This window comes from Triticum urartu, chromosome 6A, assembly GCF_056163025.1.
Source record: "Triticum urartu cultivar PI428250 chromosome 6A, HENAU_Tu73, whole genome shotgun sequence".
Lineage (NCBI taxonomy): Eukaryota > Viridiplantae > Streptophyta > Magnoliopsida > Poales > Poaceae > Triticum > Triticum urartu.
Genome location: NC_141878.1, coordinates 361,590,857 through 361,662,945, shown reverse-complemented (window position 1 = coordinate 361,662,945; position 72,089 = coordinate 361,590,857). Strand labels below are relative to the sequence as shown.

At 49.0% G+C, this 72,089-nt stretch overlaps 2 protein-coding genes across 2 annotated transcripts; both read left to right on the top strand.

Moving 5' to 3' along the window:
- Positions 1-31,922: 31,922 nt before the first annotated feature.
- On the top strand, positions 31,923-32,473 carry LOC147965261 (uncharacterized). Its single transcript, XM_087530375.1, has 2 exons — positions 31,923-32,073; positions 32,118-32,473. The coding sequence occupies exons 1-2, from the start codon at positions 31,923-31,925 to the stop codon at positions 32,471-32,473; spliced, it is 507 nt and encodes a 168-aa protein (XP_087386501.1).
- Positions 32,474-33,632: 1,159 nt separating this feature from the next.
- Positions 33,633-34,946, top strand: LOC147965260 (uncharacterized). Its single transcript, XM_087530374.1, has 3 exons — positions 33,633-34,131; positions 34,192-34,612; positions 34,673-34,946. Exons 1-3 carry the CDS (start codon positions 33,633-33,635, stop codon positions 34,944-34,946), a joined length of 1,194 nt encoding a protein of 397 aa, XP_087386500.1.
- Positions 34,947-72,089: the final 37,143 nt, after the last annotated feature.

Genomic DNA, 72,089 nt, shown 5'->3' with positions numbered 1-72,089 from the left:
TCACTATGGTCAAGTGTTTACGCGGTTGCTCCTTGAGCTGTGTATGGTGGTAGGAGAGGGCAAGGCTAGCTCTCTCCCTCTATCTGGTGAGGTATAGAACTACTGGGATCCAACCCTTTGCATGGGTGCCCCGGGGGTTTATATAGGCCTACTCCCCAGGGGTAAAATGGTAATGTGACTAGGCGCGGGCCGAGCCGTCAGTGTCTCCGACCTCCGACTTCTCCGCCGACTGCTGGGGCCCGCCAACTGGTGGGCCCCGCCGACTGGTCTGGTACGGAGCCGACAGGCCGCGTCCGCCGCGGGCGGGTCTTACCGGCTGCTGATTACTGTAGCCGTGCTCCTGATGATGCAACCTTGGTCATGGGGTCGTGGCAACAGCCCGGCCGCCTGGCGGGCGATCACTGTGGCCACTCCCCATCTCTTCTTGATTAATGGCGCGTGGGCCCGGGGGAGGGCTCGGCCGACTCCCCCGGGCCGACTCCCGTTGGGTCCGACTAGCGGTGCCCCCGCCGTCTCCCGAGGTCTCACTGGCTGGTGGGCCCTACTGCCTCCAGGCCGTACAGACAAGCCATCGTGGGCGCAGGACCAGGTACAGTGGTGTTGATGTCAGGGCCGGCAGGGCAACAGTGCCATGCCGCGGGGAGATCTTCCAAAGTACGGCGCGTTGTAGCCATGCCTGCCCTTGGTAAGGGGTGGGGAGTGGGCTTCATTGTAGCCACGCCCCTGCCCCGTCCCCCTCGATGAGGTCACGGTTTGTTGGAGTCGCCGGCCGACTCCCCAAAGCCGGCTGCTCTGGAAGTCGTCCCTGGGACTCGGCCGTGAGCGGGCAGTCGGCCGCCTTGCCGTAGACTCCCCAGGAGGCGGCTCTTCGCCCTGTGGTCTTGAGGGGCGCAGCCTGCCCCGATGTCTTGAAAGGTCGTGGGCCTCGGGTTGTCCTGCCCGTGGCCCATTACTCCGACAAATAGCAAGATGACATGTTCATGAAGCTAACCATGGCAATAGCAAGTTCATATCATGAATGGATCACTAGCAACAACCATGGCAATATTGATTAACATGTTAACATTCTGCTAGGAACATTTTGTAGCAAAAGTAGAGCAAGAACAAGACATGCTAGGAAACTCCATAATTGCAAACATGGGAATGGATGGACAGAGCATAACCACATGTTCAAAACATCCTTACTGAAGTATCTCAAAACAAGCATCGATATCTCTGTAGCATCAAGTTTACATGGCATCAAAATAACAGCAGGCAAAAGACTTGGCAAAAACCTAAGTCCCTGAAACCAGCAATATCACGAAGCCTAGTTTGCATGCTTGTTCTAGTCACCACATTGATCACAAAAATGCAAGACAAGCACCCCTATAAAGATGGCATGTTGCAGTTCAAAACACATGTAGAGCTCATGCTAATATGAAGCACGCATCAAATGTGGCAAAAATGACAAATCTCCGTAAACTGATAAGTAGCAGCAGTAAACATTTTATAGCACTCTTGCATCAATGATTAGGACATCAAGATGAACTCAAACAAGGATGCCACAATGAAATTAAATGAAGATCATCTCACAATGAACATTTTTATATACCGTATGCATGAAACGGAGCTACGGTCATGGAGATATGAGGCATTGAACAGAGCATGAAAAAGTTGCAGGGAAAAATACTTAGACGAAAATTATACCCTCTGGGCCAGATCTAGGGTTTCGGGGCACGGATGTCGAGGCGAGGCCAGGATTGCCGGAGTTTGCGGAGGCGGCGGTCGTAGCTTGAGGAGAGGGTGGCTGGCCCCAGGTCGGAGGAGGGCGGCGGCGGTTGCCGGCAGGCGGAGGACGGCGGAGGAGACGCGGCCCCGGAAGGCGCGGCCCCCGCGACGGTGGCGGCGGTGGTCAGCGAGGCTGGCGCGGGGCGGAGGAGCGGGCACGCGGCGAGAGGAGGCTGCGGCGCCTCGGGCCGAGGGGGTCGACCTCGAGTCCCGACGGGCCGCGAGCGGGCGGCGGCGGCGTGACGTGTCGTGCCCGGACTGGCTGAGGGGGCGGCGGATGTGACCGGCCGGCGGTGGACATGTCCGACGGCGCAGAGGTTTTTTCTAGGGTTTCGGGACCCGAATTTTTGACGGGGTGCACATATTTATAGGTAGAGGGAGTTTGGCGTGTCCAAATGAGGTGTAGTTTTCGCCCACACGATCGTGATCCAATGACGGAGGATATGGGAGTGGTTTGGAAGGGTTATTGGGCTGTTTTGGAGGGGTGTTGGGCTGCAACACACACGGGGCCTTTGCGGTTCACCGGTTAACCTTTGGAGCATCAAACGGACCCCAAATGGAACGAAATTTGGTAGGCGGTCTACCGGTGGTGTACCAAGGCCACTTGGCAAATCTCGGTCCATTCCGAGAACGTTTAACACCCACTCACGAAAAGAGGCAAGAGAGGTGCGCCGGTGCACGTGGGAGTGTCGGATTGCAAAACGGACAACGGGGAAATTGCTCGGACGCACGAGACGAACACGAATGCAAAAGCGATGCACATGATGACATGATATGAAATGCATGACATGAACAAAATGCAAAACAAAGACAAAAACCCAACCACAAAGGGAATCTCATAACTTAAAACCGAAAAAGGCAAGAGTTGGAGTTACAAATATGGCAAGTTACATCCGGGGTGTTACAATGGTGGTTCTGGAGAAGACAAAAAGAAGGAGATAGTCTCACATCAACTAGGCATATTAACCATGGAGATGCCCATCAATAGATATCAATGTGAGTGAGCAGGGATTGCCACGCAATGGATGCACTAGAGCTATAAGTTTATGAAAGCTCAAAGAGAAACTAAGTGGGTGTGCGTCCAACTTGCTTGCTCACGAATACCTAGGGCAATTTGAGGAAGTCCATCATTGGAATATACAAGCCAAGTTCTATAATCAAAAATTCTCACTAGTATATGAAAGTGACAATATAGGATACTCTCTATCATGAAGATCATGGTGCTACTTTGAAGCACAAGTGTGGTAAAAGCATAGTAGCATTGCCCCTTCTGTCTTTTCTCTCATTTTTGGCCTCTTTTTTTATTTGTCCCGAGTCTCATCCCAACTTGTGGGGGAATCATAGTCTCCATCATCCTTTCCTCACATGGGACAATTCTCTAATAACGAAGATCATCACACTTTTATTTACTTACAAGTAGTTGGCGTTCTGGAACCAGGGGTGCCCAGACTTGCCTGCCTTCGGGCTTGTGCATGACTCCACCAATGGCCTGGCATGACCCATCTACAGCAACAACCACTCAAGACCCTCGCGAGGGGCCAAGCCTCATGAGGCGGACGATGCCAAGACCTCCCTAGGGGCAGTCTCACTAGGTTGGATCCCGAGGAGCGGAGATCTCTAAGCAAGAGGCACCTCGCGAGGTTCACGTGACGTGAGCCATGACGACCACGGCTAGGCGGGTGCCAGCGGGCGCGGTATACCAGTTTCCTCTTTCGTGCTAAAGAGGCAGGCGTAGGCGAGGAGTCCCGAGGCATCAAGCAAAGGTTTCCATATCGATGCAACAAGACCAAGACCAGCAGGATGGCATGATGGAGGTCACCACGGATCCCACAACAGCGTCACCACCAGAGCCTTTGGCAGGCGAAGACCACCTTTTGTCAGGATAGCTTGTACTCATTGTCCCCCTTCAAACTTGGCCGTTGTGGGATCCCTTCCCGCCTAACATTTGGGAAGAGGACCAAGGCCACTATAAATAGGACCGGCCACCACCATAGGTAGGGATGGACTCATCTCATCTTGGATCGGATCCATTCCATCCTCACATCCACAGCTCACCGAGCAGAAGAACACCTCTCCTCCTGAGGCTGTTCGTCCATTGTACTAGTTCATCCTTAGCCTACGAGGCAATCCCACAACACAACACTGGAGTAGGGTATTACACCGCAAGGTGGCCCTAACCAGTAAAAACCATTGTGTCTCTTGTTCCTTGGGTTTGGCGAGCTAGGCTGTGGGATCGTTGAGCGAAGTGAACTAGGGAGAGAGTGTTATTCGTGTGCACCCCAGAGTTCGAACCTCAAGGGTTAGCCGGAACCTGCAATCCGACATTTGGCATGCCAGGTAGGGGTGCGCTGAACCCTTTCTCCATCGAACGACATACCGCTGCTCCACTGCATCCATGGCTAACGCTCGCCGAGCCCATGCTGAGTGCCTGGCCGCTCTTGCCGCTCGTGTCACTCAGACGGCGCCCATTGTCGGACCTCCCCGCCGTTCTCCATCACCCGCTGCCAACGCCGCTACCGGCCCGACGGGAAACGAGCAGCAAGCTTCGTCATTGCACCCCTCTGTGCGGCGGGACGGACACACCGCCACCCCGTCGCTGACTCCGACCGGCTCGTCATCCCATGCTCATCGCGCACCCACGGACGCGCAGGCCGCGCTGCTCATGGCACATGAGCTCCTACATTACCGCTCGGTCCACGACCTCTACGAAGACTGGCTGGACTGCATCGCCGAGCACGTCAGCACCGCGGGCTCTCCCGCACCGTCTGTCTCGCTGCCTCGCCCACCTCCAGCTATGGGTGATGTAGCCCACGGAGCGCCTCTGCCACCTGCACATCAAGACGGCGCCCTCGCACCAAGGCGCGCGGCCTCGTGGCACGACCCACCGAGCAGGGCGCCCGCACGCGAAGAAGGAAGCTGCCAAGAAGTCCCTGAGCCGCAAGAAAACTCTCCTGCGCTCCCAGCACCACCACGTCAGGATCGCACGCCGCCTACGGCGGTGGCCCGCGGGTACCAAGACCGGGCTCCTCCTCCTTGACGGGCTCCAGTGACCAATGTGGGCGGCCATGCTGAAAGTGCAACTATCCCTAGGTGGTTTTGGTAATTCATAACAACATATAGCTCATTGAGCTAATGCTATTCCAAGATGATTATTTCAGGAAAGCTCAATGATTGGCATAGCATGGATGTGAAAGTGGAACCCTCAAAATGCTAAGGACAAAGGATTGGCTCAAGATCAAAAGCTCAAGACTCTTCATTTTATATTTTAGTGATCCAAGATCACATTGAGTCTTTAGGAAAAGCCAATACTATCAAGGAGGGATGAGGTGTTGCTTAATGAGCCTCTTGCTTCATGTGCTTAGTGATATGCTCCAAAACCCTCAACTACTTTCCCATATCCACATATGACCTAAACCCTAAGCCAAAATCGGTCCTACCGATTCTTCCTATCCGGCGCCACCTAGTTTCACTTGTCATTAGCCACTGCCAAACCCTAGCAATTCGGTCCTACCGATAGGGATCTCGGTCTCACCGAGATGGGGTTGCAAACTCTCTGTTTCCCTTTCGTAACTTTTCGGTCCCACGAAAGAGCGAATCGGTCCCATCGAGATTGTAATGTAAACTCAGTGTTTCCCCTTTGTAACTTTTCGGTCTCACCGAGTTCCACTCGGTCTCACCGAAAGAGCAAATCGGTCCCACCGAGTTTGCCTGACCAACTCTCTGGTTAGCTAATTACCAAATTCGGTCTCACCGAGTTTGTGTAATCGGTCTCACCGAGATTACGTTATGCCCAAACCCTAACCATATCGGTCCTACCGAGTTGCATGTCAGTCCCACCGAAAATCACTAACGGTCACTAGGTTTACTTTTTCGGTCCGACCGAGCTTATTGATTCGGTCCCACCGAGATTGGAAAACTGTGTAACGGTTGGATTTTGTGTGGAGGCTATATATACCCCTCCACCTTCTTCTCATTCGAGGAGAGAGCCATCAGAACACACACACCATTCCAACTCATATGTTCTGAGAGAGAACCACCTACTCATGTGTTGAGACCAAGACATTCCATTCCTACCATATGAATCTTGATCTCTAGCCTTCCCAAGTTGCTTTCCACTCAAATCCTCTTTCAACCAAATCCAAATCCTATGAGAGAGAGTTGAGTGTTGGGGAGACTATCATTTGAAGCACAAGAGCAAGGAGTTCATTACCTACACACCATTTGTTACTTCTTGGAGAGTGGTGTCTCCTAGATTGGCTAGGTGTCACTTGGGAGCCTCCGACAAGATTGTGGAGTTGAACCAAGGAGTTTGTAAGGGCAAGGAAATCGCCTACTTCGTGAAGATCTACCGCTAGTGAGGCAAGTCCAGTGTTGGCGATGGCCATGGTGGGATAGACAAGGTTGCTTCTTCGTGGACCCTTTGTGGGTGGTTGCTTCTTCGTGGACCCTTCATGGGTGGAGCCCTGTGTGGACTCGCGCAACCGTTACCCTTGGGTGGAGCCCTGTGTGGACTCGCGCAACCGTTACCCTTCGTGGGTTGAAGTCTCCATCAACGTGGATGTAGGATAGCACCACCTATCCGAACCACGGTAAAAACATCCGTGTCTCCAATAGCGTTTGAATTCTCCAAACCCTTCCCTTTACACTCTTGCAAGTTGCATGCTTTACTTTCCGCTTCCAATATACTCTTTGCATGCTTGCTTGAATCATGTGATGATTGCTTGACTTGTCCTAAATTAGCTAAAATCTGCCAAGAACTAAAATTGGGAAAAGGTTAAGTTTTTATTTGATCAAGTAGTCTAATCACCCCCCCTCTAGACATACTTTCGATCCTACAAGTGGTATCAGAGCTTTGGTCTCCATTTGCTTTGATCTCCATAGCTTTTGGTGGTCATAGCCTTGGTTTCACAACCTAGGAGAGTATGGCGTCTAGCAAGGGAAATTATCACCGTAGAGGTCCTTACTTTGATGGTACTAATTTTGCTAGTTGGAAGCATAAAATGAAAATGCATATTCTTGGACATAACCCCGCCGTTTGGGCTATTGTGTGTGTTGGTTTGAAAGGTGACTTCTTTGATGGGAGAGAACCGAACCGTGAAGCTACCGCAGATGAGTTAAAGATGTTGCAATACAATGCTCAAGCTTGTGATATTCTCTTCAACGGATTGTGCCCCGAAGAATTCAACAAAATCAGCCGCCTTGAGAATGCGAAGGAAATTTGGGACACTTTGATTAATATGCACGAAGGTACCGACTCCGTCAAGGAATCCAAGTTGGATGTGCTTCAAAGCCAACTTGACAAGTTCAAGATGAAGGATGGTGAAGGTGTCGCTGAAATGTACTGTAGGCTTGCTCTCATCACAAATGAGATTGCCGGCTTAGGAAGTGAAGAGATGACCGATAAATTCATCATCAAGAAGATTCTAAGAGCCTTGGATGGAAAATATGATACCGTGTGCACATTTATCCAAATGATGCCCAATTACAAAGATCTCAAGCCAACGGAGGTGATTGGAAGAATTGTTGCTCATGAGATGTCACTTAAGGATAAAGAGGAACTTCACAACAAATCAAGTGGTGCCTATAAAGCCTCATGTGAAGCCCCTACATCATCAAGTGAGAAACAAGACTTCAATGAAGAATTGAGATTAATGGTGAAGAACTTCAACAAGTTCTACAAGAGTAGAAGCAAAGATAGAAGCTCCAAGTCAAGGTCCTACAATGACAAAAGATCTTCTAGTCGAGAGCGAAACTGCTACAATTGTGGAAGACCCGGACACTATTCCAATGAGTGTACGGCTCCCTACAAGAGAAGAGAAGATTCTCCAAAAAGAAGAAGCAAAGGATCACCACCAAGAGAGAGAAGGAGTAGAGATGATCGTTATGAATGAAGATACTCACGGAGAAGCAAGGATTCGGAAAGGAAGGAAAAATCATCAAGGAGCTACACAAGACGAAGACATCAAGCTCATGTTGGTGAATGGGTATCCGGCTCCGACTCCGACAGCCACTCCGAGAGAAGTTATTACTCCGGCTCCGAAGATACTCAAGATGAAGGTGTTGCCGGTCTAGCACTTGTGTCAACCAACTCCTACGACATATTTAACTCACCAAATGAAGGAATTGGAAGATGCTTCATGGCCAAAGGTCCTAAGGTAACACACCCCGAGTATGTTGATTTCAATAGTGATGAAGATGACTTGTTAGGTGATGATTTGCTTGGTGACAACTCTAGTGATGAATACTATGATGAAATGTCAATTAAACATGCTAATCAAGATAAAACGAATGACAATGATAAGGAGAAGATTGAGGCCCTAACTAAAGAACTAAAAACTCTTAAGTTAGCTCATGAAACCATCTTCGAAGAGCATCGAGAACTTTTGAGAGCTCATGAGAAATTACGCTTTGAGAAGCTCAATCTTGAGCAAGAGCATGAGTTCTTAAAAGCAATCAATGATGATCTCCGCAAGAAAAGTTCTTCTTACATTGCCAAGCGTTTACTCTTATCTACTTACATGCCTCAAGTCAAGTCTAGTAACAAGAAAGATTCTTCCTCTAGCAGTAACAATGATCATGCTAAAATCCAATATTGTTGCTTCTAGTAGTTCTCTTGATTCCACTAATGATTCTCTTAGCCAAGTTACACTTGAGCAAGAAAATAGCTTATTGAAGGGAATTATAGAGAAAGGAGTGTACAAAAGCCTTGCCGGGAGTAAGCAATTCGAGGAAATTGTGCGCAAGCAAGGAATGCACCGGAAGAATCAAGGTGTTGGTTTTAAACGAAAGTTCAATGCCAATGGAGTTGAGTGGGAAGAAGATCAATACCCCAAGACAACGTTTGTCCCTCAACAAGAGAAGTATGCTTCTTTCAAGGGGACACAAGCTCAAGATGATCTTCCACCACAAGACTACGAACAAAAAGGCAAGGACAAGCTTCAAGAGGAAATTGATGCATTTGAAGAAGCTCCTAAGACCTTAGTCAAGTGGATTCCCAAGACTACTTCAAGTTCCACTTCATCAAGTACGACTACAACTCCAAGGATTCCCATCAAGATGATGTGGATCCAAAAGAAGAAGAACTAAAGAGTTCTTGAGGGTGACTCCGCCAACATACTTCACTCTTATCATTTTGGCAAGAACAAGTGCAATCAACTTCCACATCTTGCACTAGTTCAAGGAGTCACAAACCCTCTTGTTGGTAAAACAAGGGACAAGGTAACCTAAAAAGTTTTCATGGACATCATATTTTGTGTGCATCACTCTATGTCTATGGATATCCTTGTTTGTTCCTTGTGGGACTAACCCATGTAGGTATTGAAAGTGCAATTCACTCAAATGGATAGCTCCAAGTGATCTACATCAACATTGAGCATCCACATCTTCAACATCTACATGAAGTCATCATCGACAAAACCCAAGGTTAGTTCATCCCTCTTAGGGGGGATATCACATCTAGGGGGAGCTTTACTCTAAGAATTGAGCTAAAGCAACTCTAAAGATGTGAACAAAACAATGCTTTATGTAAAAGTGGTAACCCCACTTGAGCTTAAACGATGAGTATGACCTATGATCAAGTGTTCTCACTTGACTCCTAAGTCAATATACTCATATATAGATGACCTAGTCATCGCAAATTGCTTGATAGATGCTAGAATTGGTTGTGCATGCCTTGCCACATATTTCATTTGCCATCTTATTGTGTGAGCATGTTGGTTGCATATTTTACTCATTCGAGGACATCCACTTGTTGTTTTGATTGTTTGGTTTTATCGTCTTTTGTCAAGTGGATGGACAAGAATGCCTAAGAACCCCCTCTAGCTATCTATGCTTTTCTCGTCCCAAACTCTATTCATGCTGCATCACAAAATTTGATCAAGTCAGATTCGAACCACTCTGTGTGAGGAGCGCTCGGAGTCCCCGATTCGTCATAGACTTAAACTTCCAAAACCTCTTTATGATTCTCGGTCTAACCGATACTCCACTTTCGGTCCTACCAAGATCATTAAGTTGATCTAGGTTTTCGATCTCGGTGCAACCGATTTGAACCTTTCGGTCACACCGAGTTTCAGTAACTGCTTGCAGTTATGAATCTCGGTGCCACCGAGTTGTTCCACTCGGTCACACCGACAGGGTCGGGCTATATATAGTCATGGGCAAAATTTTGGAAATTTCTCCGAACCCCTTCGCCCGCGCGATAGCCTGCTCTGCCCTCGTGGTCTCCGGATCGTCTTCTCGCCGCCAGCAGCCTCCAGTCGCTGGTCTCCATCGCCGTCAACGGGAATTCTGCCCCGCCGTTGCCGCCGTCGCAAGTCTCCGCCGAACTAGGGTATGGACTTGATCACAGTGCTATTCCCCGTCCAATTCCTAGCACATTGTGTTCTTCATGATTCTTGCCATGATTGAAACACTCCTATCCAGTCAAAATGCCCGTAGATTAGGTTTGATTCGAAAATTTTAGGGTTAGGTTTCCGCCGAAACCGTCTCGGACCCACCGAGTTGAAAAACTCGGTCCCACCGATTTGGCTCTTGCCATTACACAAGTGAGACTCGGTCTGACCGAGAATTACTTATCGGTGTGACCGATTTTTTGAACTCAGTGAAACCCTAGCAGTCTCGATGCCACCGAACTGTGACTCGGTCCTACCGAGTTCACTAGTTTAGGTTCCAAAACTGCTTCGGTATCACCGAGTTTGAAAATCGGTAGATCTGAGATGATTTCAGTGGGAAACTAAAACCAAGTTTTTGGATCATTCTTTTGCAAAAATCTCTGCATTTTGTGATGCTCATCCTTTCTATCTGATCTATAATCTATTCATAGGGTCAGCAGTCAGTTTGCAGCATGTCTGATCAAAGTGATAGCCGAAATATGTCACAGCAGCAAGTGGTGATGAGTGAGGGCACTAGTCCCTCAAGTTCATCTGATGAAGGCAGCAGGAGCACTCCTAGCAATTTGCCAAAGGCTGCCACGAGACAAAGGAAGAAGAGGACTTCAGATTCCGAAGATGAGGACTATGTGGCAGAGGAAGAGGCCACTTCCAAGAGAGTTGAGCCAGCTCAAGGCACTAAGCCAGGTCTGAAAATCAAAAGGCCAGCAGGCAGGCAGCCCATGTCAAAGGCAAGAGCCTCAACTGAGAAGCCCACTCCCCAAGAGCCAGTTGCAGCTGAGGGCAAGAAAAGAAAGGAAAGGGTGAAGAAGACTGTGGCTAGAGTGCTTGGCAAGGCTTCCATCATGGAAGAAGAAGAGGAAGAAGAGGTAGCTGCACCAGCACCCAAGGCACCCAAGCTGATGGGTGATGCCATAAGGTCAGGGGCTACTGCATCTAAGCCCAAAGCAGCCTCCAAGCCAAAGCCTAAGAGAAATACAAGGAGCATTCCTGCAGCTGAGAAGAACAAGGCCCCAGTGCCTGAGACTGTTGCTGAAGAAGAGGAAGAGAATGTCCTGAGAAAGCTAAAGCCCAAGATCCTAGACCACAACGATGCTCATCCTGTGGCTGAGGATATGAAGCTCAGGAGAGATTCAGGGCTGAGGAAGTGGAGAGAAGCAGACCCATATGCTTCAAGAAGAAGGACTGCCGTGGACTACAGGTTTCAGACCAAGGAGCAGTAGGATTTCTATGAGACAGTGCTGCTAGATAGGAAGCCAATTGTCTGTGACATGAGATGGGTTGACTGGACCTACATGAAGGAGAAGGAGGAACACTACCCAGGAGTATATGACAGCTTTAATGCTTGTGGAGTAGCTAACTTTGTTGGGCAGAAGCTCACAAAGTGGAACGAGGAACTAATCATGCAATTCTACTCCACGACACACTTTTATCCAGATGGGAGGATCACATGGATGTCTGAGGGTACAAGGTACCAATCCACAGTGGCTGAGTGGGCACAGATCATTAATGCCCCAGAGGAGCAAGATGATGACATGGATATCTATGCCAAGAAGAAGATGGACCATAACTCCATGTCCAATATGTACAAGGAAATTCCCAATGAAGCTCTTGACACCTTCAAGTTTGGCTCTGTGCATTACCTTTTGTCAGGACTGCCTACGATCAATTGGATACTAAGGCACACCTTACTGCCCAAGTCTGGAGATCACAAGATGATCAGAGGCCATGCTATCAACTTGCTACATGTGTTTGATGTGCCTCAGAAGTTCAAGGTGATGAGCCTCATAGTGGAAACAATCAAGAGGACTGCAGCAGATCAGAAGAGGAGCTGCGGATATGCCCCTCAAATTCAGGAGCTCATCAACTCCAAGATGGGCACGGGCATATATCTATTGGACAAGGAACACCTGCCCATCCGTCCAAATTTCAAGGACAATCAAGTTGTCATGACTGAGAACGAGCCATCATCTGCCCAAGCATACGCGAAGAAGGAGAAGGCGAGGAAGGAGAAAGCTGCCAAGATGCCTACTCAAGAGGAGGCATCTGAGTATTTCTTGAAGACTAAACAAGAGCAGCTTGGTTACTTAATTGCATCCACGCTGAGGATTGAGCAAAGTCTGGCCACCCTTACTCAGAATCAGCAGAGCCTAGAGAGAATCATGGAACAGAAGTTCTATGAGTTGGATGTCAAGGTAACGGAAGTTCAGTCTGTAGTGGAGCAGCTCCAGGAGGACATGCAGGAGAGGAGAGGCAGGACTACCACTCATGCCTTTGCCAGAGTGCCAAGAGGTCCGAGGTCGTCTACCGTGCCAGTTGCTGACACAAGAGCCACCACCTCAGCACCAGCCACAGCCTCAGTTCCACCAGCTCCAGCATCTACTTCAGCTCCAACTCCAGCGACTACTTCAACATCTACCGAAGCCTTCGTCCTTGGAGTGATCCGGACTCCACCACCACCTGAAGATCAAGCCTGAGCGTCGATTTAGCACTATGCATTTTCTAAGAACTTTTTGGTAACTTGTTGCCAAAGGGGGAGAAGATGTATAAGAGTGTTGGTTTTCTCTCTTGCTTTATTTGGTGGTTTTTCAAACTTGTTTGCTTTTGAGTGCCTGAGATACTACGTCATTATTTGTGAGACATTGATGATCATGTGTTTGATCATAAGCTACACTTAATGCTTGCTTAATACTTTTATCCTATCTATCTTGTGTGATCATTCACTTTTCTTGGTGATGAGTGCATGTATTTCCTTCTTATCATTTTGAGTGCTCCACCAAGATGTATGTGACATGGAAGAGTAACCCATGACTCTAACTCTTTATGCATTTGCAGTCCAAAGCAAAATTTAAATATGCACAAATTTAGGGGGAGCTCTTACTTATCACATACTTCTCAAAGCGACGATATATTTCTTGCTTATTATCATTTGTCGAAGCTTTGATCTATATGTTGTCATCAATTACCAAAAAGGGGGAGATTGAAAGTGCAACTATCCCTAGGTGGTTTTGCTAATTCATAACAACATATAGCTCATTGAGCTAATGCTATTCCAAGATGATTATTTTAGGAAAGCTCAATGATTGGCATGGCATGGATGTGAAAGTGGAACCCTCAAAATTCTAAGGACAAAGGATTGGCTCAAGCTCAAAAGCTCAAGACTCTTCATTTTATATTTTAGTGATCCAAGATCACATTGAGTCTTTAGGAAAAGCCAATACTATCAAGGAGGGATGAGGTGTTGCTTAATGAGCCTCTTGCTTCATGTGCTTAGTGATATGCTCCAAAACCCTCAACTACTTTCCCATATCCACATATGACCTAAACCCTAAGCCAAACTCGGTCCTACCGATTCTTCCTATCCGGCGCCACCGAGTTTCACTTGTCATTAGCCACTGCCAAACCCTAGCAATTCGGTCCTACCGATAGGGATCTCGGTCTCATCGAGATGGGGTTGCAAACTCTCTGTTTCCCTTTCGTAACTTTTCGGTCCCACCGAAAGAGCGAATCGGTCCCACCGAGATTGCAATGTAAACTCAGTGTTTCCCCTTTGTAACTTTTTGGTCTCACCGAGTTCCACTCGGTGTCACCGAAAGAGCAAATCGGTCCCACCGAGTTTGCCTGACCAACTCTCTGGTTAGCTAATTACCAAATTCGGTCTCACCGAGTTTGTGTAATCGGTCTCACCGAGATTACGTTATGCCCAAACCCTTACCATATCGGTCCTACCGAGTTGCATGTCAGTCCCACCGAAAATCACTAACGGTCACTAGGTTTACTTTTTCGGTCCGACCGAGCTTATTGATTCGGTCCCACCGAGATTGGAAAACTGTGTAACGGTTGGATTTTGTGTGGAGGCTATATATACCCCTCCACCTTCTTCTCATTCGAGGAGAGAGCCATCAGAACATACACACCATTCCAACTCATATGTTCTGAGAGAGAACCACCTACTCATGTGTTGAGACCAAGACATTCCATTCCTACCATATGAATCTTGATCTCTAGCCTTCCCAACTTGCTTTCCACTCAAATCCTCTTTCAACCAAATCCAAATCCTATGAGAGAGAGTTGAGTGTTGGGGAGACTATCATTTGAAGCACAAGAGCAAGGAGTTCATTACCTACACACCATTTGTTACTTCTTGGAGAGTGGTGTCTCCTAGATTGGCTAGGTGTCACTTGGGAGCCTCCGACAAGATTGTGGAGTTGAACCAAGGAGTTTGTAAGGGCAAGGAGATCGCCTACTTCGTGAAGATCTACCGCTAGTGAGGCAAGTCCTGTGTGGGCGATGGCCATGGTGGGATAGACAAGGTTGCTTCTTCGTGGACCCTTTATGGGTGGTTGCTTCTTCGTGGACCCTTCGTGGGTGGAGCCCTGTGTGGACTCGCGCAACCGTTACCCTTGGGTGGAGCCCTGTGTGGACTCGCGCAACCGTTACCCTCCGTGGGTTGAAGTCTCCATCAACGTGGATGTAGGATAGCACCACCTATCCGAACCACGGGAAAAACATCCGTGTCTCCAATAGCGTTTGAATTCTCCAAACCCTTCCCTTTACATTCTTGCAAGTTGCATGCTTTACTTTCTGCTGCCACTATACTCTTTGCATGCTTGCTTGAATCATGTGATGATTGCTTGACTTGTCCTAAATTAGCTAAAATCTGCCAAGAACTAAAATTGGGAAAAGGTGAAGTTTTTATTTGATCAAGTAGTCTAATCACCCCCTCTAGACATACTTTCGATCCTACACATGCCTTCACCCCCGAGCTGCGCAGCATTGTCTGGCCTGGCAGGTTCAAGCCTGACCTGCATCCGTGCTATGATGGCACCCCAACCCTGTTGAGTTCTTGCAGCTCTGCGAGTTGAGCATCGGGGCGGCCAACGGCGATGAGAAGGTTATGGTGAACTAATTCCCCATGGCTCTCAAGGACGGCGCACACTCGTGGCTCCTGAACCTGCCTGCAGGATCGATCTCCTCCTGGGGCAAGATGCGCGAGTGTTTCGTCGCCAACTTCCAAGGCACTCACGACCGCCCGCCTGCCGCTGGTGACCTGCGGCGCATTAAGCAGTAGCCAGGGGAAACCTTGCAGAAGTACATCCAGCGATTCAACAGCATTCGCCTCAAGAACCCCAAGGTCACGGACGAGGCTATCATCTCAGCATTCTCCGATGGTGTCTGTCATGTGAAGGTGAAGGAGGAGCTCGCCCTCCACGAGGACCTGTGCATGGCTCTGGACATGTTCAACATGGCGACCAAGTGCGTAAGAGCGGAGGAAGGGTGCCACTCCCTCCTCGAGCTTCCAGCTGCCGACCCAGAAGTCAAGAAGGCCAAGACCAAGGACGTGAAGCGCAAGGGGGCTGCCGTACTCGCAGCGGAGCCAGAAATGAAGCGCGGCTGTGACCACCTTGAGTCATCCAAGGCCAACCGCCCGTTCTGCACATTCCACAACTTGCACAGCCACAACACTAACGACTACCACGAGCTCAGGGCCATCCGCGATGGGCGCTTCGGTCGACGCCCCTAGCGCAACGACCGAGGCTACAGCCGTGGAGAACGCTGCAGTGGAGGACGCTAGGATAACCGCAGCCCCCGTGAGGAGTGGCGCGACCGGCCTCGTGAGGACCGCTGACAGGACCAGCCTCACGAGGGCGCATCGAGTGATCTGCCTCGTGAGGACCGCCCTCACGGAAACGCTGGCCTCCCTTCGCTGCCACCACCACCAAGAAGGAATGACAACCATCATCAGGACGAGGGGGCTGGGGGCTTCCAGGAGCCTCGCGCCATCGCTTGCATCTTGGGTGGCGCTCAGGCCCCAGCCTCTCAACGTGTCTTCAAGCAGTTAGCTCGCGAGGTTAACGCAACCCTCCCTAGGCTCGAGGCCACGTGTCCACTCAGGTGGTCCAAGTGTGCCATTACCTTCAGCTCCTCTGACCAACTCAAGTGCATGGCAATAGCCGGCGCCCTCCTGATGCTCTTCTCATCCATCATCAGCAATGTCCAAGTCACCAAGACCCTCATCAACGGCGGCGCGGGGCTCAATGTCCTATCCGTCGAGACGTTCAACCACCTCCAAGTGCCATACGATCAGCTACAGCCTACCAAGCCCTTCTCAGGAGTAACCGACTTCTCCACCACCCCGATCGGGCAGGTTCTCCTCCCTGTCACCTTCGGCAAGCGCAACAACTACCGCGCCGAGCTCATCAGCTTCGACGTCGCCCACATCCACCTGCCGTACAATGCCATCCTCGAGTACCCAGCCCTGGCCATGTTTATGGAAGTGACCCATCTTTGGCTACAACGTCCTCAAGATGAGCTGTAGCGTCATCACGGTCGCCTGTGAGGAGAAGGACGTGGTGTGCTCCCTCGAGCGTGCTTACCAAGCTGCAGCGGCCGAAGACCCAGATAATGAAGACGTCGCTATCGGATTTCGGGTTCCGGCAAAACCCTTGAGGTTCGAACACTAGGGTGTGTACGAATATCTCTCCCCTCTCTCTAGCTGGCGCGCACGATCTCACGGCCTAGCTCGTCGGACCCAAGGAACAAGAGACACAAGATTTATACTGGTTCGGGCCACTATTGTGGTGTAATACCCTACTCCAGTGTGGTGTGGTGGATTGTCTCTTGGGCTGAGGATGAACAATTACAAGGGAAGAACAGCCTCCTGAGGAGAGGTGTTCTTGTGCTTAGTGAACTTGTGTGGTTGAGGATGATCTGAATGATCCGTCTTCCGTCCTCCCTTCTCTTTGGTGGTGGCTAGTCCTATTTATAGTGGCCTTGGTCCTCTTCCCAAATATTGAGTGGGAAGGGATCCCACAACGGCCAATTTGAAGGGGGACAACTAGTACAAGCTATCCTGACAAAAGTGGTCTTCGCCTGCCAAAGGCTCTGGTGGTGACGCCGTCTTGGGCTCCATGGTGACCTCCGTCCTGCCGTCCTGCTGGTCTTGGTCTTGTTGCACCGATAAGGAAACCTTTGCCTGATGCCTTGGAACTCCTCTCCCGCGCTTGCCTCCTTAGCACCAAAGAGGAAACGAGGACACTGCACGCGCTGGCGCCCGCCTGGCTCCAGTCGTCATGGCTTGCGTCATAGAAACCTTGCGAGGTGTCCTTTGTCTTTATCTCTCTGCCCCTCTCAAGCCGGCCAGGTGAGGCCGTCCCGAGGAGGTCTTGCATCATCCGCCTCGCGAGGCTCGGCCCCTCTCGAGGGTCCTGAGTGTTGTCGGTGAAGATGGGCCATACAGGGCCGCTGGAGGAGCCACGCCGCGGGCCGCAGGCAGGCAAGTCTGGGGACCCCCATTCCAAGAACGCTGACAGTAGCCCCCGGGCCCAAGGCATGCTTAGACTTGGCTTCGAGGTGAAGCCAAAGGGAAAGTGCGGAGCGTCGCGGGCCCCAACAGCCTGTGGCCATAGTTAGCACGTGGCGACTGACTGGACGTGGGCGTCTCCACTTCCCCACGCTGCCTCGGCAACTGCCCGACTTGACGAGTCCTAGCTGCATGCAGAAAAAGGTCATTATTACCTTATATCATGGAGGCTGGCGGTTGGCCTCCCCTTGGTTATAAATGGGAAGTGGGGGCGGAGCCCCTGTCACCCATCTCCTCCTTCGCTTCTCTCGCTCCTTCTTCATCCTCGCTTCACTGATTGCTGCATCGTCCATGGCATCGATACGGAGGGCTCTCGACCGCGGAGAAGGGAAAAATTCCCCTCGTCGAGCCCGAGCTCCTCCCACCAAAGAAGAGGCGGTCCCATCGTCACAACATTGTCGTGAGGCTAGAAGTGTCGCGGCCATGGTACGAGTGGCCACCTCCAGGGTATCCGCTGCCTTTGTACGCCCAAGCCATAGGCTCCGAAGGAAGGGACGACGAGCACCGGTACCCTCGCCAGGGCTGCGATAGCCGCGCTGCGGTGACGCACGCCGTCGCCCCAGGAGTCCACGCTGCGGACTCCTCACGCAAATTCGTGTTGTGGGTGGCGATGCCTCCGCGCACTTGGATTCGCTTCCCACAGTTCTTCTCCATCGAGATGCCGCCGAGGGGTCCTCTGGAGCTTTGGCTGCAGCACGCCGACTGCGACGCCCTGGCGACTGGGCCGGAGGTTAAAGCCGTCTCCTCCGGGAGGATCTTCATGACTCGCGGCTAGGGCGAGGTCGCTCGAGTGTGCCATGCGGAAGGCGCCCTCACCGATCTACTTCGAGTATGATGGAGCCTCCACGCTGTTCTTCAAGGTCTTCGACAAGGAAGGCCGCCGCTTGGAGTGCTGCCCCGAAGGGGGTCGCTAGGACGACGCAGCGGCGGGCGCCAGGCCTGCCGCTAGCCTCACCAGCAGCTCCTCCAGCGACAGCTGCGACTGCTGGTGGTCCAGTGATTCTTCTGATCCCGTCGACACTCCGGAGACAAGCGATGACAGCTACGTGCCCCTGAGCTCTTGCCGCGCTTGGGGCATGGACGCAGCGTCCGGCTGCCGTCGCCGCTGATCTGGATGGGGTTGGCACCGGCCTCTCGTGGCCCACTGTTGATGATGGCGTCGGCCGCCCTGATGCGTGTAGATAGAGCTCCTTGGTACTCCCTTCTTTTGTTCCTTGGGAGGAATCAAAATGGACCCCGTAGGGGCGTGTAAAGGGTTTGTAATGTCTTCTATTCATATTGTCCCTATTATGAAAATGCGCGATCGCATGTCTTATTTCGGCTCGGTCTCCCCTTTCCAATCCCACGGCAGCTTGGTGCTCTACGCCAACAAGTCCCGGTACCCAGGCAGGCTGCAGCCATCGCTGTATGCCAGGTCCCGATGCCGTGGTCAAGGCCAGGAGGTGAGCGGCCCGAGGTCCAGTAAGAGCTCCTGAGGAGTGATGCTCAAGAGGTCCCCTTTAGCGCTCAAGTAGATACCGAGAGGCATGAAAGGGTGATGATGTTGCCGTAACAAGGCTACCACACGCGAGGATCCTATGCCGTAGCGCTGGGTCGATCCAGGCACGAGACTTATCTTAATATTCCGAAGCTGGTTCCTTGTGTTGCGCCAGACTTGTGCATCGGCCACTATTGGGTAGCTAGGTTAGGCCCGCGCGAGCCTCCCCCTTATCTTCACGCTCTTCTGTGTGCTCTGCGTCCTCAGGTCCCGGGCCTCGAGCAAGCTCAGCCGCCGCTGGTATGCCAGGTTGCGATGCCGTGGTCAAGGCCAGGGGTGAGGGCTGGAGAGCCAGTAAGAGCTCCTAAGTCGCGATGCTCAGGAGCCCCCCTTTTAACACGCAAGCGAATCGCATGGGAGAAGAAGGAGCCCGTGGTACCGCATGCTGTTGTCCTCAGGAGGTCCCTGCAGGTTAGCTCGAGGAGGGACATATATCACCGTGATGCTCGTCAGTCTGCCGCAGGTTGCTCTGCAAGGAGGTGGAGGCACCGAGGGTCTGGTGAGGTGACGTGCGCGGGCGTGCCGCGAGCCAGAGCTCGATCGCTCAGATTTGTCAGCGTTGTAGGGACGGACCCGAGCACAAGCGCCGTGCAGGCATGAGAGGCTCCCGTGGCGGGTGATAATCAAGTAGGTGATAACCATAGGTGGATTATGCATGAAGGGCAAGCTAGCTCAGGCAAATGCAAGAACGATACATGCCACTGGGCCAGACCCGAGTGGCTTCGAGATGATGCAGCCCGAGGGGCGCCCCCAGCAGAGTAAGCTAAAGATGCAAAAGGATACATGCCATAGGGACAGACCCACGCGACATGGGAATGATGCAGCCCAAGGGGCGCTGCCAGCTAAATAAACTTGGAAGATGTCACCTGGTTTGGTTGTCGAATGAGTGTTGGGATAGTTTAAGACGTGCGCTGAAGAAGTAGCTCCTCACGAGCCCTTGAGGCCTAGTTCCTTGGGAGGCTCCGGAGACTCGGGTGGCCACCTGAGGACCGTCTCCATCTCCACCAGGACAGCGTGATGCCTGGCCTCCTTACCTGCCAGGATGCTCCGCAGGTTGCGCTGGAAGGTGGTTGCTCCGCTCGGCAAGCCGAACGGCATGCGAACGTAGCTGTGAGGTGGGCCCTCGCAGTGTCCCACATGCGAAGGCCAGAAGAGATCCTGAGACGCGACCCTGTTGAGCCCTGGGATGTTGACGCGGACGCGCAGCTCACCACCCTCGCCTGGATGGGGAGCCGCGCCAGATGGGCGGCGGTTACCGCATATTGCCCTTACTTCCTGAAGCTCCTGAACGGTCTTGGTGATGAACTCCTGGGCGCTGGGCGCTCCTCGCCCAGTGTCCTCCCAAGGGAAACATTCCATGAAGCACGCCTCCAAGTGGTGCCCGAGTACCTCCCTCGTGATGTTGACCAGGTCTAAAGCCCTCCAGAAGAGAGCCCCCGAGCCCAGCCCGAGGAGGGCGCTAGGAGCGCCTCCCTATGCGAGGGAGGGAGGTGCCCCAGGCGCGGGCGCCGATCTTGAGGTGGCGCCGCTGGAGGCGCCGCTCCCCTGAGGCCCAGTGCGGAGTAGCTGCTTCTTCTTCTTGGGGTTGACCTCAGGAGTGTACTGCACACACACGCTTTCTGGGTCTTCGACTGCTGCAGCTTGGAAGGCGTGCTCGAGGGAGCACACCGCGTCTCTTTCTTCGCATGGGACTGTGATGATTCCACCGGTTCCCGGCACCTTGAGGACATTGTAGCCATGGTGGGTGACTACCATGAATTTGGCCAGCGCTAGGTATCCGAGAATGGCATTGTACGGCAAGCGGATGTGGGCGACGTCGAAGTCGATGAGCTCAGTGTGGTAGTTGTCGCGCTGACCGAAGGTGACAGGGAGGCGAACTTGCCCTATCGGGGTGGTGGAGCCATCAGTCACTCCTGAGAAAGTCTTGGTGGGCTGGAGCTGATCGTATGGCACTTGATGGCTATCAAACATCTCGACGGACATGACATTGAGCCATGCGCCACCGTCGATGAGGGTCTTGGTGACTTGGACATTGCTGATGACGGGTGAACGGAGCATCGAGAGGACTCCGGTGGTTGCCGCACATTCGAGCTAGTCTGCCGAGCTAAAGGTGATGGCGTACTTGGACCATTTAAGTGGGCGCATGGCCTCAAGCTTGGGGAGAGCTGCATTCACCTCGCGAGAGAACTGCTTGAAGATGCGCTGCGAAGCTGGGTCCTGAGCGCTGCCCAAGATGCAGGCGATGGCGCGCGGCTCCTGGAGGCCCCCAGCCCCTTCATCCCGTTGGTGGTCGTCATTCCTTCTTGGTGGTGGCGGTAGTGGAGGGAGACCGGGGTTGCCCTGAGGACGGTCCTCACGAGGCTGGTCCCTCCAGGCACCCTCACGAGGCTGATCCTGCCAGCGGTCCTCGCGAGGCTGATCGCGCCACTCCTGGCGGGGCCAGCGTTCGTCCCAACTTCCACCGCCTCGGCCGTAGCCCCGGTCGTTGCGCTCGGGGCGTCAACCGAAGCGTCCATCTCGAATGGCCCTAAGCTCTTGACAATCGTTGGTGTTGTGGTTGTGCATGTTGTGGAAGGCGCGGTACGTACGGCTGCCCTTGGATGACTCAGGAAGGTCTCGGCCGCACTTGGTGTCTGGCTCTGCCTCAAGTATGGCCACTCCCTTACGCTTCACGTCCTTGATCTTGGCCTTCTTCTCCACTAGATCCGTAGAAGGGAGCTCGAGGAGGGAGAGACGCCCATCCTCAGCTCTCGCACACTTGGTCGCTATGTTGAACAGCTCCAAAGTTGTGCACAACTCCTCATGGATGGCGAGATCCTCCTTCATCTTGATGTCGCGGACGCTATCGGAGAACGTTGAGATGATGGCTTTGTCCGTCACCTTGGGGATCTTGAGGTGCACGCTGTTGAAGCGCTGGATGTACTTGATGCGTCGTAGGTCACCCGCGGCCGGGGGGCGGTCGCGAGTGCCCTGGAAGTTGGTGACGAAGTGGTCGCGCATCTCGTCCCAGGAGGAGATTAAGCCTGGGGGTAGGTTCAGGAGCCATGAGAGGGCACCATCCTTGAGATCCATGGGGAACCAATTCGCCATGACCTTCTGGTCGCCATTGGCCACCTCGATGCTCAGCTCGTAGAGCTGCAGGAACTCCGCAGGGTCGGGGGTGCCATCGTAGCGAGGAGGCCGATCTGGCTTGAACTTTCCCGGCCACACGACGCGGCGTAGCTCAGGAGTGAAGGCGCGGCAGCCCGCCATGGCCACCGGGGCCCGTCGTGGAGTCGGGTCTTGATCTTGGTGTCCCAGCGCCACCACAGCAAGTAGCACGTGGCCCTGCCGCGGCAAGCGATCCTGGTGCGGTGGCGCTGGGAGCGGTGGAGCATTGTCTTGCGGACGGGGAACCTCTTGGCATCTTCTTTCTTCGTGCGCGGGCACACGGCGCGGTGGATCACGCCACGGGACTGCACATCTTGCAGCGAGGACGCCGTCTTGATGCGGAGGGGGCAGAGGCGCTTCATGAGCTGCGTGTTTCGGCGCGAGGGCCCCCTTGATGCAGAGGGGGCGGAGGCGCTTCGTGAGCCACTACTCCAGGTCATTATGTCTTAATCTCGGGTCAAATCGCACTCCGTGGTCAAACTTCCCGAAAGGTCACCCATCCTCACACTACTCCAGCCCAAGCACGCTTAACTTCAGAGTTCTATCCAACCCCAGCAACAGCTCACTTCACAGGCAGTTGTTGATATATTTAGCATATCAATCCTATTATACCTTGTTGATGTCTAGGACTTTGTTCATGTTCATGACTATGATGAAATTTTGAAAAATATTTCAAACTTCCCGGTCATATTACGTATCATTTTTTGAAAAAAAATAAAAAAAAATTCAAAACCTTTTTTAAATTTTTTTTGCCTCTAGATCTTGAAAGCCCCGTAACTTTTTTTGTGTTAGGTTTTTGGGGATTTTGAAAATGTTTAACGGGGTTCCCCCGGTTAAATTCGGATGTAACTTTTCGAGTAGATGATTTTTCATATATAAAAATTTTAATCCGAGTTCGTATGCAAAAGTTATGCCCATTTTACAAATTTCCAGAGAGATTTTGCAAATAAAGTCGAAATTTATATTTGTAAATTTTCCCAACAACTAGACCACATATCACATGGCAAACTTATTTTCTTTTATTTTTTTGACATTTTTATCATTTTTTTTTATTTTTTTAAAACTGAAAAGGCGGTCCACAGGGGGGGTGCATTCGGTGGAAGCCGGGCAAACTAGTAATGGCGCACCGTGGGGTGGTGCGCCATTAGTAGTTACACTAGTAATGGCGCACCACACCCACAGTGCGCCATTACTAGTTTTGAAAAAAAATATAAAAAAATTGAAATTTTTTGAATTTTTTTTAAAAAAACTTAGTAATGGCACACCAGTGGACAGTGCGCCATTACTAGTTAAAAACTAGTAATGGCGCACTGTCCACTGGTGCGCCATTACTAACAATTTTTTTTATTTTTTTTACTTTTTTTTCAAAACTTCTAATGGCGGACTGTGGGTGTGGTGCGCCATTAGTAACAAATTTTTTTTTTCAAAACTTCTAGTGGCGCACTGCACACCAGGTGCGCCATTAGTAATATATTACTAATGGCGTACCTGTATGTGGTGCGCCATTGCTATATTCTAATGGCGCACCACACACGTGGTGCGCCATTAGTGACCATTTCATCTATATCTGTTTTCCTAGTAGTGGTCACTACTGCTGGAGGAGCTACCGGCAGGGCCCAGGGCAGGCCCAGCATCTGCCGCTGCGTCGTCCTGGCGACCCCCTCCAGGGTAGCACTCCAGCAGCGGCCTTCCTCGTCGAAGACCTTGAAGAACACCATGGAGGCGCCGTCGTACTCAAAATCGCTGGCGAGGGCCCCCTCTGCGCGGCAGGCGCATGCAACCTCTCCCCATCCACGAGTCATGAAGATCTTGCCCGCGGAGACGGCCTCGATCTCCACTCCCGTTGCCGGGGTGCTCCTTTCGGCGTGCTGCAACCACATCTCGAGTGGCCCCCTCGGCAGCATCTCTTTGACAAAGAACTGCGGGAATCAGATCCACATGCGCGGTGGCATCGCCGCCCACATCACGAACTTGCGGGATGAGCCCTCAGCATCACTTCGTGGGATGGCATCTCGTGCCACCACGGCCTGGCCACCATGGCCGTGATGCGAGCGGTGCGGGGTGCCGCCTCCTCTTCTAGGGCCTTGCGCTTGGGCATGCAAGGGAAACAGGTAGTCTGGAGGAGGCCGCTCGTACCAGGGCCTCGTCACCTCCTACCTTACGACGATGCCAAGGGGGCAGGCCCATCTCTTCTTAGGCGGGAGTGGCCCCTGCTCTTCGTGAGGGGCCTTTCCTTTCTCAGCGGCGGAGAATCTCCTTATCGGCGCCATGAGTGACGCAGCAAGACGGCGGCGCAAAGAGGAAGAAGAAGAAGCAGATGACGTGGAGGGGGAGATCAGCAACGGGGGCTCAGCCACTGTCCTCATTTATAGCCAGAGGGAGGCCAACTGCCGGCCTCCACGATCGCAGGAAATGATGATCTTTCTTCTACATGCAACAGGGTCTCGTCAAGTCGAACGGTTGCCGAGGCAGCATGGGGAAGTGGAGACGCCCACGTCCCACCAATCGCCACGCGCCAATGAAGGCCGCAGGCGGTTGGGGCCCGCGGCGCTTCGCACTTTCCCTTTGGCTTCGCCTCGAAGCCAAGTTCAAGCGCGCCTTGGGCCCGGGTGCTACTGTCGGCGTTCTGGGACCAGGGGTGCCCAGACTTGCCTGCCTGCGGGCTTGTGCATGGCTCCGCCAACGACGGCCTGGTACGGCCCATCTTCAGCAGCAACAACTCAAGACCCTCGCGAGGGGCCAGGCATCGCGAGGCGGATGACGCCAAGACCTCCCTGGGGGCAGCCTCACTAGGCTGGCTCCCAAGGAGTGGAGATCTCTATGCAAGAGGCACCTCGCGAGGTTCACATGACGTGAGCCATGACGACCGAGGCCAGGCGGGCGCCAGCGGGTGCGGTGTACCAGTTTCCTCTTTCGTGCTAAAGAGGCAGGCGTAGGCGAGGAGTCCCGAGGCATAAGGAAAAGGTTTCCATATCGGTGCAACAAGACCGAGACCAGCAGGACGGTAAGACGAACGTCACCAAGGAGCCCACAGCAGTGTCACCACCATAGGCTTTGGCAGGAGAAGACCAACTTTTGTCAGGATACCTTGTACTCGTTGTCCCCCTTCAAACTTGGCCGTTGGGGATCCCTTCCTGCCTAACATTTGGGAAGAGGACCAAGGCCACTATAAATAGGACCAGCCACCACCATAACTAGGGATGGACTCATCTCGGACCGGATCCATTCCATCCTCACATCCACAGCTCACCGAGCACAAGAACACCTCCCCTCCTGATGCTCTTCGTCCATTGTACTAGTTCATCCTTAGCCCGCGAGGCAATCCACCAACACCACACTAGAGTAGGGTATTGCACCGCAAGGTGGCCCGAACCAGTATAAACCCTTATCTCTCTTGTTCCTTAGGTTCGTCGGGCTAGGTTGTGGGATCGTTGAGCGAAGCGAACTAGGGTTAGCCGGAAGCCGCAATCGTCTGGATTCGTGTTCTTCATGCGCACCCCAGAGTTCGAACCTCAAGGGTTAGCCGGAAGCCGCAATCCAACACAACTCAAGAATTACAACTCGATACTTAGAATGAAATATGACTCTATGTGAATGCCTCCGTCAGTGTACCGGGATGTGCAATGAATCAAGAGTGACATGTATGAAAGAATTATGAACGGTGGCTTTGCCACAAATACGATGTCAACTAAATGATCATGCATAGCAATATGACAACGATGGAGTGTGTCATAATGAATGGAACGGTGGAAAGTTGCATGGCAATATATCTCGTAATGGCTATGGAAATGCCATAATAGGTAGGTATGGTGGCTTTTTTGAGGAAGGTATATGGTGGGTTTATGGTACCAACAAAATTTGTGCGGCACAAGAGAGGCTAGCAAAGGTGGAAGGGTGAGAGTGCATATAATCCATGGACTCAACATTATTCATAAAGAACTCACATACTCATTGCAAAAATCTATTAGTTATCGAAACAAAGTACTACATGCATGCTCCTAGGGGGATATATTGGTAGGAAAAGACCATCGCTCGTCCCCGACGACCACTCATAAGGAAGACAATCAATAAATAAATCATGCTCCGACTTCATCACATAACAGTTCACCATACGTGCACGCTACGGGAATCACAAACTTTAACAAAAGTATTTCTCAAGTTCACAATTACTTACTAGCATGACTCTAATATCACCATCTTCATATCTCAAAACAATCATAAGGAATCAAACTTCTCATAGTATTCAATGCACTTCATATGAAAGTTTTTATTATATCGATCTTGGATGCCTATCATATTAGGACTAAATTTATAACCAAAGAAAATTACCATGTTGTTTAAAGACTCTCAAAACAATATAAGTGAAGCATGTGGGTTCATAAATTTCTATAAAATAAAACCACTGCCGTGCTCTAAAAAGATACTCCCTCCATTCCAAAATATAGTGTTCCCACGCTTCCCGAGGTCCAACTTTGACCATAAATTTAACCAACGAGACAAACTGCGCCGGGAGAAAAAATTATATAATTGATAACTTCTTTCGAATACGAATTCACTTATATAATTGTTGCTCCTGCCGCACTCAGTCTTTGTAGTTAAATTTACGGTCAAAGTTGAAGCACGTGGATAGAGGAAGCACTACATTATGGAATGGAGGGAGTATACTGAAGCACTAAAGAAAAATTGCCTAGCTCAAAAGATATAAGTGAAGCACGAAGAGTATTCTAACAAATCACGATTCATGCGTGTCTCTTCCAAAAGGTGTGTAAAGCAAGGATGATTGTGGCAAACTAAAAAGCAAAGACTCAAATCATATAAGACGCTCGAAGCAAAACACATATTATGTGGTGAATAAAAATATAACCTCAAGTAAAGTTACCGATAGATGAAGACGACGGAGGGGATGCCTTCTAGGGCATCCCCAACCTTAGGCTCTTGGTTGTCGTTCAATATTACCTTAGGGTGCCTAGGGAATCGCCAAGCTTACGCTCTTGCCACTCCTTATTCAGTAATCCATCAAAACCTTACCCAAAACTTGAAAACTTCACAACACAAAACTCAACAAAAAATCTCATAAGCTCCATTAGTATAAGAAAATAAATCACCACTTTTGGTACTATTGTGAACTCATTCTTTATTTATATAGGTGTAATATCTACTGTATTCCAACTTTTGCATGGTTCATACCCCCCGATACGAGCCATAGATACATCAAAATAAGCAAACAACACATAGAAAACAGAATCTGTCAAAAGCAGAACAGTCTGTAACAAATCTGGATATTTTGAATACTTCTATAACTCCAAAAATTCTGAAAAATTAGGAAGACCTAATAAATTTGTTTATTAATCTTCTGAAAAAAGAATCAGTATTTTATCGCGCTTCCGCAAAAAATGAAAATTAATTTTGGCAGCGCAAAAGTTTTGTTTTTCAGCAAGATCAAATCAACTATCACTGTAAGCTATCACAAAGGTCTTACTTGGCACAAAAACTAAGTAAAACATAAAACCACATCTAACCAGAGGCTAGATAAACTATTTAATGCAAAACAGAACCTAAAAAGTAAAGAAAAAAATAAAATTGGGTTGCCTCCAACAAGCGCTATTGTTTAACGCCCTTAGCTAGGCATAAAACACGAATAGATCTAAGTATTATCATCCTTGGCATGCAATCCACAAGTGGCCCTCATAATAGATTCATAAGGCAATTTAATTTTCTTTCTGGGAAGTGTCCCATGCCTTTCCTTAACGAAAATTAAAATCCAATGTTTCCTTCGTTCATATCAATAATTGCACCAATCGTTCTAAGGGAAGATCTACCAAGAATGACAGGACATGTAGGATTGCAATCTATATCAAGAACAATGAAATCTATGGGCACATAATTCCTATTTGCAACAATAAGAACGTCATTAATCCTTCCCATAGGTTTCTTAATAGTGGAATCCGCAATATGCAAATTTAAGTAACAATCATCAAATTCACGGAAACCTAACACATCACATAAAGTTTTGGGGATCGTGGAAACACTAGCACCCAAATCACACAAATCATGGCACTCATAATCTTTAATATGAACCTTAATAGTAGGTTCCCACTCATCATAAAGTTTTCTAGGGATAGAAACTTCCAATTCAAGCTTTTCTTCAAAATATTGCATCATAGCATCAACGATATGTTTAATAAAAGCTTTGTTTTGATTATAAGCATGAGGAAAATTCAACATGGATTGCAACAAGGAAATACAATCTATTAAAGAACAACTGTCATAACTAAATTCCTTGAAATCCAAAAGAGTGGGTTCATTACTACCTAAAGTTTTGGCCTCTCCAATCCCACTTTTATCGATTTTTGCATCAAGATCTAAAAACTCTGAATCATAGGGACGCCATCTAACTAAAGTTGTGTCCGGGGGATGAACCCCAGGTAGGCAACGGAACCCGAATCCTTTTCAAAAACAATGGGGACAGCGACGCCCCTCAAACCAGCTCACGCCTAGCCAAGTCGCTCGACTCGGCCGAGCCCCTTGACCCGGCCAAATTCCACAACCCGGCCCCGATGGCCGCTGCAAGGCAGTCAAACCCGGCGCACCAAGACGTCTTCAACAAGCCAGCTTCCCTTTAGCGTGTTCTCTAACCCGGCCACAGGTCAGCTCCCGTCGCATCCTGGCCGTACGATGGGATGAGTCTTCAATCAAGAGATGAGCAAGGCAACAATGCCCCTCCCATACCTTTGATCAGCCGAGGCGTGGCAACAGTGCTTCACCTAACAGCTGACCAGGGCCGGCATGGCTACAATGTCCCCGTCCTCACTGCTAACGCCAGCAAGCGGCGACCTGATGGAGCAACACTATAGCAGACTCGACCCGGCCACTCCCTGACGATCGATAAGATGACAAACAGTGACCCTACACCCGGCGGGTCCCACGCCCGGAGAACCCGGCGAGCTCTGTCACCCGGCGGGTCCCAGCATCGGCTTCACGGAGGATGACAACCCGGCCCCACGGCCTTTTAACATTATCATTGTACCCCTGGGGGGTTGACCTATAAAACCCCCCGGGAAGCCTCCATTCACGGGGATGAAGAGATCCGATCAGTAGAGCACACACACACGGAGAGGGAGGAGCCTAAGCCTTAAGCCTTGGCCTGCCTTCCTTCCTCCCCGATACAGCTCAAGGAGCAACTCCGTACTATCACACATAAACCACACTCGACAGGACTAGGGGTATTATCTCTCCAGAGAGCCCTGAACCTGGGTATGTCTTGCGTCCCGCGCTCGCTCATGGCAACCTCGCCTCTGGAGCCCACCAGTTCCCTCGAGCCTCCTCCTCTCTTTATCCATCCCTTGGCATCTCCCGTGCGCCCACCACGACAGTTGGCGCCCACCGTGGGGCATCTCGAGGTCCTGGCCGGCAGCATGCTTTATATGGGGCTCCTCTCCGACTCCGACGAACCCGTCACACTGGCGGACGACGTCATCAATGCACTCGCCGCCTCTTCCGCCGCGCTGCGCATCTCCGATGCGCCTGCGGCCGATGAGTACCCCAGTGAGGTACTAGACTTTTTTGACTCCCCCCTTTCCCTCAGCGGCAATGCTCCCGCCGGGGCAATTGACCTTTGTGTGGAGGTCTTCGTCACCGACACCGACGCTTCTTTATCATCGAGTGCGGCGAGGAAGGCCGCCGAAGCCAAGGCCGCAGCGGAGTGGGCCGGCTCGCCCAACCCGCTACGCGCCATGATGCAGAGCCTTCGCGTCCCCATCGGCACCGACATCGACGCCTCCAACGTCCCCGAGGCCCGGACTCGGCTCGAGGAGGACCGCCAGCGCCTGCTGGAAATAACCGAGACGCTCGCCGCCATGCAGCGTTGCCTGGACTCTGCTCAACTGGAGCGCAATGCCGCCTACGGCTTCACACCTGACGCGCTCGAGCCAAGCCAGGTCGCCGACCTGCGGGCCCGGGGCGGCGCGATCGGATGTGCCTTCGGCGCCCTCCCGCCCGTCTACAAGACTCCCATGAAGAACATGCACGCCGCCCAGGCGGCTGCGGTCAGCCAGGATAAGCTCATGGGCAAGGAGCTGAAGGATCACCTCAAGCGGGTGAACGACCTCCTCGACCGGGCTAACGCACAACAGGACCGCCTTAACTAACTCGCCAAGCCGGCGGGATCTAGCTCCCTCCGCGACAATGGACCCGGCAATCATCAGAACATGATGTCTTCACCACCCGGCGAGGCGCACTCCGGTCGCACCCGGACCCGACGCAACCCCGCCCCAACGACTACTGGCGCCTTGGGCGACGAGCCGGCCTTGGAAGACCGATGCCGGCTTGATCCCCCTCTCCACGTCGCGGTCGCCGGCCGGCTAGGCCCCCGCGCCATTGACGACAACGACACCCCCCACCGCCTCGGCCGACTCGACCTCTTCAGGGAGCTAGAGGTGGGCGGTCCTGTCGGCCCGGCATGTTTCGGTCCTTGCATCCGGGAAGAGCCCTTAACCAAAGGGTTCACGCTCCCCCGCGACACCCCCAAGTACAACGGCACCGTGAAGCCAGAAGACTGGCTCACCGACTACACCACCGCCATCGGCATCGCTAGCGGCAACCACCGCCTCGCCGTGCGCTATGCGCCGCTCATGCTCTAGGGATCGGCCCACACATGGTTTAACAGCCTGCCGATGGGCAGCATCAATGTGTGGGTCGACTTCGAGCAAGCTTTCATGCGCAAATTCACTGGCACCTACAAACGACCCGACCGTCCCAGCCAGCTCACCATGTGCGTGCAGGGACCGACAGAAACGGCCGCGAGTACCTCGCACGCTGGACCAAGCTCCGAAACAGCTGCGAGGGCAGTCACGAAGTCCAAGCAATCCAGTACTTTATCAACGGGTGCCGGGATGGCACCCTTCTCAAGCATAAGCTCTTACGCTCTGAGCCGGTCACCATGGCCGTGCTCATGGTGACAGCGGACAAGTACGCCAACGCAGACTCCGCCATGAAGATCCAGGTGGCACTGGATGAAACCGGCAAAGCGAAGCCGATTCCCCCTTCGAAGCCGGCCGGCAAAGGAAGCTGGCAGCAGCACAACCAGCAGAACAACAAGCGCAAGGCCGACCAACCGGCCCAACGCTACGACAACCGGCACATTGCGGCCGCCGAGTAGGCGCCCGTGACCGACCCGGCCACTAAGCGCTGACAGACCGGCAAAACAGCATGGCAACCCGCCATGAGTTTCGAGGAGATGCTCGATGCTCCATGCAAGCACCACAGCAGCGCAAGACCGTCCACGCACATGCTTCAGCAGTGCGCCATCACCAAGCACATCATGAGGGGCGACGTCCCGCCTCCTCCGGCCCCGGCTCTAGGAGCGGGGCAGCCGCCTCCACCTCCTCCACCACCCCCGGCCAGCGGCGCGATGCGCGATGACGCCTACCCGGCCCAGGACGCGATGTATGTTGTCTTCATCAGCCTCGGCGATGACAAGCGCAGCGAGCGTCTGCTTCGGCAGGAGGTGAACGCCGTCATCCCGGCCAAGCCAGAGTACATGCATTGATCGGAGCGCCCGGTCACATGGACCTGGGAAGATCACCCAGCTGTCATGCCGAGTCCGTATGGCTACACCCTCGTCCTCTACCCCACCATCGTCACGCCTCGGTGCACCTGCAGGTTCTCCCGAGTCCTGATCGACAGTGGCAGCAGCATCAACATCCTCTAGCGTGACACCATGATGAAGCTCGGCCTTGAGGCCAAAGACCTGGAGGCGACCCGGGTGATGTTCCACGACATCGTCCCCGGCCTCTCCTGCTCTCCAATCGGCCAGATCCGGCTCGACGTCCTATTCTATGACAGCGACCATTTCGACGCAAGCTGCTCTGGTTCAAGGTGGTGAACCTGACCAGCGCATACCATGCGCTGCTAGGCCGGACCGCGCTCGCCAAATTCATGGAGGTCTCCCACTACACGTACCTGAAGATGAAGCTGTCGGGTCCGAAGGGCCTCATCACCATCACTGGCAACTACCGCAAGTCCCTGGAGTGCGCCCGGGACGGTGCCAAGCTGGCTGAGTCGTTGGTCGTAGCCGAGGAGCGGCGCCAGCTCGACCGGATCGTCGCCCTGGCCAGCAAGACATCGGCCGCACCGATCCCGGCCGAGGAGCTGACCGGCGAGGCCTTGTTCAAGCCCTCCAAGGAGACCAAGAAGGTGAGACTGAACCCGAAGGACCCCAGTTGCAGCAAGTACGTTGTCGTGGGCACCCGCATCGAAATAGGAAGGTGAGCTCGTCGACTTCCTTCGTGAGAATCAAGATATTTTCGCATGGACCCCAATGGACATGCCGGGTATCCCGAGGAAGTACGCCGAGCACAAACTCCACGTCCGCAAGGACGCCATGCCTGTCCGTCAACCCCTGTGACATTTAAGAACCATCGGTGAAGAGGTCGCCAAGCTTTTGGCGGCTGGCTTCATCATTGAAGTGTTTCACCCCGAGTGGTTGGCCAACCCAGTCCTCGTCCTGAAGAAGAACAAGACCCGGTGCATGTGTATCGATTAGACCAGCCTGAATAACGCCTGTCCCAAGGACCCGTTCGCCCTCCCGCGGATCGACCAATTCATCGACTCCACTACCGGGTGTGAGCTCTTGTCCTTCCTGGATGCTTACTCCGGCTATCATCAGATCAAGCTGGACCCGGCCGACGCCCTGAAGACGTCCTTCATCACGCCATTTGGGGCGTATTGCTACATCACCATGTCATTTGGCCTGAAGAACACCGGCACCACCTTCAAGCGCTGCATGCAAAAATGCCTGCTGCCGCAACTCGGCCGAAACATCCACGTCTATGTGGACGACAACATGGTGAAGACCAAGCAGCACCTCACGCTCCTCAACGACCTGAAGGAAACCTTCACCAACTTGCACGAATACAAGATCAAGCTCAACCCGGAGAAATGCGTTTTCGGCATCCCAGCCGGAAAGCTACTCGGCTTCCTCGTCTCAAAGCGCGGCATTGAGGCAAACCCGGAGAAAATCAAGGCCATCGAGTGCATGCGCAAGCCAGCTCGGTTGCGCGATGTCCAAAAGTTCATCGGCTACTTGGCCTTGGTCAGCTGGTTTCTCAGCTGGCTGGGCGAGAGGGCTTTGTCCCTGTATCAGCTGATGAAGAAGACGACGCCGTTCGAGTGGAACGACCAGGCGGATGAAGATTTCAGGGACCTCAAGCGCATGCTCTCCACCGTGCCTGTCCTGGCCACACCAGCCGAGAAGGAGCCGCTGCTGCTCTACATTGCCGCAACCTCGCGGTCGGTCAGTATGGTGTTTGTGGTCGAGCGACCAGAGAAGGGTCAGATCCAAGCTATCTAGCGTCCTATCTACTATCTGAGCAAGGTGCTCTCTGCCTCCAAGCAGAACTACCCGCACTACCAGAAGATGTGTTATGGCATGTCCTTCACCGCCAAGAAATTGAAGCAGTACTTCCAAGAGCACATTGTTAATGTGGTCAGTACGGTCCCCCTCGGCGAGATCATTGGGTGCCGAGACGCCTCTAGCCGGGTCGCCAAGTGGGCGCTCGAGCTAGCTTGCCACACAATCATCTACGAGCCTCACACTACGATCATGTCCCAAGCTCTGGCCGACTTCCTCGTCGACTGGACTGAGACCCAGTACCTGCTGCCGGCGCTGGATTCAACGCATTGGTGCATGCACTTCGACGGCTCGAAGATGCGTCTCGGCCTAGGGGCCACCATTGTGTTGTCTTCCCCAAAGGGCGACTGGCTCAAGTACGCGCTCCAGATCCACTTCACTGCCTCCAACAATGTTGCCGAGTATGAAGCCCATGTGCATAGCCTCTGGCTCGCCAAGGAACTCGGCATCCGGCGCATCCTGTGCTACGGTGACTCGAATTTGGTGGTGCAGCAGTGCTTAGACGAGTGGGATGCCCGTGACCCCAACATGGCGAGCTACCGCTTCCTCGTCTAGAAGCTGTCCGGATTCTTCGCAGGCTGCGAGTTCCTCCACGTCCTACGCACGGAAAATGATGCCGCCGTCACGCTCGCCAAGATCGCCTCATCACGGCAGTCCATTCCGTCCAGCGTCTCCCTCGAGCACCTGCGCAAGCCGTCTGTCAAACTATCTCCGGATTCCGAGTCCATCTACGCCCTAGACGACCCGGCTGCCCCTCAACCCAGCCCGGGGACTGCCGAACCCGGCCCGGGGGCTGCCGAACCCAACCCGGCCGCCGTCATGATCAACCCGGCCACCGCCGTCCCTGACCCGGGGGCTACCGACCCCGGCTCGGGGGATGCCACCCCGGAACCTGTCATGGTGGCCGTCTTCGCTGTAGTGACGGCTCCCTCATGGGCCCTGCCCATATCAGAGTTTTTGGAAAACGGGGTCCTCCCCATGGACGAGACTGAGGCCTGGTAAGTGCAGCGCCAGGCGTCCGCCTACAACATAATTGACAACGAGCTCATCAAGCACAGGCACAGCCCCACCGGCGTGTTCCAGCGCTGCGTCGAGCAAGACAGTGGCATTGAGATCCTCCTCGACATACACCAAGGCGAGTGCAGGCACCATGCCGCCTCGCGGTCCCTAGTGGCCAAGGCTTTCCGCCATGGTTTCTACTATCCCACGACCCTCCAAGACGCCGAGTCACTCGCCCTCAAGTGCGACGGATGTCAGTGCTTCAGCAAGCGTAGCCACCAGCCGACATCAGCACTCCGGACCATCCCGATCGCCTGGCCCTTCGCGGTCTAGGGACTCGACATGCTGGAGCCCTTCAAGACCGCTCGAGGCGGCATGACGCATTTGCTGGTGGCAGTGCACAAGTTCACCAAGGATCGAAGCAAGGCCAATCAAGAAACTGGACGGGCCAAGGGCCGTCTGATTCATCAAGGACATCGCGGTGCGCTACGGCATGCTGAACGGCATCATGACAGACAATGGCACTAACTTCACCAAAGGCGCGCTTGCGCAGTATTGATTCGTCTCCGGCATTCGCCTCGACCTGGCGTCTGTTGCACACCCGCAGTCCAACGGTCAGGTCAAGTGGGCCAATGGTCTCATCCTATCCGGCATCAAGCCACGGCTCGTCGAGCCACTCGTCCGCTCGCCCGGCAGCTGGCAGGACAAGTTGTCGACCGTCCTTTGGAGCCTCCATACCATGCCCAACCGGTCGACCGGGTTCACCCCGTTCTTCCTCATCTACGGACCCAAAGCCGTCATCCCAACCGATGTCGAGTTCGACTCGCCGTGTGTCGCGATGTACACTGAAGCCGAAGCCAAAGAAGCCCGTGAAGATGGCGTCGACCTACTGGAAGAAGCACGCCTCCTGGCGCTTAGTCGGTCAGCCATTTATCAGCAAGGCATGAGACACTACGACAGCAAGAAGATCAAACCCCTTGCGTTCCGAGAGGGAACCTTGTCCTCCAACTCGTCCAATAGTAAGTTGGCCAGCACAAGCTATCCTCCCCGTGGGAGGGCCCCTTCATCATCAGCAAGGCCTTGTGCAATCGCAATGCCTACTACCTCATCGACGCCCGCAAGTCAAACAAGCGCAAGAGAGACACCGCCGGTGAAGGAACAACCCGGCCGTGGAACGCAGAGCTCCTCCGCCCATTTTACAGTTAGCCGTGTGCACGTATGTATCACTGCCTTTTCCGACCAAGCTATTGTGTATCCTGCACTTGTGCACTGATCACCTCTTTATCAAACCCGGCCACCGGTCCAACTCGCTCGACCCGAGGGCTCGAGGGCTGGCCAGCGTGGTCACCACCCGCCGCCTTACTTAGCGGTTCCTGACATATTGGGATCGCCGCGACATTCCACTTTGCCCTAAGCCATAGAACTGGCTTCAGCTGTCGTCTGGCAAGCGCGCAAGGCTAGAGCACTAGTACTCCACGAACACTAAGTCAAGGACCGCCGGGTTACCCAACCCGGCCACTCCACTTTAAGTTGCCGCACGACTGGCTGCTCGCCAACCGACTTCGCCGGATTGCCGCCAGCCGGCCCAGTGGTTGTTTCGCTCGCGCTCAACGTTTCAACAGCTTAAGTACCGCGCGCTCCTCTCGAAGGTCGAACTCCTTCTCACGGACCGGAGCCTCGGCCGTCAGACTCACGGGGGGAAGCCCGAGAGGGGAAAAGCGCAAGAAAACGGCTCAAAAGACAAAAAGCAAGAGTGCAAACATTCACGAAATTTATACATCACCAGTTCAAATTCAAATAGGCCCAAGGCCAGAATTCATTACACCCGGATACCCCAAGTGGGTGGGTGGACCTGCTACCTAACAAAAAAATTTACTAAGTTAAAAACAGGCAGCTTTAGGCATCTCCCTCGGTGGCCTCCGGGTTCGCCGAGGTGCCGGTGTCTCCCTCCTCGGCGTCCACGTCGCGGTAGACGTCCATCTCCTCGGAGATGCCCTCCGGGTCGTCTAGAAGCAGGCCGTAGTCGTTAGCTGGCACAACTCCGCCATCTTCCACCTACTCCGGCCGGAACTCGTCATGGAAGGCGAACTCGGCGATGTAGCTAGCCCGAGCAGCGATCCGTTCGGCCTCCGCCTGCAGTTGGTTCTCCGAGCCGGCTAGCTTGCCCATCAGCGCGTCCAGCGACAGGTCCGGATGCCAAGACATCGCAAAACTGAGCGCCATATTGGTGCCATCACGAGCGGCGGAAAAACGCCCGTCGTAGAGCCATTCCAGCCCCGCCTCCAACCACCACGCCAGCTACGTGAAGCTGCTCGGCGCAACGGCGCCCGGCTAGAGGGCCGCCGTCATCGCCGCGCCAGCCTGAGAGAGCCGCCCCATCTGATTGCCCAAGACTCGCAGACGAGCCTCGGCAGTGGTCACAATCTCTGGGAAGGTCCGGGCCACCAGCGGGTTAGTCCCAGAGCCAACGACCCCCTGCGGGTTGCGCTGAAAGTGGACCGCCTACTCCGCTAGCTGGCGCGTCTCCGGGAAGGCCCTTCTCAAGAAGAAAAGCAAGTTAGAAGAAATTCACCAAGGACAAGAAGCTGGGATCCCAGCCTGGCAAAAACCAAGGAAAGCACTTACTGGAGAAGGACTCTTCCAGGTGCTGTGCTTCGAGTAACGTACCGCGCCAGGAGCGTCTTCTCTAGATCGGCGATCTTGGCAAGGGCCGTTTTCAGCTCAGCGTCCTTGTCCTTGGCCGCCTTCTTGCCCTCCTCACGGCGACGAGTTTCCCCCCTGACAGGTCTCCTCCACCGCGGCCACCAGCGCCTTCAGGCGCTCCACCTCAGCCAGCAGCAGACCCTTGTCGTCGGTCCGCTTGTTGTGTTGCTGATCCGCCTCGACAAGGGCCCACTGCGCCGCCACAACCTTGGCGCTCTCCGCCTTGAGGCATTCCACCTTGGCCTCAAGACGACCCTTATCGCCCTCCAACTGCTCCCGCAGTCGGCTAGCTTCATCAAGCGCCCGCCGGGCTCCCGTCGCCTCCTCCTGGGTCAGGGGCCCAAAGAAGACTTCGCTGGGTCCGCCCCGAGCCGGCTGCGACCTAGCGACCCGGCGCCCCTCGGCCTGAGCACCAGGGCGTGCTCTCCGCTAGCCGTCTCTTCCACGGCTGGTGCCATCTCTAGCGCCCTCTCCGGCGCTCCCTCCGACTCGGTGCCCGGTGGCGTCACCACCGGCGGCGTCACACTCGTCGATGCCTGGGGTATCCCCTCCGGCACCGTCCATGCCGCCTCCTCCAAAACAACGCCGCTGCCGCCTTCGCCGTCCCCTGCCCGCTCGACCATGTCGGCCCGTGGCAGGGTGTTGTCCTCAACTGCCATGATCTCCTGGTCAAGATCCATCACATCTGCGCGGCTGTCTCGGCCCCGCTCTCCCCTTGACGCTGGGACAAAGACCGTCGCCGCCGCCACTGTCCCTTCCAGCATCTCCTGCCACCCCGGCTCTTCGCCGGCGCGTGCCCATGTCGACACGACGTTGACCCAGGCCTGGGTCAACGCAGCCTCCAGATCCGCCATTGCCCTATTCGGGTCCCACAAAGCGCTCGCCAGAAGACCGAACCTGTGCTTGAAATGCGGAAAGAGGACCACGCGCTCCGTGCCCTCGGGCCGCGGCTCCCGCTCCCCCTGCGGCAGGCGCACGACGACCTCCGTCTCCCCTGGCAAGCGTCTAGCGGTGCAGAGGTAGGCGATGTCGTCTAAGGTGATAGTCGAGCCCATCCACGAGCCCGACGGAAGAGCATCGACAAAGAAAGGAAATAAGGAAGAACGGCGGTGAAGCTTTGCTCGAAGCGGCGGGCATCGCAGCGCGCGACAGTCGCTAAGGGCAGAGGAAGGATGAGGAGGCAGCGGAGTGCGAGTGAGAATGACTTCCGCCGCCCCCTCTCCCAATTTATAACCCACGACTCTAAACGTGGGGAAGTGGGATCATTTACGCTAGCCCCTCCCACCTCCCCGCAATAACTGCGCACATACGCCTGCAGTAACTGCATCGAGAATGGCAACCGGCCCGCGGACGCCGCAATAAATCCACGTGCGTGGGCCGAGGGCGTGCAGTGGCGGGCCCTAGCTCGTCGCCCCGTCCAATCGCGCGTGTGGCCTGTCAGGCCCCTCTTGCTCCCTGGCGCCACATGGCGCCCGCGCGAAGCGCAAAAGATCGCCTCAAGATTCGACGAGCTCTTCGGTTTCCCGCCCCTGCCGGGATGCCGTGATCCAGCCTCCGGAAGCCGGCATACAATGGGTGTTACTGGACCCGGCGGTCACAAAATTCACCTCCTCAGGGGGGGGACTACGAAAGCCCTCCCGCTCGAAGACGGCGAACCTTCACAGCTTCGGGGACTACTACCGGCGGGATGAACCCCAGGCACGCAACGGAACCCGGATCCTTTTTGAAAACAACGGGGCAGCAACGCCACTCAAATCGGTTCATGCCTGGCCGGGTTGCTCGACTCGGCCGAGCCCCTCGACCCGGCCAAATTCCTCAACCCGGACCCGATGGCCGGGGCAAGGCAGCCAAACCCGGCGCACCAAGACGTCTTCAACAAGCCAGCTTCCCATTAGCGTGTCCTCCAACCCGGCCACGGGTCCTCTCCCGTCCCATCCTGGCCGTATGATGGGACGAGTCTTAAATCAAGAGATGAGCAAGGCAATAGTGCCCCTCCCATGCCTCTGATCATATGAGGCGTGGCAACAGTGCCTCACCTACCAGCTGAACAGGGCCGGCATGGCTACAGTGCGCCCGTCGTCACTGCTGACGCCAGCAAGCGGCAACCTGACGGAGCGCCACTATAGCAGACTCGACCCGGCCACTCCCTAACGATTGACAAGACGGCAAACAGTGCCCCTACACCCGGCAGGTTCCACGCCTAGAGAACCCAGTGAGCCCTGTCACCTGGCGGGTCCCAGCACCGGCTTCCTGGACAATGACAACCCCGCCCACAGCCTTGTAATATTACCATTGTACCCCTGGGGGATTGACCTATAAAACCCCCAGGAAGCCTCCATGCATGGGGGTGAAGAGATCCGATCGGTAGAGCACACACACAGAGAGGGAGCAGCCTAAGCCTTGGCATGCGTTCCTTCCTCCCCGATACAGCTCAAGGAGCAACTCTGTACTATCACACATAAACCACACTCGGCAGGACTAGGGGTATTATCTCTCCAGAGAGCTCCGAACCTGGGTATGTCTTGCGTCTCATGCTCGCTCATGCCGACCTCGCCTCTGGAGCCCACCAGTTCCCTCGAGCCTCCTCCTCTCTATAGCCATCGCTTGGCATCTGCCGTGCGCCCACCATGACAAGTTCACTCATCTTCAGTCCAATCATTATCAAGATTTATATTGGAAAACAAAGATTCAATAGGAGTTACATCAATCACTTTAAGATCTTCATCATTATTTTCGCGGGAACTGGAAGAACACGCTTTTATAAACAAATCTTTTTTCCACGCATCTTATCGGTTCTTTCTTTGCACTCATCAATGGAAATTCTCATAGATTTGAGATACTCATTGATATCATGCTAGGGTGGAATAGATCTAAGTTTCAAAGAATCAACATCAAGAGAAATTCTATCCACGTTCCTAGCCAAATCATCATTCTTAAGCAATTTTTCTTCAATCAAAGCATTGAAATTCTTTTGCGAAATCATAAATTCTTTAACACTATTCTCAAAATAAGAGGGCATCTTATTATAATTTTCATAAGAGTTTTTGTAGGAATTACCATAATTATTAGAGGAATTGCTAAGGAACGGTCTAGGATTAAAATTACCTCTATACGCGTTATTACCAAAATTGTTCCTACCAACAAAATTCACATCCATAGATTCATTATTATTCTCAATAATAGTAGAAAAAAGGCTTATCATTAGGATCAATAGGAGCATTCTTGCTAGCAAACAATTTCATAAGCTCATCCATCTTCCCACTCAAAACAATAACCTCTTCAATCTCATGCACTTTTTTACTAGTTGAAGATCTTTCGATATGCCATTGAGAATAATTAACCATAATATTATCTAGGAGTTTAGTAGCTTCTCCTAAGTAATTTCCATAAAAGTACCTCCCGCGGCCGAATCTAAAAGGTTTCTCGAAGCAAAATTCAATCCGGCATAAATTTTTTGTATAATTATCCACAGGTTCAAACCATGCGTAGGGCAATTTCGTATCATTAATTTCATCCTCTCCCAAGATTGTGTAACATGTTCATGATCAAATTGCTTAAAATTCATAATATCGTTCCTAAGGGAGATGATCTTAGCGGGAGGAAAATACTTGGAAATAAAGGCATCTTTACACGTATACCATTAATCGATACTATTTTTAGGCAAAGATGAAAACCAAGTTTTAGCACGATCTCGAAGTGAGAACGGAAATAGCTTCTATTTAACAATATCATTATCCACATCTTTTTTCTTTTTCATATCACACAAATCAACGAAATTGTTTAGATGGGATGCGACATCTTCACTAGGAAGGCCAGAAAATTGATCTTTCATAACAATATTCAACAAAGCAGCATTATTTTCACAAGATTCCACATTAGTAGCGGGAGTAATCGGAGTACTAATAAAATCATTATTATTGGTGTTGGAAAAGTTACATAGTTTGGTATTCTCTTGAGTCATCGTGACAAAGCAAGCAATCCAACAGACGAGCACACAAAAATCAAGCAAAGAAGACGAATGGAAGAGGGGCAAAGAAAATGCAAATCTTTTTGAAAATCCTTTTGGAAGTGGGGAGAGGAAATGAGAGGCGAATGGCAATAATGTAATGCAAGAGATGAGAGTTTATGATGAGTACTTGGTATGTCTTGACTTGGCATAGATCTCCCCGGCAACGGCCCCAGAAATTCTTCCTGCTACTTCTTGGGCTTGCGTTGGTTTTTCCCTTGAAGAGAAAAGGGTGATGCAGCAAAGTAGAGTAAGTATTTCCCTCAGCTTTGAGAACCAATGTATCAATCCAGTAGGAGACAACACACAAGTCACCGAATACCTGCACAAACAAACACCAACTTGCACCCAACGCGATAAAGAGGTTGTCAATCCCGTCATGGTTATTTGCAAAGTGATATCTGATAGAGATGGATAAATGGTAAAGTAATATTTTTGGTATTTTTGGTTTATGGAACGGAAAGTTAAAGATTGAAAAGGAAGTAAATAGGAAACTAAAATAGTAGATAGGAAACTTATATGACGGAAAGTAGACCTGGGGGCCATAAGTTTCACTAGAGGCTTCTCTCAAGATAGAAAATAATACGATGGGTGAACAAATTACTGCCGAGCAATTGATAGAAAATTGCAAAGGTATGACGATATCTAAGGCAATGATCATAAATATAGGCATCACATCCGTATCAAGTAGACCGACTCCTGCCTGCATCTACTACTATTACTCCACACATCGACCGACTCCTGCCTGCATCTACAGTATTAAGGTCATGAAGAGAGTAACACATTAAGTAAGATGACATGATGTAGCGGGATAAACTCAAGCAATATGATGAAAACCCCATCTTGTTATCCTCGATGGCAGCAATACAATACGTGTCGGTTCCACTTTTGTCACTGGGATCAAGCACCGCAAGATTGAACCCAAAGCAAAGCACTTCTCCTATTGCAAGGAAAACCAATATAGTTGGCCAAACCAAATCGATAGTTCGAAGAGACTTGCAAAGATATCAAATCATGCATATAAGAATTCAGAGAAGATTCAAATAATATTCATAGATAAGCTAATCACAAATCCACAATTCATCGGATCTCGGCAAACACACCGCAAAAGAGTATTACGTTGAATAGATCTCCAAGAACATTGAGGATAACATGGTATTGAGAATCAAAGAGAGATAAGAAGCCATCTAGCTACTAGCTATGAACCCATAGGTCTAAGGTAAACTACTCACGCTTCATCAGAGAGGCAATGGTGTTGATGTAGAAGCCCTCCGTGATTGACTCCCCCTCTTGCAGGATGCCGGAAAAGGCCCCTAGATGGGGTCGCACGGGTACAGAAGGTTACGACGGTGGAAAAGTGTTTTCGTGGCTCTCCTGGTTGGTTTGGGAATATTTGAGAATATATAGGCGGAAGAAATAGGTCGGTGGAGTCATGAGGGGCCCACAAGGGTGGGGGGGGCACGCCCTCCATCCTTCTGGCCACCTAGTGGCTTCCCTAACATGTACTCCAAGTCCTTTGGATGTCTTCTAGTCCAAGAAAAATCGTTGCGAAGCTTTCATTCCGTTTGGACTCCATTTGATATTCCTTTTTTGCGAAACTTTAAAACAAGGAAAAACAGGAACTGGCACTGGGCTCTAGGCTACTAGGTTAGTCCCAAAAATAATATAAAATAGCATAATAATGCCTATAAAACATCCAAAACAAATAATATAATAGCATGGAACAATAAAAAATTATATATACGTTTGAGACATATCCGCGATAAATTCTTGATTTTTTACACATGATGTAGATACAAATTGACTACGGTGTCCTAATATTTTAGAATTTTTGGAGTTATAGAAGTATGGTCAAAGTCCAGATTACTACAGATTGTTCTGTTTTTGATAGATTCTGTTTTCTTTGCGTTGTGTGCTTATTTTGATGAATATATGGTTTGTATTGGAGGGTATTAGCCATGGTAAAATTGGAATACAGTAGATATAATGCAAAAATAAAATATGAATGGGTTTGCAACAGTACTTAGAGTAGTGATTTGCTTTGTTATACTAACGGATCTCACGAAGGTTTTGTTGAGTTTTGTGTGATTGAAGTTTTCAAGTTTTGTGTGAGATCACAATGCATGAGGGAATAACGAGTTTAAAGAGCCTAAGCTTGGGATACCCCATGGCACCCCAAGTTATTATTCAAGGAGAACCAAGCAACTAAGCTTGGGGATGCCCCGGAAGGCATCCCCTCTTTCTTCTAATGACCATCGGTATTTTACTTAGAGCTATATTTTTATTCGTCACATATCATGAGTTTTGCTTGGAGCATCTTGTATTATATGAGTCTTATCTTATTTTACTTTTTAGTTTGTGTCATCTATCCTTGCTGGACACACCTATTTGAGAGAGCAAAAATTATGCTATGATTTGTTAGAATTGCTCTATATGCTTCATTTAAAAATTTTGAGCTATGGAATTGCTCGAGTGCTTCACTTATATTTTTGTGAGCATGATGTGCTTTAATATGTTTTAAGAAATGCTCTCATGATTCACTTAGATTTATTTGAGAGTTGGTAAATTTTTGAAGAAATTCTCTCATGCTTCACTTATATTATTTTGAGAGAACAAAATTTTTATGCTCATGTTCTTCACTTAAATTTGTTTGAGCTTATCAAAAGCAACATATGAAATTAGTCCCAAAGTGATAGATATTCAATAGGGATATAATAAAAACTTTCATGAAGATCATTGGACAAACTAAACTTGATTCTTCGTAATAGTTTTGAGATATGATGATAGTTATATTTGAGTAATGTTGGTGAGAAATTATGCTTTAGTAAGAATATTGGTGTTAAGGTTTGTGATTCCCTATGCAAGCACGAAAGTCAATAGTTATGCAATGAAAGTACATCCTACTTATGGTGCATTATTCGGTGTTAGTTATGCTTAATGCTCGCTTATGTGATTTTTTGTTTCTTGGTTGGTTACTTCTCAATCTATTTGCTAGCCTCCACTTGTACTAAGTAGGAATACTACTTGTGGATCCAAAATCCTTAAACGCAGTTTTGCCATATGAGTCCACCATACCTACCTATATGTGGTATTTTCGTGTTGTTCTAAGAAAATTTGTATGTGCCACCTCTAATTTTAAAAATAAGTTTCCTTTTTGTGTGCTCGTACCGCTCATGAAGCGGTAGCGGGTGGCTAATATTTTCCATGCTAGATGTGTTACTCTCAAGATGAGTGTTCATTCACTTGTCATTGCACGAGAGTACGACCGTAATAGGGATGCCCAGTCCCGAAATGAAAAAGAAATTTATTACTTTATGTTGTCAAATAATAAATTCCTTGGAAAGTGTTAGTATGGAAGGCACCTGTGGATACGGCTAGCCATGGATTGTGAAAGAGTGGTGGGAAAAGGAATCAACTTTATTTTTTGTTTGGGAACCGCCTATAATATATCTAGCATGGGAAGTGTTGGGAATGACTCGGTATTTTACGTTGATGGGAATAGTATGCCTCTCAAAAAAAATTCTCTCAATTTAAGCTTTGAGCTCTAGCACCTCTACAAATCCACACTTCCCTCTGTGAAGGGCCCTTCTATTTACTTTATGCAGTTTTATTTTTATTTGAGTCTCCATCTTCTCTTATAAAGCACCAACTAAGGGGCACTATTATCGTACTTGAGCATTGGATGTAGCTAATATGCGAGCGTGTTTCATGAATGTATCAATGATTGAGCATGATGGGCTAGGGATAAATTTCTTTAGTGTTGATATTTTGAAAGACATGGTTGCTTGTTGATATGCTTCAGTATTGAAATCTTCATGTCAAAACTGGACTATTGCTTTGAACCATATAAAAGTCCAAATGTCCATGCTACAAACGAAAAGAATATGTGATGAACATGTTAGGCAACATTCCACATGAAAAATTCTGTTTTTCACATTTACCTACTCGAGGACGAGCAGGAATTAAGCTTGAGGATGATGATACGTCTCCAACGTATCTATAATTTTTTATTGTTCCATGATGTTATATTATCATTCTTGGATGTTTTACAATTATTTTATAGCAACTTTATATCATTTTTGGGAATAATCTATTGACATAGTGCCCTGTGCCAGTTGTTATTTTTTGCTTGTTTTTTTACATCACATAAAATCAATACCAAACAGAGTCCAAACGCAGTGAAATTTTTTGGAGAATTTTCTAGACCAGAAGACACCATATGGGCCAAAGAAGTACTAGAGGGGGCTCTGAGGGGAGCACAACCCATAGGGCGCGCCTGGGGGCTCAGGCGCGCCCAGGTGGGTTGTGCCCACCTCGGTGGCCTCCCGCATTGCCTCTTCGCCCTATAAATACCCAATTATTACAGAAACCCCAGGGAGTTGACGAAACTCAATTCCAGCCGCCGCAAGTTCCAGAACCACGAGATCCAATCTAGACACCATCACAGAGAGGTTCATCGTCCTCATTGGTGCCTCTCCGATGATGCGTGAGTAGTTCATCATAGACCTATAGGTTCGTAGCCAGTAGCTAGATGACTTTCTCTCTCTCTTTTGATTCTCAATACAATGATCTCTTCAAGATCTATTTGATATAACTATTTTCTTGCGGTGTGTTTGTTGGGATCCGATGAACTTTGAGTTTATGATCAGATCTATATCCGTGAATATTATTTGAGTCTGCAGTGATCTCTTATATGCATGATTATTTATAGCCTCGTATTTCTTCTTCAAATCTTTGGTTTAGTTAGGCCGACTAGATCAATTTTTCTTGCCATGGGAAGAGGTGCTTTGTGATGGGTTCGATCGTGCGGTGTTCTTTATAAAGGAAATATGCCCTAGAGGCAATAATAAAGTTGTTATTTTATATTTCCTTATTCATGATAAAAGTTTATTATTCATGCTAGAGTTGTATTGATCGGAAACCTAAATACATGTGTGAACACATAAACAAATACTATGTCCCTAGTGAGCCTCTACTAGACTAGCTCATTGACAAAGATGGTTAAGGTTCCTAAACATAGACATGTGCTGTCATTTGATTATGGTATCACATCATTAGGAGAATTATGTGATGGACAAGACCCATCCATTAGCTTAGCATATTGATTGTTCAGTTTATTGCTATTGCTTTCTTCATGTTAAATACATATTCCTTCGACTATGAGATTATGCAACTCCGTGAGGAAAGGATGATGGAGACTATGATTCCCCCACAAGTCGGGATGAGACTCCGGACAATGAGAGAGAGAAAAGGAGAAAAAAAGAACAAAAAAATAAGTAAAAAACAAACAAAGAGAGAAGGGTCAGTGTTACTATCCTTTACCACACTTGTGCTTCAAAGTAGCACCATGTTTTTCATATAGAGAGTCTCCTATTTAGTCACTTTCATATACCAGTGGGAATTTTTCATTATAGAACTTGGCTTGTATATTCCGATGATGGGCTTCCTCAAATGCCCGAGGTCTTCATCAGCAAGCAATTTGGATGCACACCCACTTAGTTTCCATATTGAGCTTTCATACAGTTATAGCTCTTGGTGCATCCGTTGCATGGCAATCCCTACTCCTCATGTTGATATCAATTGATGGGCATCTCCATAGCCTGTTGGTTAGTCGCTTCGATGTGAGACTGTCTTACTTTTTTTCTTCTCTTATTTACCCCTGTCATCATACTCTATTCCACCCATAGTGCTATATCCATGGCTTGTGCTCATGTATTGTGTGACGGTTGAAAAAGCTGAAGCGCATTAAAAAGTATGAACCAATTGCTCGGCTTGTCATTGGGGTTGTACATGATAAATACTTTGTGTTAAGAAGACAAAGCATGACAAGACTATATGATTTTGTAGGGGTAGCTTTATTTAGCGTTGATATTTTGAAAGACACGATTGTTTGTTGGGATGCCCGAGTATTGAGGTCTTTATGTCAAATTATAGACTATTGTTTTGAATCACTCGTGTCTTAATTTTCATGCCATGATTACATATATAATCAAGTTTATGATAGGTAGCATTCCACATCAAAAATTATCTTTTTTATCAATTACCTACTCGAGGATGAGCAGGAATTAAGCTTGGGGATGCTGATACGTCTCCAACGTATCTATAATTTTTTATTATTTCATGCCAATATTATACAACTTTTACATATTTTTGGAAACAATTTATATGATTTATTGGACTAACCTATTGATCTAGTGCCCAGTGCTAGTTCCTGTTTGTTGCGTGTTTTTTGTTTTTGTAGAAAATCCATATCAAACGAAGTTCAAATGCGATACAAATTTACACAGAATTATTATGGAATATTTGTGATTTTTGGGAGGTGGAATCAACGCAAACGGGGGCCCACAGCCCCCAAGATACACCAGGGGGTGCCAGGCACGCCCAGGTGTCTTATGCCCTCCTCGTAAGGCGGTTGGGGCCCTTCTTCTGGCGCAAGAAAGATAATTTATGGGGAAAAATCGTGTAAGAATTTTAGCGCAATTTGAGTTACAGATCTCTAGGAATTTAACAAACGGTGAAGGGCCAGATCTGGGGAACGTGAAACAGAAGGGAACAGAGAGGGAGATACAATCTCGGAGGGTTTCCCACCCCTTCGCCGCCATGGAGGCCATGGAACAGAGGGGGAACTCTCCCCCCATCTAGGGGGAGACCAAGGAAGAAGAAGGAGGAGGGGAGCTCTCTCCCCCCCTCTCTCTCCCGGTGGCGCTGGAGTGCCGCCGGGGCAAGGATCGTGATGGCGATCTACATAAACAATATTGCTACCGCCAACACCAACTTTCTCCCCCTCTATGCGGCGGTGTAACACCCTTTCTCCCTGCTGTAATATCTACTTAAACATGGTGCTCAACTCCATATATTATATCCCAATGATATTTGTCTATCCTATGATGTTTGAGTAGATCCGTTTATCCTGTGGGTTAATCATGATCTTGGTTGGTATGATTGTATATTTTATTTATGGTGCAGTCCTACGGTGCCCTTCGTCTCGCGCAAACATGAGGGGTCCCCTCTGTAGGGTGTTGTGATACGTTCATGATTTGCTTATGGTGGGTTGCGAGAGTGACAGAAGCGTAAACCCGAGTAGGTGGGTTGTTGCGTATGGGATAAAGAGGACTTGACACTTAATGCTATGGTTGGTTTTCACGACCTTAATGATCTTTAGTAGTTGCAGATGCTTGCTAGGGGTCCAATCATAAGTTCATATGATCCAAGTAGAGAAAGTATGTTAGCTCATGCCTCCCCCCCATACAAAATTGCAAGAATGATTACTGGTACTTGTTCTCGATTGCCTAGGGACAAATGACTTTCTTGTTGACAAAAGCTATCCACTTTTATTACCTTGCAATTTATTCATTGTTTTATTATCGCAAAGTACTCATAGTTTTATATTTGCAAAATTGTTTCATACTTGTTCTAGGTAAAGCAAACGTCAAGCGTGCGTAGAGTTGTATCGGTGGTCGATAGAACATGAGGGAATATTTGTTCTACCTTTAGCTCCTCGTTGGGTTCCACACTCTTATGTATCGAAGAAGGCTACAAACGATCCCCTATACTTGTGGGTTATCAGTGGCTAGGATTTGGTCCAGGATATAGATATGGACGAGTATATGTGGGGTTGTGGTGGCACATCATGAGCCAGATCCGACGTGGGAGATGTGCCCTAGTGTGTTTGTGCCTCCACATATCGGCCGCATATATGGGCTGGGTATGAGGGGTGCTGGTCAACCCTTACATGTAGGCCCGGTATGAGGGATGTGGCTGGGTCATGATTTCTTGATCGGTCACTGATCGGGCTGTCCGCCCGGACATATTTGAGCGTTTGAGGAGTCCATTTTGTAGATGCTCTAAGGTGAACAAAACTATTCTGGTTGTTCTGCAACAGGTGGACTGGTCAGAAGTTCTAGTTGGATTTGATCACAACGAGCATCTGACTCGAATACCGCTTCCAAGAAGGCATGCCCTAGTCTTGGATTCGTAGGTCGGCGGTTCCGGCTTAACTAGGTACTCATGGATGGAGGCAGAAGGACCAACATCATCTACGTTGGCACCGTGAAGCAGATGGGCATTCTTGAGTCCATGCTAGTCCTGAACAACATGACATTCCATGGGATTGTATTCCACGCTTTTTGCGGGAACATGACAATTGCTTCAAGCGAACACAACAAATCTCACAGTAAAATCCCTTGTTTGCAGAGGTTGCCATATGTTTCTATAGAAATTACCCTGTGGTTGAAGAACTTGTCATAAAAACGTCCACGAATACCATCCTCCTAGGAAATGTTCGCTGGCTATTGAGGTTCTTTAATAATCTCTCCTAGTTTGATCTGCTAGTAGAAAAATCAATTACTATGCCACAAAAAAGGAAAAAAACAATTAGGCCTCTTCCGATCCACCAATACTTTGATGAGGTGCTAAGCACATTAAATAGTTTAGCAACTAAAGCTCCCAATGCATAGGTTCTTAACTTGTTGTAGCTAAGCATCCTTCATTTATTGATTTTGCAACTAAAGTTTTGCATGGATTGGTGGGATTATTTCATTTAAATGTTTTTCTTAGGTTCGTTCGCTTGACATTATTTCTTCTTGGGGTCACCACACTCATCTTTCTCCTCTTAATTATCTTGCCACATCAGGATTTTCGTCTACTCCCTCTGTCCGGGTTTATTGGCCTAAAGACCACTTCTCTTGGACCAAGGCACATAGTAATTTTCTCACATTAATTCTTTTAGTCCACTCCCAATGCACTCTGTCCCATGTCAACTCACACCTGCAGCCAATAGAAAAACACGCATGCAACATATTAATTCCCTAGCCATGGTAGCAATAACAATGGCTCTCAATGCAACCAATGAAGTGGTTGCATGCATGCACCCTTCCAAAAGTGAGGCCTTATAAAAGCGGACATGATTGTGATGTTGTGAGGTGTAATAAACTCGGACGGAGGATGTACATGGCAGTCTTAGGGCATCTCTAATGGCAACTCGTAAATTTCCTCCCGCATCCGTCCTCGGAGAGGGGGGCCAGTCCATGGACATGGCTGCGGGAGGCCGCTATCCAATCGTAGCCGCATACATTTTAAACTCTTTTTCAATAAAACTGATGAAATTCGTGCAAACAAAGACAGATTTCATATAAACATGAAGGATTTCATATAAACACATCCGAACTTCATATAAACATGATGGATTTCATTACGTTTACATCAAAGCGGTGCTAGTCCGGCTCTAGAGGTATAATTAATACCTAACCTAAATAGTCTCCGACACCCGTTACTCGTGTCAGGCCATCAGCCCTGTGAATTGAAGCTTCACCATATCCACTTCCACCTCGGTGCTCTCCAGCTCCGGCACCGTAACTTCCGCCCACGGAGGTCTGGGAAGTGAAGTTGTCCGCCTCCACATCTCCGCCAAGCGATTAATCGTCCGAAGATGGTGAGCTCACCAAGCTTGGCGTCGATGGGAGGGGAGGAGCGGTAGCCTTCCTGGGACATGAGCGGTGGCGACCTACCATGCACTACCCTTCCTTGTTGGCAGCGGCACCCGCGGATGTGTCAGCTTCGTGGTCTCCGCCATGGGGCACGGACTCGGTGATGTCCTCCTCCTCCTCATCGGTCTCGCCGATCACCGCCTCACCCACATTGTCAATCTCCTTGTAGGCGGCTGCCACCTCCACAACTCACTGGCGGTACCGCCACGGGGTGAGGCGAATCTAGCGGGATGAGTGATAGGACTCGAGTAGTGCCTCATGTTCCGCCAGTTCCACGTCCGGCGCGATAGCCCTGCTGGTGGCGAGCTACTCCTCTGCCTGCATGTGCTCTTGTAGCATGTGGTGATTGTAGGCAGCGTCAGCCAGCACCTCCCGGAATTTCTCCTCCCGCACCATGTCCATGTAATGGGCACGAGCCTTGGCGATGGTCAAGGTGCAATGCACTGGCGAGGTTGTGCGAAGGAGGAGGGTGGCGTCGGTTCGTCGGTGGGGCATCCTCCATTGGGACGTCATCGTCCTCCGGCTCCCTACCGGCCAACCAGCCAACAACAATGGCGGCCGTCTCCTTCTTCTAATCCGACTTCAGCCGGCCTTAGAGAGCTTTGGTGGGGAAGGGATCCATGGTGGGAGTGGTGCAGAGAAGGATCAAAAGCGGATGACTGCGGCTATGGCCGGACACCAGATTTTATAGCAATGGTGGGCAGCAGAGGGATGTATGGGTGGCACTGAAGGAGACTCCTTGGCATCCACATGCCATCAATGTGGGTAGGAGACGGACGGATGGGTGGCCATCATGTCGTTTGAACGCAAGACTATCGCATGCACCAGGAAGCGGTACAGGAGGCACACCGCTTCAATGCTGGCGCTGGTGAGTGGTCGCGTCCGCTCTGGCTGGGCATGAATGCGGGCGCTCACTGAAAACATGCAGGAGGGGGGTGCGGTTTTTGGTCGGCCAGGGCGGCCAGTACAAGGCTTGGGATCGGTCCCGGCTCTTGCAAACTCCTCCCCCCGGTTTGTCTCCGGTTTGCGGGAGAAATCGCGTGATAGAGGACCGCATTGGATGGCTTCCGCTATCAGGACAATGTGGTCCGGACGGATGTGGGGGGTTTGAGGGTCGGCGTTGGAGATGGCCCTTAGCACCTGTACAAGGTGGTGGAGCATTGGGAGTAGGGGTGAAAACAGAGCAGAAACAGATGAAACTGGGTGCTACCACATTTGTTTTCATATTTTTGTGTAGAAGTGGAAAGGAATACAAAAAGCCCGGAAATGAATAAGGAAAAAGATTCTATTGGAAATAGACACAAAACAAATACAGAGTGGACACGAAAACGGAAGTGGATTGACCAAAAATTTAGAATCCCTTGAGTCAGAGAGAAATAACACAAACACAAACAAATTTAATTGAATTTTACCATGGCTACTGATAACCCACAAGTATAGGGGATCGCAACAATTTTGGAGGGTAGAGTATTCAACCCAAATTTATAGATTTGACACAAGGGGAGCCAAAGAATACTTGCAAGTATTTCAACCACACCTGGAGATTAATTATATGCTGCAATGCGATCAGTAGCACAACAATAAGATAGTTTTGATAGTAGTAGCAACATCAATAGTAACGGTAATAGTGATAGAAATGATTTTGTAGCAAGTGTAACATTAACAGTAGCAATAGTAACTTAGCGAGATCAATATATAGGAAATTCGTAGTCATTGGATCGGTGGATTTGTTGGATGATATTCATCATATAACAGTCATAACCTAGGACGATACAAAACTAGCTCCAGTTCATAGATATAATGTAGGCATGTATTCCGTAAATAGGCATACATGCTTATGTAAAGAACTTGCATGACATCTTTTGTCCTACCCTCCCATGGCAGCAGGGTCCATATGGAAACTAAGGGATATTAAGGTGTCCTTTTAATAGAGAACTGGAACAAAGCATTAACACATAGTGAATACATGAACTCCTCAAACTACGGTCATCACCGGAAAGTATCCCGACTATTGTCACCCCGGGGTTTACGGATCATACCACGTAATAGGTGAATATGACTTGCAAGATTGGATCTAGAACATAGATATAATGGTGATAACATAAATGGTTCAGATCTGAAATCATGGCACCAGGGCCCAAAGTGACGAGCATTAAGCATGGTAAAGTCATAACAACATCAATCTCAGAACATAATTGATACTAGGGATCAAGTGCTAACAAAATTAACTCGATTACATGATGAATCTCATCCAACTCCTCACTGACCAGCGGGCCTACGAAGGAATTAGTCACTCCTTGAGGGGAGCATCATGGAATTGGCGATGAAGGAGGGTTGGTGATGACGAAGATCAAAGATCCCCCTCTCCGAAGCCCAAAATAGACTCTAGATCTAGCCTCCCGATGAAGAACAGGAGGTGGCGGCACCTCCGGATCATGAAACAAGATAATTCTTCCTCCCTTGATTTTTTCTGAAAAAATAGGAATTTATGGAGTTGCGATCAGGGTCAGCGAGGCCACCAGGTGGGCACTACACACCTGGGCCCAGCTAGAGCGGGGGCACACTCTGGAGGGTTGTGCTCACCAAGGGGTGCCCCTCTGGTGGTTCTTGGCTCCAGTAATTTTCTTTTATTCTGAAATGATCCTCCAAAAAGTTTCGTTCCAATCCGAGAACTTCTATTTATGCACAAAAGCAACACCATGGTAGTTTTTGCTCAAAACAGCGTCAGTCCGGGTTAGTTTCATTCAAATCATGCAAATTAGAGTCCAAAACAAGAGAAAAAGTGTTAGGAAAAGTAGATACGATGGAAACGTATCAATTCACCCAAGCTTAAACCTTTGCTTGTCCTCAAGCAATTCAATTGATAAACTGAAAGTGAAAAAGAAAACTTTTATGAACTCTTGTGCTCTTGTTTACATAAATTAGTTTAAGTAGCACCCAGGTTTTTAGCAAAGATCATGATTAACCATGGCGACAATGACTCTTAAAATTTATATTAACTCATATCAATGGCATAGTCAACTAGCAAGCAATAATAAGATATCTCAAATGCCAACACACTACAAAAAAAGACACTTCCGTGATGATACGTGTTTTTCACAGCAGGTCACGTTTTCTGTCACGCATGTACATCCATGACAATTTTATGACAGAATCAAGATAGTCATACCTGTGCTGTCATAGAAGTGTTCTATGACATTACCAAAAGTATCATCACGGAAGTGTCCACTTACATGATGATAAATTGTGCGTCATGGAATTGCTTTCATCAAGGGTGACCGACATGTGGCATCCACCATAACGGGTCGCCGTTAAGCTATCGGGTCCGGCTTTGGATCCAATAACCCGCTAACAGCCCGGACCAATGAGGATTTTCCACGTGTAAAATTGTCATTGGTCGGAGGAAACGCGTGTAGGCTCACCATTGGGACACATGTCATCCATTCATTGGACAGGAGGCGCCTATGATATGTCGACATGTGGCATGGCCCAAAAGAGGCCCATTCCGGTGAAAAGGCCGGCCCGTTTGACTTCGTCAAATGATAACGGGCCGGCCCACGGAAAGCCTGTTAACGACATGTTCATATATAGCCCATTTACAGCCCGCTAACTCACGGCCCGTTATGGCCTACCAGAATTAAGACCAATAGCTTCATCTGGGCCTTCCAGTAAGATTCCAGCCCATTGTAACTTCCAGCCCATATATGGCCCATGATGTCTTTCCGCCCATACGAGGCCATTTGTACCTCCTGTCCCATTAACGGCCCGTGGTGAATCTAGCCCATAATCAACAGTGTACCACTTTATACCCATTAACGGCCCTTTATTCCATTGGGTCGTTTCCATCCCGTGTTATCTTTCGGCCTTCTGAGGGCCCATTAATTCTTGGGCTTATTTCCACCATTCGGTTACTTACGACCCCTTACTGGCCTTTTCTGCTTGTGGGCCAAATTCAGCCCGTGGTTACAATCGGCCCGTTTGCGGCACGTTAATCTGTTGGGACGTTTTCATAGCGTCATCAAATACGACAGATTAACAACAACCCATTATGGTCGGCCCATGAACGGATGATTCCAAATCTAGCCCGTTTACGGGCCATAATGCGGTTTGTTATTAGCCCATGTTTCGCCGATCGATCAAACGGTTTGTAGAAGGCCCATTGATGCTACGGCCCATAGAAGGCCCATCGTTTCTACGACCCTTAGAAGGCCCATTGTTTCTACGGCCCGTACGAGGCCCATGGTAACTACAGTAAATATGTAGCCCATGGTGATTGTGGACTAGTTTTAAAAAATAGGTTATTGCAGCCACTAGCAAATCACAAAAAAAGAACTGCACTGACTACAAGCAAACAAATAAACAAGACAACAAGGAAATAAATAAGCAAGAAACTTACGCTAGGCTATCACGGCTATTACACATATTACATCCACTAGGCATCAAAATTCGCCACCAGTGCAAATATAGGGAACAAAGCCGCATATCATATACATTGGTTGTCAAACTTGGCGACCAGTGCAAATAAACGCCGCAGCAAAACAATTCTAGAATTGAAACCACTTCAGAAGAGCTCAAGAAACAATATCCTGGGTACCCATAATGCTGGCAAGATGCTTAGCAAGCTTATTAACTTTCTCTTGTTTGGCGCTTAAATCCTCCAGCACTGGTTGTTGCACAAGAAAGTATGCATCTGAATTCTGCAGGGACTTTCTCAGTCCTTCGGCTTCTTGCCGCAGCACAACGGACTGATGCCTTTCAGCTTGTAGCTGATACTGAAGAAGCCGAAGTGATTCGGGCAGCGAGTTCGAAGAGCTTGTGCCAGCGGTATTGGCCAGTAACTCCAACACTACATCAACGCAGGACTGTGGGGTTTTCTCACTGTCCACAAGATCATTTTTATCACCTTTCTTGGAGACAAATAGGACTGTCTCACTATTTTGAACCTTATCTGCATTACTTTCTCTACCATTGCAGAGTGGGGTGCTCTTCTCCAATATTCTGTTCGCATACTACAAGAGAAACAAGCAGACACATCACAGGTTTAGCATGTAATATACGAAAGTCATTTTGGTAAACCGGTTCAGTAGTAAGGTGGATAGGATAACATCATGAAACAAACATATATCTATGTACTATCGTCACTGTATTGTCCATATCATTCTAGTTTATGTTGCCAAATCAGGATAGAGACACAATTCAACTCATATATTTTTAAGACACAATAGCATAGACAAAATATAAGTGTGAGAAACTACACAACATTGGCAACACTTGTAATGTGCATCACATGAGAACATAACTGTTTATACAACTGAAACTGAAATCAACATAGAGCAAGAAGTTAGAATAGCAATCCAGTTAAAGAAATAGGTTTAAAACATACCTGTTGCGCCATTGGAGTTTCAATTGGATCCTTCAAATTCAAAAGTAGTTGGTATGAGTAAATATAGTGATGCAGCAGCAAAGGAGTATGGACCATAGCTACGGAATCTGACCTGAGAACAGTTGCTCTTCTACTTTAAACGTGGAGTTTGGGTTCGCTGTGGTGGTCTTCATGCTTTGGGCACTTCAATTGCTTTACAAACTGCTCATGTGGGGGTACTCTGTGGTGGACATGGTGCTTTGTCAACTAGAAGTGGGTTAGTATCAGCTGGGGTTGGGGTTAGATGGGTTGTAGCTGGTTCTCTGTCCAACGGTGTAAGTTTGCAATCTGGAAGAGTCTCGATTATGTGTGGTGGGGCTAGTTTGTGGGCCAGTACAATCATGGTTCTATCTGCATCGACCGGTAGCATTGTCTTTTGTGAAGAACATGTTTTTGCTCCCTTAGATACTGCCATCACCCCCTCCAATTCAAATGGCTGATAAATAAGAAAAGAAATTGAACGTACAGACATTGTATGATAGACAGATGTGGTAATTCACATATATGTTGTCTAACCAAACAGGACAACATGACACAATTTCACATATATGATGCCTAACTAAACATGATAGCATGACACCGTTTCTGATATATGATGCATAACTTACCAGGATATAATGGCATAATTTAACATAAGTAAGTATCTAAACATGATGACATGACAAAACTATATGATGTCTTTCTAAAATTAGTTGGGATGAAATAATTCACATACATGTTGTCTAAGTATACATGATGGTATGATACAATTGACATAATTGATTCATATACTAAGCAGCTGGCACTCACATGTATGATCTCTAAACTAAGCAGATAGAATTCAATATTGTGCATATGATGTCTAAAATAAGCAATGCAAGACACCATATGCATGATATGAGAAATATAAACATTGCAACTTAGAGCATACACCTCAGGTGGGATATAGGACTGGTCATTTGTCTTTGAATCCTCCTCGAGTAGCTCCCTGTAACCATCGAGATATATGCTTCAACAGGTACCATTGCCTGCTCTGAAGACCTTGTTTTCACTCCTGATTTTTCCATAACCGCCTCAAATGGCTGATACACATGAAGAGTAGTTCATTATACACAGATTGTCAAAAATGGAATATGTAATGAAAAAAATATGGCATGAGAAAATAACATATATGATGCCTAGCTACATGGCGGTGCATAATTCACATATATGATAACTGGCTGAAAAACATGGCATTGCATAATTCACATATCTGATATAGAAAGCAAGCAGGAGGCATTCACACAAAGCATGTCTAATCTAAGCAGATGGCATGCCAATGCAAGACACCATATGCATGATATGAGCAATATAACCCTACCAACTTAGAGCATGCACCTTGGGGGGGGATATGACTGGTCATCTGCCTCTGAATCCTCCTCCGAGGAGCTATCTGTAACCAGCAAGAAATCTACATCGATAGGTAGCACTGACTGCTCAAAAGACCTTGTTTTCACTCCGGATTTTCCCATGACTGACCCAAATGGCTGATGCACGGGAAGAGTAGATGAATGCATAAACATTGTTGACAAATGGAATACATGATGAAAAAAATTATGGCATGATACAATTCACATATACGATGACTGTCTAAACAGGATGGCATTGCATGATTCACGTATATGATGCCTGGCTAAATAAGATGGCATTGCATAATTCCCATATACTCCCTCTGTTCCTAAATATTTATCTTTTTAGAGATTTCAAATGGACTACCACATACAGATGTATATAGTCACTTGTTGAAATTTATAAAAAGACAAATATTTAGGAACGGTGGAAGTATGATATAGAAACCAAACAGGTGGCATTCACACAAAGCAAATCTAAACAAAGCTGATGACATATAAGATGTACAATGTAAGCAATACGAGGCGTCGTATGCATGATATGACCAACATCAGCCTGCCAGGTTAGAGAAAACAGCTCAGGTGGTAAATAGGAGTGGTCGGCTCCCTCTGAATCCTCATCTGAACAATTATCTTCCTCTGGAATACAATCTGGAATGGCAGGAGGGGGGCACTTCGCCCATCATGGACCGGCGTCTGCATGACATTATATTCCCACGCAATGGTCTTCTCTTTTTCTCTACATGTTTAGTACGATTGTGTACAATAACTGGCATGCATAATCAAAAAATAGTTAGATTTTGTAAGGCCTACGGGGTGCATGCAGAAATCAAGACTGATTGTAGCAAACGAGTGGATAGGTCTAAAACTAATGTTAGTAGGTAGATTATAGCTTCAGTTTTAAAAAGATAGAGAATGGATCATCTACTGTTTGTTGCCCACCCAACATGAACCACATAGAAGACCCCAGATGAACCAGATAGTAGACAGATACTATTCGTTGTTGCCTTGATACGAGACCCACAGGCATTTTAAAACTCAAGTTTGAACAATAAAGTAGCATGTAATAATAACCGATGTATAACGTAAGAAAACACAAAAGACTGCGACCACTCTTCCAGAACTGTGTAGTCCTCAGGTTCATCTGCTCAATCGATGATGGTAATGTAGTTCTCATGGCTGCCGTCGATGGGGAAGATGATCTGAGGCGGTGAAAGAAAGTCTACAGGGGGAATCTCTACTGCAGTGAACGCTTCTATCCATGGTGCACCTCAGGTGGGGTGGATGATGGCACGGCAGGAGTAGGACATAACACACAGAGTTTTCTTTGATGCCTATCTGAAAATGAAGTAAATCTATAAGGGCTCCTTAGAATTGGAGGATTCTATAAACGCAGGGACAGGAAAAACACAGGAATAGGATAGGAATGCACGTGCAAAACAGAGCATTTGGAAACATAGGATTTCTGTCAACCTACGTGTTTGGTTCACATGAATTGGAAGAACATAGGAATGGATAAACATGGTCAAATGAAAGTCAAACCACGTGAAAATGAAAAAAATAAGAATCTTATTATGCCAGTAATGCAACTAGTCCTGTTCTTCATGCATGTTAATTTGAAAAGGACGTCCAAGTGGATATTAAAATTCCTATGTTTTTCTTTGAAAGAGACACCAAAGGAAAAAAATCCTCCAGTTTTGCTTTGCTCCACTCCTTCTAACCAAGTGCATGAATAGTAGTACCATAGTAGTTCCATAGCAAAGGATCCCTGAGGGATCGACATGAATGCAGAGTAACAAAGTGATGCAACAAGTGTACAACCTCTTTGGCATAGCCTTATCGACCTCAGCATCATTGGGTTGGACGTGGAGGATGGTGATGTTGGTGTCACTGTCGGAGGCGGGGAAGAAGATCTGAGGCCAACCAAGGGTACTGCTCCGCTGTGATGGACGGTTCCGTCATTGGAGCAGCTCCGATGAGGTGTACGGTGGCGAGGCTGAAGCAGGACAAGACAGACAACGTTAATCTGAAGTGGGACTCTAATATCATCTGCAATAGATGATGTAAAATACAACACCAAAAAGTGCTAGATGTAAAACGCATCAGCCTTGCCACGGCCGCTCCGACATATGCTGTAAATTATGTTCACTCTGAACTTAACTGAAGAAACTAAACTTTATAGTCGAAACTAAATTTTACTGTCGAAACTAATTGAACTAGTAGCAGAGCATTGCAATAGATGTTTAGGGCATTCGAGCACTAGTAGCAGAGAAGTAGTGATCTAAATCAGTAGACGCTCTAGCGGCGAACACACTAGCAGAGAGAAAGTCATGCAGCAGCACCGCAAGCGAGTGCTAAAGCAGCAACTCATGTAGCTGCCGGAGGTCGTGCAACAGCAGCAACAGCGCGAGCAAGAGCAAGAGTAGAGTAGCAGCGCGAACGGGAGCAAGAGCGGAGCAGCAGCACGACCGACAACAATAGCAGAGAAGAACAGCAGCATGAACGAAAGAAAGAGCAGTGCAGCAGCACAACCGACAGCAAGAAAAGAGCCGCAATGCGAGAAAGAGCCGGAGTGGCTGCAACTAGTGCTGGTGTGGAAGGCGCCGCCGAGGAAGCAACGAAATGGGGGAGAGACATCGTGGATGAAGTGGCCGGCGATGGCGCCGTCGATGGAGACCCGCCATGGCTGCTCGGTATCGAGCAACGGCAGCCTCGTGAGATCGAATAAAAGATAAAATGCAGCGGCGAGTGTAGAACCTCCTTGGTGGCGCCGAGTGGCCCTCAGCTTCATCAGAGGAATTGGTGAGGGTGCTGCGGTTCCGGTGGGGCAGGTCAAGATGGTGCTTTGGGAATGGAGGTGGCGCGATAGATGATGCAACCATTGGCGCAACCCCTTGGAGGTGGAGGACGGGGCAGCTAATCCGGCGGGACGATGAGATCAACGACAGATCCTCATCCAGTGCGGTCGATGAGGGACGGCGAGATGTTGCGGTGGACAACGTCGTCGGGGAAGAGTCTCTGGCTGGGCGGCGGTCGGGAGGCCGACGGAGGAGCATGGGGTTTCACGGGTTTTGGCGGCCTCGGTGCACAAATGGGGGGACGAAGGGGAAGGTAGGGGGAGCCATGGCTTAGGGACGCGCTTGTCCAAAATGTAGGGTAAGTTACCAGCGTACCCCCACCGGTTTTGACACCACAACGTCGAGCTGGCATTTCTGGTTGAAGGGTAGAACGGGGATTTCATGTGTTTGGGCTGCGGGACCGATTTTGGATGAGGAGGGAGTTTTTGCGCGGGTCGAAATTTTGGGATAACAAGGCGCGGCGCGGGTGGAAGAGGCGGGAGTTTCATAGCAGATGAGACAAAAGATATTCGAGCTTGAAAATTTTGGGATAACAAGGCGCGGATTCCTTGTTCGGCAGAACAAACTTAACATGTACAAAAAAACAATTCATACAAGACACAAGAGAGTCATGTCCCCTTTTACTATATTGCTATAGATGTCATTTGAAAAAACTACAAGAAAAATGTAAAAAAAATCTGGAGAACAAGATTACCATGTACAGTACCAAATCGATTCGCACTTCCCTCAACAACAACAAAAAATCTATTCCCACCAAAAGAAAGAGTCATGTCCCTTTTTATTTGATTACAAATGCCAGGATCTCGAATTTAAATTTTTGAATCCATGTTATGTTGAATTCGAATATATAGTTAGGTGACCTTGCGGTTTATGATGTAGTCCTACATTTTGATCTTCCATCATATATGAACATTTTACTCCACCCTATGAACATATATATTGTCGTCTACCATATGGACTAAATTTGAATTAATTTTCCTTATTTTAATACGATTGTTGCCAAGTTTCTATACCTCTATACCTAGTAATAAAGCAAGGTGCGTTTCTCTGATTTTTTCATCCGTTCACCGATGAAAAGATATTTTTTATCCAAGGTGGTACTAAATTTTTGTGCAAAAGAAAAACGGATTGTCCAGGATTACGTACCTGGGCCGTCCGCGGAGGTCCAGCCAAGCCAGACCTTTATTTTCCAGCCATACAACTCGCAGAACCCTATTTGCTGCATGAAGCATCAAATACCCAAAGCTTCGGACAGGACGCCCAGTACTGGGCCGGCCCATTTTCATTTTATCCTGTATTTTTTCTGCTCATTTCTACTTTTCTTTCCTATTTCTTTTTACTTTTTCCCCTTCCTAGTACTAATAAAGCAAGGTGCGTTTCTCCAATTTTTTCATCCGTTCACCAATGATTTTTTTGTTCTATCCAAGTTGGTACTAAATTTTTGTGGGTCCATCTATTAGAAAAGACAAACAATTTTGTTCTGAAATTTATACATGGGCTGCGCATGCTTCGGCCCAGGAAAGCAAGCCCGTTTGGTTCCTGCCCGTTCATCTGAAAAAACAATTTTTACTACATAGGGCGGCAAATAGATAGAATTTCGCACATGGCGCCAAAATTCGGTCCGCCCTTTTTCGTTTTTTGTCTATTCTGTTTCTGTTTTTTTCTTTTATCCTTCTTTTTTATATTTTCTTGTCCAAGTTTATTTTTCTTTTTTCTTTTTTTATAAATTATATTTTTCATTTTTTTTAGAATTCCATTTTTTTTAAATTTTCATAAAAGCAACAGAATTTAAAATTTTGCTCCAATTTTGAAATATAATTGGATCTTTAATTTTTTTATACTCGTTCCATTTTTTTCAAAACTAAAAAAATGTTCAAATATTTAAAAGAGTGTTTACATTTTCCAATATTGTTTGAGATTTTCAATATAAATTGTATTTTATAAAATGATACAAATTCGAAAAATATTCATGTTTATTGAAGCGTTCACAAATTTAAAGTATTCTTTGTGTTTGAAAAACATGTTAAAAAAATTGTTTTCAATGTTCAAAACATGTTTCAATTTTCACAAATTAAAAAAATTGTTTTCTTAAAAAGAGGTTCATATTTTCAAAACATGTTTGTGAATTCTAAAAAACCATTTCAAGTTGTCTTAATATTTTTCCAAATTTAATGAAATTTTCAAAAACAATGCTCGCATTTTTTATAAAAAGAATTAGGATTTAAAAAATTGTTCATATTTCGAAGATCTTTTGAATGTTATGCTACATTATGTTCTTAAACATTCATTCTGGCCATTTTTTAGCAGGACCTGTTTGTTCGAATGGCTATCAGCACGTGTTTGAGATATTGAGGTCATGAGTCTAATCTTTCAAGTCAGTGGTTGTTTTGAATTTGTATTCGTGTCTTACAAACACACGCCGTTTTGGTAACTGCCAGTGGCCTAACCCAGACACGAACTGTTGTGCATTCCACTTGCCATTCGATGATAAAAGAGAATATGTTGGTTGGCTATAATTAAAAAAAATTATAGGCACATGCCAATAAAAGAGAATATGTTGGTTTTGCTCTGATTAAAAAAATGTAGGCAAGTAAGTGCTAAAATAATTAAAGAAAATAAACCCTGGTAAAGCAGAGACTACGTGGTTATGAGCTGATTATGGCAATGAAATGGGATTCACTAAATTAGTAATCCATCCGATTACACCATCGTAGGAGAGTGTGGTCGAAACAACTATACCCCAAAGGTCACCGTGCATCCACCAAATGAGGAGGCAACCATAACCTAAACACGGAGGCGGACCCGGAGGGAAAAAGGCACGAGTTGAGTGGTGCTCACCACACCGACCAACCCCACCACTATGAAGACCTCGTGGGCCAAACATGACCCGTGGGAACACCGCAACTCCTCGCTATGTCACCCCACCCCTGCAGAGACCATTTTGATGGACACATCAATTACCTCTCTCGATGCTTCTTAAAAAAATCTCCCGTTGCAACGCATGAGCATATGTGCTAGTATACAATAATTTAAATATTATCTTGATAACAAAAAACATGCATATAGCAGTAATCATATTTCACTATGAACTACATGTACCATACGATCTCCAATTCAAAAATTTGTATCCATTTTATGTTGAATTCAAATCAAAGTACATTGGTCTAGGTAGCGAGATATTCAGGATAATCTAAACCCTGTTTTCATATGTATATTTTTTGGTTGAATTGGGACAAGTTTTGGTATAAGCTTCTTGGAAAACCGGAGATTCTCTCAACAAGCCTCGTGGTTCCCCCTTGATTTTCTTTATAGAGGCAACATAGAACTACATGAGTGCCCTGTTAAATTTTGCAATTATTCCGGGTTCGTTTGACCTTTTTTATACGTTAATGTAACGCCCGGATACAACTTTCCATATTTGTAACTCTGACTCTGCCATTTTCAGCTTTAAGTTATGAGATTCCCTTCGTGGTTGGGTTTTGTCTTCGTTTTGCTTTTTGTTCATGTCATGCATTTCATATCATGTCATCATGTGCATCTTATTTGCATACGTGTTCGTCTCATGCATCCGAGCATTTTCCCCGTTGTCCGTTTTGCAATCTGACACTCCTACGTCCTCCGGCGCACTCCTTTTGTCTCTTTTCGTGAGCAGGTGTTAAACATTCTCGAAATGGACCGAGATTTTCCAAGTGGCCTTGGTACACCACCAGTAGACCGCCTGTCAAATTTCGTGCCATTTGGAGTCCGTTTGATGCTCCAACGGTTAACCGGGGAACCGTAAAGGCCTCATCTGTGTTGCAACTCAACACCCCTCCAAAACGGCCCAATAACCCATCCAAACCTTCTCCATGTCCTCCGTCGTCGGATCACGATCGTGTGGGTGAAAACTACACTTCATTTGGACAATCCTACCTCCTCGGATCACGATCATGTGGGCGAAAACTACACTTCATTTGGACAATCCTACCTCCTCCTAGGTATAAATATGTGCCTCTCCCCAAAAATTCGCGGTCTAACCCTAGCATCTTCCTCCTCCGCACGCCGGACATGTCCACTCCGCCGCCGGACACGTCCGCGCCGCCACTCGCAGCCACTCACAGCGTGCCACGCGCCCTACAGCCCTCTCCTCCGCCGCCGGCCCACGCGGCCCACGGGGAGCCCGCCCCGGGCCGTCCAGGGCCCAATCCCGCGTGCCCGAGGGCGCCTGCTTCGCCTCCTGATCCAGCCTTGCCGCCGGTCGTCTTCTTCGCCGCCGCTTGCCAGAGCTCCGCCGAGATCTCGCCGGAGACCTCCAGCAGGCCGACCCCGTGCCTCTCCCTTCCCCTTTTCTCCTCTACTCTCGCTCTCCCACACGATCTCTCTCTCCTGTTGTCTACAGGGAACCGCCCCTCCATGTCCGCCATGGATCTCCGCGCCCGGGCGGCGCCGTCGACCACCGCGGCCGAATCCGGGATCCCCATGCCCGGATCCACCCATTCCCGGCCTTCCCGACCCTCGGCAGAGTCCCACGCCTCCACCCCGCCGGTGTTGAATTCCATGCCCGTAGTTCTGTATGAGAGAAGGAGCCAACCCCGACCTACCAGTTTTTTTCGTGAGGTGAAAAAACTGGTAAGTCCCTGAGTTCCAAACTTCGTGTTTGCATGTTTGAACCATCATAACTTCATGCATATTGCTCCTCTTTGCGTGCATGATATATCAAAATGTTCATTGTGAGATGCTCTTCATTTCATTCCATTGTGGCATGCTTGTTTGAGTCCATCTTGATGCCCAAAGCACTGATGCAAGAGTGCTATAAATTGTTAGTTGCTGTTACTTAGCAGATTATGATGATTTATCATTTTTGTCACATTTGTTGTGTGCATCATCTGGGCATGAGCTCTACATGTGTTTTGATATATGCCATGCCATCTTTACAGGGGAGCTTGCCATGTATTTTTGTGATCAATGTGGTGACTAGCACAAGCATACAAAGTAGCCTTCGTGATATTGCTGTTTTCAGGGACTTAGGATTTTTGGAAAGTCTTGTGCCTGCTGTTATTTTGATGCCATGTAAACATGATGCTATAGTGAGATCCATGCTTTTTTTGAGTATCTTCAGTAAGGGTGTTTTGAACATATGGTTATGCTCTATCTATCCATGGCCCTGTTTGCAATTATGGACTGCCTTAGCATGTCTTAATCTTGCTCTACTTTTGCTATAAAATGTTCCTGGCAGATTGTTTACATGTTAATCAATTTGGCCATGGTTGTTGTAGTTGATCCATGCATGCTATGAACTTGCTCTTGCAATGGTTAGCTTCATGAACATGTCATATTGCTGTAGGTATGCCTAGTTGGTCATGCAAGGCTTTGTGATGAGTGTTTTGAGCTCGCAAAGATGCCTTCATAATTCTGTTTATGCCATGCTCAGTTTTCTGCAAAGTATGAAACTGTTAATAAAAATTGCTATGTTTACATGGGTGCCATAATATCTTCTGTGCCTTTTTGGCTCATGGTCAGTAAGGGACTTTTGTTCTATGCATTTAGTAGATTCATGCCATGCCTTGTATTGCTATGATGTGTTCCCGTAGCATGTTGTTTGCTTGCTCTAAACATTGCTTCCTGATGTTAATTTCTGGCATGTTAGTATTTTTCCATGCTTGTTTGAACCTGCTCTTGTGTGATTTAGTCATAGCTCAGTGTTCATGTTTTGTGAAGCATCTTGAGTAGATCACTGCCATGTTCTTTGTTGTTATGTTGGAGTGCAGTAGCTTAGTTTCTTGTTGCATTCTAGATGGCATCGTGCTGTTAATCACAGAATTGTGCCATTCTTGTTTTGCTTGTCATTTGCAAACGGTGCCTCTGATTCCGGTGATCTTTATATCGATTTCGACCGAAATCATCTCATCTTTGCAGCGGCATGCTTGGTTTACCAAGTTGATGCCTTGATCAATCTTTCCCTTCCGGTGCCCGCATATGCATTGCATATCACATCTCGCATAACATACCATGTTTTGCATCATGTTGATTCTACATTGCACCGTGGTTGATTGTTGTTCCTTTGCTTGTGTTCTTGCTTTGGGTAGAGCCGGGAGACGAGTACGTGATTGAGGAACCTGTTGAGTACGCTTACGAGGATCAAGCTTTTGTCAACTCTGAGAACTTTGCAGGCAAGATGACCATACCCTCGAAATCACTTCTATCTTTGCTTGCTAGTTGTTCGCTCTATTGCTATGCCGCGATACCTACCACCTGCTATATCATGACTCCCATATTGCCATGTCAAGCCTCTAACCCACCTTTCCTAGCAAACCGTTGTTTGGCTATGTTACCGCTTTGCTTAGCCTATCTTATAGCGTTGCTAGTTGCAGGTGAAGATGGAGTTTGTTCCATGTTGGAACATGGATATTGTCGGGATATAATTATTATATCTTGTTTACTTTAATGCATCTATATACTTGGTAAAGGGTGGAAGGCTCGGCCTTATGCCTGGTGTTTTGTTCCACTCTTGCCGCCCTAGTTTCCGTCATACTGGTGTTATGTTCCTTGATTTTGCATTCCTTATGCGGTTGGGTGTTATGGGAACCCCTTGACAGTTCTTGAATAAAACTCCTCCAACAAGGCCCAACCTTGGTTTTAACATTTGCCACCTGTTGAGAATATAGCTACCAGGTAAGACCCGCTCAGGAGGGGCCGGGTCAACCCCAACGGTGGGTTACAAAAGGAGCCCAGTAATATTCAAGGTGATAGTTTATTAAGACTTGTAGAAGGCCTAAGCCCAGAGGCGGCTTAAGGCCCAATATTGTAAACCGTCGTATGTAACGAAAGGCATATAAAGAAGTCACCGAGCCGGACACGTTTTATGAGCCGACCGAGACTCTATAGGCCGCCAGGCGTCAACCCGTGTATATAAGGGGACGACCCGGTGGCGGCTTAGGGCAAGAAACAAGAGATCGATAACCAAGCCGGCAGATTAGCCCCTTGGTGATTGAAACCGCAGCAATTCCAACAGAACTAGACGTAGGCTTTTACCTTCATCGTAAGGGGTCGAACTAGTATAAACCTCTCGTGTCCTTTGTCCCGATTAACCCCTTTAAGCTTCCTAGTTGTGATGGCCCTACGACTAAGTCATTTTGCTAGGAAATCTGTCGTGACAATTCCACGACAGTTGGAGCCCACCGTGGGGCCAGCGCACGGTGGATTTGAGTTCTTGAAGGGCAACTTTGAAGGGCTCAAGGGATACGCTGTGGGCCGGATGACCAAGAGTCATCGCGGCAAGCTCTACGTCGACGACGAAGGCTGGGGCCCCGAGGCCGGATCAATTGAGTATGGGTACCGGGTCCCCTTCGGTGGAATTCATGTCTTCATCGGCCGGATTGGTGAATCGGGCCCTGAGCCGGGCGTCTGCACCAATATCATCGAGACGGCTCAGCGCGCGGGATCCGCCCGGGCCTGACCCGCTGTAAAGCGTGCCTTCATGGGTTGCATCCATGGAGGTGAATTTTCTGAAGGATCCATGGATGGCGGTGAGACGGCCATCTGCTCCAACGGTGAGTCATCCTCAAGCGAGACAGATTCTTTGTATCAGGTGCAAAATGGCGTGTTTGGGGGCTGTTCCAATGGCAGCAGTATTCCGGACCTCTCTGAGCCGCCGAATTGAGCCGAAGTCTTCATGGATGGCACTCAACCCGGGCAGAACTCCACGGCTGCAGCAGCAACAACCACCGGGTCGGCAGTGGCCGGGTCAGGAGACCCCGCGCGCCCCCCGACTCAGATACTAATGGACCTCATGGACAAATTGACGGCTCTATTGACTGTTGTGGTAGAGCCAGCGGATAAGGCGCAGCATGACGTGGAGGTGGCACGGGTACGCGAAGAGATGGCACAGGCCAAGGAAAACTTAGTAGCAGAAGAGGTTAGGATGGTCGCGGAGCGGGCAACCTTTGATTCTCGTGCTTAGCAGCTTCAAGCGGAGACTTTCCGGCTCTCGGTGGATCTGAACGCGTCAAACGAGGTCATGAGGAGAAGGCACCAGAAAACTCAGTCACATCTGCCTCTAACTTTCGACCCTAGGAACCTTTTGCACACACCCAGGGCTGGTCCAAGTAACCCGCTGGAGGCAAACCGGATCACGACACCCGGGGCTGGGGCGCCGGTTCAGCCACGGGCCATGGAACCACCTCGTATGATTACCGCTCCGCCTCATTATACACTGATACCACCGGGTCACTTATCCAATCCTTTGGAGAATCTCATTCCTGCGTCGGCCCATTTGGCGGCTCTCCCGATGGAAGGCGACTCTCCGACAGCAATCGAAACACGAAGGGTGAGAGAACTTCTTCAGACGGCTCTGGCACAGCAGGACGCATACTCTTACAGTCGAGACCAATGTTGGGGATATCGCTTATCGGGAACTTATTAGTCGACCCATGATAAGGGGTAAATCGGCCAGTTTATCGGCATATCGGCCGATTTATCGCCATATCGGCTGATTTATCGGCCCATTTATCATATCGGTCAGACAACGATAAGCGATAAATCGGCTGATTTATCGGAATATCGGAAGATATCTTGAATAGTGGTCGAGACAGAATCCATTCAACCCCTCGCCCAAGCCGAAGCCCGAGCTATAGCAGGCATATGGACTCAACCGCTATGTCGAGCAATGCTCAATGCCGTAACCAACCGCGCAGGCATGAGCAGGCATAGGGTGGAGCCCTTAACTTGGCGGATCAGGAGAGGATCCGTCAAGAGGCTGAGCGGGCGGTTCAACTGGCAGCTGAGCAGGCGGCTCATCAGGCTTTTCCGGCTTATGCGGCAACCTCTGTTGAGGCAGGAGTAGCCACAAGAACAGGAGGTGTCCCTTGCCTGGTGCCGGCTATACGTAATGAGCGTTTGCCAAAAGACTTTAAGGGGGCTCATAAAGTGCCTAATTACACGACCGACTTGTAGCCTGGGGCATGGATCGAATGTTATGAGATGGCAATGGAGCTGTTGGAGGTCAGTGATGCAGCGATGGCTAAGTATTTCACCATGATGTTGGATGGAACGGCTCGCACTTGGTTGAAAGGGTTACCACCCAATTCCATCGGCTCATGGGCGGAGTTTAAGGCTCGGTTCATTCAGAACTTTAAGGACACCTATAAACAACCTATGTCAATCGTGGACCTGACTAATTGTAAGCAAGAGGAAGGTGAGTCTACGACCCATTGGGTGCGCCGGGTCAAGGAGATAATACATTCATCTGATAAGATGGATGCCGGCTCGGCAGTCTTAATGTTGGAGAAAAATTGCCGTTTTGAACCTCTGAAGCAGAAGCTGGGGCGGCTAAAGCGTGACTGCAATAACATGGGCCAGTTGATGGCAGCCCTGGTCAAATATGCTGATTCTGACAGTACCAATGATCCCGTGACTGATGAAGAAAAAACAAGGAAGGGAAAGAAGAACGGCAGCGGCAAGGGTCACCAGTATAACCCAATGAATCAAGGAGGTAATAAACGTAAGGCTGACAAGTTTGTGGCTAACACAAATGCACAGGGAAACAACCAACGGTGCAAGGGTAGGCAACCCCCTCGGTCAGGCAGGTCAGGTCCCACCCTCGAGCAGCTACTGAATGAACCTTGTCCAAGACACGGCACCCGGGAGAAGCCGGCTACCTATATGTGGAAGGACTGTACGATCATGAAGGCATTTAAAAATTCCAACATGTTTGATGGTAGCCACGGACCTGGTAGCGGTTTAGGCGGGGGCGGCTTTCAGGGCCCAGGCGCCGGGTCAGGTTTAGGCGGTTTTCACGGTCAGGGCCATCCGGGTAACCAGGGCGGCTATAATCAGCAACCCGGCCAAAATAATAAGCAACAACAATTCGGATATCATAGTAACCCAAAACTATTGAATAGTGGGCAGTACCACGTGTTTACCACTAGTTTATGCAAGAGGGATCAGAAGCTTCATAAGAGGGCTGTCAATGCCGTTGAGCCGGCGATCCCACATTATTTGAGGTGGTCAGAACAGCCTATTGTGTGGAGCGGAGAAGATCACCCTCCCTGGGTTGATAATCCGGGTCACTTGGCCTTGGTAGTGGCACCCCAGGTTGGTGGATATAAGTTCATTAAGGTGCTCATGGACGGAGGTAGTAACATCAACATCCTCTATTATGAGACGTTTCGTCGGATGGGGTTGACTGATAAAAGTCTTAAACAATCCAACATTGTTTTTCATGGTGTTGTCCCTGGTAAGTCGGCATACCCAGTTGGTAAGATTGAACTGGAAGTAGCCTTTGGGGATAAATATGATTCCAGGGCTGAGAAGTTAACTTTTGAAGTGGTTAAGATCAAAAGCCCATATCATGCTCTGTTTGGACGGCCGGCTTACTCCAAGTTCATGGCTCGGCCGTGTTATGTATATCTGCAGCTCAAGATGTCGGGTTATAAAGGCACCATTACAGTACATGGAAGCCGGAAAATAGCCCTAGAATGTGAAGAAGGTGATGCCGCTTATGCTGAGTCTGTTTGCGCGACAGAGGAGTTGAAGTTCTATAAAGATAATGTTGACCCGATGGACATGACGTCTTTGAAGAAGCTAACTATGGAGCATGAACCGGTGCTGAAATTCAAGTCGGCTGATGACACCAAAATGGTTGATTTTGTGCCAGGCGACTCATCCAAACAGTTCATCATCAGTGCCAACTTGGATCCAAAATAGGAAAGCGCGCTCATCGAGTTCATCCGTGAGAATCGGGACATCTTTGCATGGAAGCCTCCTGACATGCCGGGTGTCCCGGGAGAACTCGCTGATCACACTCTTAACATTGATACGAAGTTTAAGCCGGTCAAGCAGTTCCTTCGGCGGTTTAACGAGGAATGGCCCAAGGCCATCGGAGAAGAGGTGGCCCGGCTCTTGGCGGCCGGGTTCATTGTGAAAGTTTTTCACCCAGAGTGGTTGTCTAACCCGGTGCTTGTACTCAAGAAGAATGGCACCTGGCGTATGTGTGTGGATTACACCGATTTGAACAAAGCTTGTCCGGCTGACCCTTTTGCTCTCCCTCGTATTGATTAGATCATTGATGCTATGGCGGGTTGTGAGCATTTGAGTTTTCTGGATGCCAATTCAGGTTATCATCAGATCAAGATGGCAGTCAAGGACCAGGAGAAGATAGCTTTCATCACTCCATTTGGAGCCTTCTGCTATGTGTCTATGCCTTTTGGGCTTAAGAGTGCCTAGGCGACTTATCAACGGTGTGTGCAGAATTGCCTTCACAATCAGATTCGGCGTAATGTTCATGCTCATGTGGATAATATAGTGGTGAAGTCCAGAAAAGAGGAAACCTTGGTAACAGATCTGAAGGAGACCTTTGATAACCTCCGGCTCTACAAGATGATGCTTAACCCGGCCAAGTGTGTTTTTGGAGTCCCAGCTGGCAAACTTTTGGGTTTTCTAGTGTCTAACAGAGGTATTGAGGCTAACCCAGAGAAAATTAAGGCAATCACATCTCTGGCTAAACCAGTGTGCATCAATGATGTTTAGCAGCTGGCAGGTCGCGTCGCTGCCTTAAGCCAGTTCATAAGCCGGTTAGGGGAGAAGGCGATGCCTTTGTATCAAATGATGAAAAAGGCGGATGACTTTGTCTGGAGTGATGCTGCTAATTCTGTTTTTG

Coding starts and splice junctions, on each gene's coding strand:
- LOC147965260 (XM_087530374.1), top strand. CDS start 33,633: ATGTCCTTCACCGCCAAGAAATTGAAGCAGTACTTCCAAGAGCACATT. Junction 34,132..34,191: donor CTTAGACGAGTGGGATGCCC/GTGACCCCAACA, acceptor GATTCTTCGCAG/GCTGCGAGTTCCTCCACGTC. Junction 34,613..34,672: donor ATGGACGAGACTGAGGCCTG/GTAAGTGCAGCG, acceptor CATCAAGCACAG/GCACAGCCCCACCGGCGTGT.
- LOC147965261 (XM_087530375.1), top strand. CDS start 31,923: ATGATGAAGCTCGGCCTTGAGGCCAAAGACCTGGAGGCGACCCGGGTG. Junction 32,074..32,117: donor TTTCGACGCAAGCTGCTCTG/GTTCAAGGTGGT, acceptor ATGCGCTGCTAG/GCCGGACCGCGCTCGCCAAA.